The 72,089-nt window shown below is 41.2% G+C and overlaps 5 protein-coding genes and 1 non-coding gene across 7 annotated transcripts; 4 read left to right on the top strand and 2 right to left on the bottom strand.

Annotated features, from left to right (window-relative positions):
- The first annotated feature begins 28,880 nt into the window (after nt 1–28,880).
- LOC147865272 (pentatricopeptide repeat-containing protein At1g11290, chloroplastic-like) lies at nt 28,881–31,722 on the top strand. The gene has a single exon (XM_087318058.1). The coding sequence runs from the start codon at nt 28,961–28,963 to the stop codon at nt 30,968–30,970; it is 2,010 nt and encodes a 669-aa protein (XP_087174184.1). The 5' UTR covers nt 28,881–28,960; the 3' UTR covers nt 30,971–31,722.
- A 1,762-nt stretch (nt 31,723–33,484) lies between these two features.
- Nucleotides 33,485–33,557, bottom strand: TRNAR-UCU (transfer RNA arginine (anticodon UCU)). Its single transcript has one exon. It is a non-coding gene; the product is annotated as a tRNA-Arg (tRNA).
- Nucleotides 33,558–33,704: 147 nt separating this feature from the next.
- On the top strand, nt 33,705–35,859 carry LOC147865270 (pentatricopeptide repeat-containing protein At3g53360, mitochondrial-like). Its single transcript, XM_087318057.1, has one exon. It carries the CDS (start codon nt 33,705–33,707, stop codon nt 35,811–35,813), a length of 2,109 nt encoding a protein of 702 aa, XP_087174183.1. The 3' UTR covers nt 35,814–35,859.
- Nucleotides 35,860–38,774: 2,915 nt separating this feature from the next.
- Nucleotides 38,775–41,898, top strand: LOC147865269 (putative methylesterase 11, chloroplastic). Its single transcript, XM_087318056.1, has 5 exons — nt 38,775–39,284; nt 40,347–40,580; nt 40,666–40,809; nt 40,903–41,034; nt 41,374–41,898. The coding sequence occupies exons 1-5, from the start codon at nt 38,805–38,807 to the stop codon at nt 41,668–41,670; spliced, it is 1,287 nt and encodes a 428-aa protein (XP_087174182.1). The 5' UTR covers nt 38,775–38,804; the 3' UTR covers nt 41,671–41,898.
- Nucleotides 41,899–48,855: 6,957 nt separating this feature from the next.
- Nucleotides 48,856–53,024, bottom strand: LOC147865268 (uncharacterized). Of its 2 annotated transcripts, XM_087318055.1 has the most exons (6): nt 52,326–53,024; nt 51,838–52,027; nt 51,614–51,795; nt 51,287–51,433; nt 50,852–51,064; nt 48,856–50,120 (listed from the first exon to the last, which is right to left on the bottom strand). In XM_087318055.1, the coding sequence occupies exons 1-6, from the start codon at nt 53,007–53,009 to the stop codon at nt 49,026–49,028; spliced, it is 2,511 nt and encodes an 836-aa protein (XP_087174181.1). In that variant the 5' UTR covers nt 53,010–53,024; the 3' UTR covers nt 48,856–49,025. The 2 variants fall into 2 exon arrangements, with proteins under 2 accessions (XP_087174181.1, XP_087174180.1); XM_087318054.1 differs by having other exon boundaries at nt 51,614–52,027.
- An 11,846-nt stretch (nt 53,025–64,870) lies between these two features.
- On the top strand, nt 64,871–69,243 carry LOC147865267 (Haloacid dehalogenase-like hydrolase (HAD) superfamily protein). Its single transcript, XM_087318053.1, has 5 exons — nt 64,871–65,219; nt 66,531–66,573; nt 66,653–66,713; nt 67,899–68,036; nt 68,772–69,243. The coding sequence occupies exons 1-5, from the start codon at nt 64,886–64,888 to the stop codon at nt 68,952–68,954; spliced, it is 759 nt and encodes a 252-aa protein (XP_087174179.1). The 5' UTR covers nt 64,871–64,885; the 3' UTR covers nt 68,955–69,243.
- The last annotated feature ends 2,846 nt before the right edge of the window (nt 69,244–72,089 follow it).

Here is a 72,089-nt window from a genome sequence, read left to right as displayed (position 1 = left end):
ACGAAACCGAAGCCGAACCAGACAAAGATTCGATTCGGGAATTACGGCAAGCACAGGAAGCGTTGGAACGGGAAATGGCCGTTTCCCAACGGGTAAAAACATCCCAGCTCGACGAAGTGAACCTAGGAAGCAAGGACGAATCAAAGCCGGTACACATCGCCAAAGAAATGAAGCCGGAAGATAAAGCGGCGATGATCAAACTTCTCACGGAGTTTCGCGACGTATTCGCCTGGTCATACGAAGACATGCGAGGGTTGGACCCTCAATTATATCAGCATCAGATCCACTTAGGCAAGGACGCGAAACCAGTGGCGCAAAGACGTTACCGAATGAACCCCAACTACGCCGCCAAAGTGAAGGAGGAAATCGACAAACTCTTAAGAGTGGGCTTCATCCGGCCGGTAAAGAAAGCGACGTGGCTGAGCCCCATCGTCGTCGTCCCAAAGAAGAACGGTAAAATCCACGTGTGTGTAGATTACAGGAAACTAAAGGCAGCCACAATTACGGATGCATTCCCTCTTCCGTTCATGGATGGAGTACTGGATGCCGTCGCCGGCCATGAAGTTTATAGCTTTTTAGACGGGTTCAGCGGATACAATCAAATCCGGATGCACCCTGACGACCAGGAGAAGATAGCATTCGTAACCGAATGGGGAGTGTTTGTGGCCGTAGTAATGATGTTCGGACTAAAAACGGCACCAGCAACTTTCCAGCGAATCATCATGGAGATCTTCGGCGAATACATTCCAGCCTTCATGCAGGTTTTCCTGGATGACTTTGCAGTCTATAGCCGGGAAAAAGACCATTTGCAGCACCTACGGTTATGCCTTGAAAAGTGTAGGCTATACCGGCTAAGCTTAAACCCAGCAAAATGCATCTTTGGGGTTTCAAGTGGAATCTTACTGGGACACATTGTAAGTAAGGAGGGCATTGCGGTCGACCCGGACAAAGTAAACGCGATACTAGGGGCACCGGCGCCGAAAACGGCCAAAGCACTAAGCCGATTCTTAGGACAGATCCGGTGGCACAGCCGGATGCTCCGTCACTTGGCTGACTTGGCTACACCATTACACACCGCGGTACATCGGACACCGTTCCAATGGACGGATACGGAGGATAAGACATACAATGCCCTGAAGGTACTTTTGTCGCAAGCACCCATCGTGCAGCCTCCGGATTGGAGCAAGGAATTTCATGTGTTCGTTGACGCTTCCGACATCGCTATCGGCAGCGCCTTAATGCAACTTACGGAGCCCAAATGGTACCGGCCGGTATATTACACCAGCCGGAAGCTGTCCCAAGCGGAGAAGAACTATTCGACTACAGAACGGGAGGCCCTAGGCATGATCTACAGTGTCACAAAGTTTCGTCATTACCTATTGGGAAGGAAGTTCTCCTTTCATGTGGATCACTCGGCGCTCCTGTACTTAGTGTCCAAGGCGTCCCTGACCGGTAAGTTGGCCCGTTGGACCTTGCTGTTGCAGGAGTTCGAATTCGAGATCTTCCACCGGCCCGGAATCCAGCATGTCGTAGCAGACTACCTGAGCCGGTTAGAGTCCGGAGAATCAGGCGACGGAGTATCGGATGAATTCCCGGACGCAGAGTTATTCCGTATCACCCCGGAAACGGCAGCGGACGACACGGTGGCATCAGAAGATAGGTGGCTGACAAACATGCACCAGTTCCTAAGCACGGGCCTGCCACCGGAGGAAATGAACCGGGACGAGAGGAAACGACTGGCGGTGCAGAGCCGCAATTTCTGTCTGTTACGGGACACTCTCTACCACAAGGGGGCAGATGGAATATGGAGACGGGCAGTCCGTAGTGACGAGAAACAAGTAATCTTACGGGAAGCACACTGTGGGGTTGCCGGAGGACACTATGTCGGGGAAGCGACGGCAAGGAAAGTATGGCAGAGCGGCTTATGGTGGCCCACGACGTTAAAAGACGCCGTCAAGTATGCTAAGGAATGTGACCTATGCCAACGAATGGGCCAGCCTACGGAGCAAGCACGGATGCCACACCAACCGGTACTTCCACTAGAGCCATTCCAGAAGTGGGGGTTGGATTTTGTCGGACCGTTCAAGCCACCGGCAATGAGAACGGGTAATCGTTATGTCATCGTGGCAACAGATTATTGCACTAAATGGGTGGAGGCTAAGGCCTTGAAAGACAACACCGCGTCATCCACAACAAAATTCCTGTACGAAAACATTTGGTGCCGATATGGATGTCCGATTGAATTAATCAGCGACCAAGGAGGGCACTTCCTCGGCCAGGTAGTTGAAAGCTTAACAACGTTCTATGCCGTGGTCCATAAACGGAGCACACCGTACTACCCACAAGCAAACGGGTTAGCAGAGTCAACCAACAAAACGCTCCAGAACATTCTCCGCAAAATCGTCAATGAAAACCGGACGGACTGGGATACAAAGCTCCATAGCGCGCTATGGGCGTACCGAACGGCATACAAAACAAGTATCCGGACAACGCCGTTCCGGTTAGCGTTCGGCTTAGAGGCGGTCATGCCGGTGGAATTTCAGGTACCAAGCTTACGGATCCAACTACGGGAACGGCTGAATGAAAAGGAGTCGGAGGAAATGCGGCTAGCAGCACTATGCGAACTGGAGGAGCAACGGCTGGCCAGCATCCTACACATGGAACTGGAGCAACGACGACGGAAAGCGTTCGTTGACCGTCACCGGAAAGGTAATGAAAAGATGTTCGAAATCGGAAAGCCGGTGCTAGTATTCCAAACGAGGATGGGCAAGATGCCGGGTAAACTCTGGTTTAGATGGACAGGCCCGTATTGGCTGACACGGGAATACAACGGGTCCTATCAGTTAGGGACACTTGCCGGTGAAGTGCTAGGCAAGTGGGTCAACGGATTTAGACTAAAGCCGTATAAAGGACCGATGCCAAGTAACCCGTTTATGCAGCCCACCGGCACTATACCGGGAACCTGTCCGGGAACGGTACGGATGGAAGAAAAAGACAACGGGGAACCCGTAGCAGAGGCGAAGGAAGACACGGCAACCCGTAAGGAAAATGGTAAGGGTCCGAAGGGACCTACGGATGTGTAAGACCACATACCGTCATTAAAAAAAAAAAAAAAAAAAATCATTAAAAATCGAGGTATGAACGGACGTGAAAGCAAGGAACGAAAAGGTACGTAGTGGGCATTTAAGAGCCGCCACGTTACTTAATACTAAATTGGTACACGACGTGCGCATGCTCGGAAAAGGCGCCAAGACGCACAGAGAAAAAGCAGAACGCATGGAGACCTTTACATTTCGCGAGCCAAGAAGCACAGAAGCACCAAGGCAGTGGAAGCTTAGCAAACGCGAACCTGCACTCAGAGAACCCCCACGTTCGGAACTCTCTCTCTCTCGCTCTCACTCTCATCACCACTCTACCTCGCCAACTTTCCTCGACCTCGAAGCAGACATGGACCCACAAACGCTGTCGGAAGCGGCCAGGAAATGGCTTAGGCAACACGGACTGGATGGGTTCTTGACCATCATGGAGGCACCACCGCACAAAGAAGCCGACCGGGTCATCAAGGAGCTCGACACAGAAGTCATCACCGAGGAAGCGATCCGTGCGCTAACAGGCCTTCCGGAGGGAGGTATTTTTCAGATCGATAACCCAACCTCGGAGCAACTCATCCGATATTTCGGTGAGTACTCTCTAGCCGGCAAAGGCTATCGAACGCAGGGCGGCGAAGATCCGCTATTCAAGGAGATAGCTCGAGTGCTCCATGAGTACGGCCACGTGTACCCCCGACCCCCTGTCATGCCAAAAAATCGGGCAAGGATGATCATAGCCACCTATGAAGGGATCAAGGTGGATTGGCCGGTGTTGATTGCAGACGGTTTGTGCGCGGCAATCGACACGGTACGAGGAAAGGACGGCAAGGAGGGCCGGAAGCTGTGGCATGCCGTAGCTCAGTGGATAACATTGCTCGCGCCACTGGTCGAGACCGTCCAGCCAAAGAAGTGGCCAAGATTATCGGAAGGAAGCACCTCGAAACCCGCGTCCAAACGACAGCAGCTGCTGGCGTCGAAGGCGACGAAAGGGAAGAAACGGCTCCCAGAACCGGAGGAGGTGTCACCGGTTCGACCCGTTAAGATAACCATACGGCGACCGGGACAGAAGGAACCGGAACCCTTGACGACACAGATACATGTCGTTACCCAGGAAGAGGAAACGGAGGAGCCAGTAGAGCACCTCCAACGACGGTCAAGAAGTAGGACCGCCGGGACAGCGGGGGAGCGTTCGGACCCGCAAAAGGAAGAAACGCCCCCAACTCAACCTGAGCAAACCACAAGGGAGGAACCGGAACCGGTGCGTATAGAACCGGCCTTGTCGACTTCTATACAAGAAGTCCTTCCAAGGGCTCCGGAGACGGCGAGAACCGGAACTCAACAGCCGGCGAGCCCAGCCAGCACACACAGCGGCCAAGGAGTAGAACCAGAACGGCAGATACAGGCACTCAGGCCAGACAATTCCACAGTGAACGAGCCGACCCGACCAGTACAGCAGCAAGGCACCAGTAGCATGTGGCTACGGTGGGTAGGCGAGCAGATCGCTGGAGCGGTCGAGTACATAGAGGCGGAGGAGAGAGCGCACCACGAACGGTTGCTCGTCACAACTGTAGATCTAGAGACGGCCTGGTCCAGAATCCGGAGCCTTGAACAAGACTTGGACAGGGTCACAAGGGAAATGGCTCAATTGGCTTTGACAACACAAGTCCAAGCACCGGTGACTCCGGGCAATGTACAGAATAGAGCGTCAGATCAACCTGTACATAGCAATCAGACCCCGGCAACGGAAACCGTTCCGGAGAGAAATGCGGCACAAGCCCAAGAGCTTGCGGACTTAAAGGATGAGTTAGCTGCCCAAGAAGCGCTGAGGAGCCGCGAAAGAGAGTTGAAGACGGCAGCGGAGGCAGAACTCAAAAAGACTGCTGAGAATCTACGCCGGGCCGAGGAGAGCTTACGAAAAGGCCACCAAGCGTACGACCGGCTCAAGGAGGAAAAGGAGAAAATGCTGCAAGAGAAGGACAGGCTCCGGAGAAACGCCGAAACAGAAGTAGAGCGCCTGAAAGAGGAACTCCGGCCGCTAAAGGACCGGGAGGACCGGAACCATCGCCAGATCAACGGCAAGCTCAAACAAAAAACGGAGGAATTTGAGCACTTGCACCGGGAGTATAAACGGTTGCAAACGGAGCACAAGGAACGGACAGATGAGCTCCGCCAAGCAGTTGATCGGACCGCAACGGCATACGCTAATGAACAAGCGGAAACCAGAAGACGGTTGGAAGAGGCGGAGAAGGTTCGGACAAAGCTCCTCAGGCAACAGCAGGCGGAAAGAGAAAGAGCGGCGGAGGTATTGCAGAGGCTGCAGACAACATATCAAGGGCAGCTGACGCGCTACAGAGAGCAGGCGGAGGATACGGCTAATCTCATCAAGCAGTTGAAGGAGGAACGACAAGTTGTGGAAAGTAGAGCGCAAATGGGAGCAAGTCGCATCCAGGATATCATGCGGGCCTGGTTGAACCAGACCAAGAGCTTGATTGACAACGGTTCCGTCAAATGGTGGACCAAGTGGGCCCCGAACGCGGCGGAACTCCAATTGCTCCGGGCCGACGTAGAGAACCGGCGGAAGGAGGGAGATGATTGCTATATGTTGACTTCCGAAGACTTCACCGGCATAAGAGATGAGCTGGCCGAAGACTTTCAAGCCTTGGCAGAGGACCAACTAGGGCAAGTCCGGCAACTTGTAGCTCAGCTGGACGACGACAGGCTGGAGGCGCAGATCCAGTTTGAAAGCTACGAGAGGTCCCGGATCCGGGAAGAGAAAGCACGAGAACCGGTTACGGTCAACCTCAGTGATGAGGAACCGTTACTGGAAGGAGACCGGACCGGAAGCAGTCAAACGGGGGTGCCGGAGTCAGAGAAACAAACGGAGCAGCCGCCTATAGAGCAGCCGGAGCAGTCTCAGTCCCAACCGCAACCACAGCAGCAGCAGCAAGCACAGCCGCAACAACCACAACCGGAAGAACAATTGGAAACTCTGGAACAAAGTATTTTGGACAATTTGGGTGACCAATGAAGGGGCCGAGAAGGGTTCGACGTACAAGGTACTGTCCCACGGGCGTGCCATGTGTTACCGGCCGGCAAGGAGTCCAAAATACGGAGTGAAGGAATTAATTAAGTATGGTTGTAAATAAGCATAGTGTGGACGGACGGACTGGAAACGGTATGCCGTTCCAGATCCGGACGGATCCCGAATAGGTGCGATAGGCACCGTTTTGTACTACGGACCGGAAACCTATTTAAAGGCCCGGAGCCCATTGTAATCGCAGCGGATAATTAATAGAGCATATGGTGTTTATACTTCTATGTTGATTTCCGTTCTGTAATTACTGTTATATCTTACGCGTGTAATTAACAAAAGCGCTCTAATCGTGTAACCTACGTAAGTCGGTGTAATCTTTGAGTCATAATTGTTGAGATTTCGGTCCCTCCGGATGGGATGTCCGGAGATGAATGACGGCAAGCCCGGTTGCGGTTACGGAATCGGAGGATGAAGAGTGCCCGGTTACGGAGACGGATGATGAAGACCTCGGCTACGGAGCCGGATGACGAAGACCCGGCTACGGAGCCGGATGACGAATGTACCCGGAGAGAGATCCGGATGCGGGGACATATTTGTGAATATGTTTGCCAAGAGCCCTTGAGGCTATATTTGTAAATAGCCCGAAAGTCATATGTGTATAAATATGACTTAGGGCAAAACAGTTTAGTGTTGCTACTCATTTTTCTGTTTTTCCACTCAAGAGGAGTGAAGAGAGAGCAGCCGTGAGAGAGTGAGAGAGAAGGAGGAAGGAAGAGGTCGACGCCTCTGTGTAATACCACCGCCTGTGGCGAGGACAGCGAGCTCAAGGTCGTCGCCTTGCAGCTCGCCATTGTACATTCCGCGTATAGTGATAGTTGGAGTCTTGCACTCCCGTGGTTTTTTTTTCCCATTTAGGGTTTCTCCACGTAAAACATCCAGTGTGCCCTTCTCTCTATTGTCTTCGTGCATTGTTGTATTTCCTGTTTTCTGTGAGTTGATCCTATTCCTCGGCTCTGGCTGAGCACGGTTTTTCAACAAACTGGTATCAGAGCGAACTGCTGCAGAAAATGGAAGGCGGCGGCAGCGGGCAGCCGGGGATGATGGTGCTGAATGCGCAGAATTACGCCGACTGGAAGATCAAGATGGAGGATCTTCTGATTGTTCGGGACCTGTACGAACCGATTGACAGGTCGGAAATACCGAAGGGGGTACTTGAGTCGGAGTGGAAGCTCCTGAACCGGAAAGCCGTAGCGACGATCCGACAATATGTCGATGTAAGCGTCCTACAACATGTGGCAAACGACACCAACGCATATGAGATGTGGAAGAAGCTGTCGGGCCTCTACGAGAGGAAGAATGCGTTGAACCGGACCTCCCTGATGAGGAAGATAGTGAACCTCAAGTACCGGGACGGCGAGAGTATGGTGGAACACGTAAGCACGTTCATGGGATTCGTGAACCAGCTTGCGGCGATCAAGTTCCCGCTGGAGGATGCAATGCAAGCCATCATTCTGATGTGTACATTGCCGGAAAGCTGGGAGAACTTGGTGGTGACTCTCAGCACCTCCTGCACAGAAGATAACTTGTCCTTACAAACGGTAAAGACAAGTATTTTGAACGAAGAAGCGCGTCGGAGAGATAAAGAACCGGCCTCCGACTCGAAGGCGCTGCTTACCGAATCGGATCGGGGAAGACAATGGAACCGGAGTCCGCAAAGACGGGAGAAGTCGGGGACCCGGTCGCAGTCAAGAGGAAGGCCAACATGCTTCCACTGTGGGAAGCCGGGGCACTTCCGGAAGAATTGTCGGCATTACCGAAAGGACAACGGAGCCGACGACACCGATTCGAAGAAGTCACCGGAGAGAAACGGTGCATACCGGGGAGCCACGGACTGGAGAGGTTCGGATCGGCGAGGGCAGGACCGGAAAGGAACGACGGCACTCGCGGCAAGTGAGGAAGAAATCATGCTCATTACCGAAGAGAGGGAGCTGAACCTTGCCGGTGTAGAGACGACCTGGGTGGTTGATTCCGGAGCGTCGTTCCACCTGACCCCGGAGAAGAAATACTTCTCATCCTACACAACCGGTGAGCACGGCTGTGTCCGGATGGGAAATGAAGGCACATGCCGGATTGCCGGCATAGGAGACGTGTGGCTGTTGACATCAACCGGATGCAAGATGCTGTTGAAGGATGTGCGACACGTTCCGGAGGTCCGATTGAACCTGATCTCGGCCGGGAGGCTAGATGATGAAGGCTACACGGGTAGCATCCGGAACGGTGTCATGAAGTTCAGCAAGGGGAGCCTGATAGTGGCTCGGCCCCGGAAGGTCAACACCCTGTACCTGATGAATTCCCGGCTACGTCCGGAGGAGCTGAACGTGGCAGCCGACACTGCCGGTGAGCTGTGGCACAAGAGACTGTGCCACATGAGCGAGAAGGGGATGAAGAGGCTTGCAGAAGACAACCTCATTCCAGTGAAGCATGTGCATCTGGAGAAGTGCACCGATTGCCTGGCCGGTAAGCAGAACCGAACCTCCTTCCACTCAAGGCCACCGACGAGACGTAGCGCACCATTGGAGTTGGTGCACACTGATGTGTGTCAGGTAGAAACGAAGTCACATGGCGGAGCCCAGTACTTCGTGACTTTCATTGATGATCACAGCCGGAAGCTGTGGACAGCACCGTTGAAGACAAAGGACCAAGTATTGTCCGTCTTCAAAGAACTCCACGCGAGAGTGGAAAGGGAATCCGGCAAGAAGCTGAAAGCGATACGAGCGGATAACGGAGGGGAATACCGGGGGCAGTTCCAGGAGTATTGTCGCTCGAAGGGAATCCGGCTCGAGTTTACTGTGCCGAAGACGCCGGAACTGAACGGGCTGGCCGAGAGGATGAACCGGACCATAATGGAGAGGGTCCGGAGTATGCTGGCGCATGCGAAATTACCCAAGGGGTTTTGGGCTGAGGCAATGTCGACGGCGGCATACGTGATAAACAGATCACCCTCAGTACCTTTGGACGGAGACACGCCGCAGAAAGTGTGGACCGGTAAGGAAGTGTCCTACCGGCATCTGAAGGTGTTCGGGTGTCTCGCCTACGTGCATGTGGCAAAGGACCGGAGAGGAAAGCTAGATCCAAAGACCCGGCCATGCATATTCCTCGGTTACGGCGACGACGAGTTCGGCTACCGAGTATGGGACCCGGTCAACAAGAAGATATTCAGGAGTCGAGACATCATCTTCATGGAGGACAAGACACTCGCCGACTTGGAGTCGGAGAAGAAGATGAAGAGCTCCAAGTCGACCGGTGAGGATCAACTCTACGAGGAGCAATCCCGACCGGCAAGGGACCGGTTAGCACTCGAGGATCCGGCCGAAGACGGTGAAGAAACAGAACCGGCCGAAGAAGATGAAAATGATACCGGGACCGGCCCCGATCCCGAAATGGATTCGGATGAAGAAGAATCGGAAGAACCGGTTACCGAAGCTCCGGAACGGAGATATCCTCTATGGAGAGAAGGGCCCCCCGGAGATTTCCGGAACCAGAGCACGTGCTGCTAACCGACGAGGGGGAGCCGGAGAGCTTTGAAGAAGCAAAGCATGACACCCAGAGCCGCAGGTGGTTGAGTGCCATGCAGGACGAGATGGATTCCCTGCATGAGAACCACACATATGAACTTGTGGAGCTGCCGAAAGGAAAACGGGCACTCCGTAACAAGTGGGTGTTCAAACTGAAACCGGGAGATGCCGGAAACCCCCCGAGATACAAAGCCAGGATCGTGGTGAAGGGGTTTCAGCAGAAGAAGGGCGTCGACTTCGACGAGATATTTGCCCCGGTAGTGAAGATGACCTCCATCCGGACGGTGCTGAGCATAGCGGCAAGCATGGACCTCGAAGTAGAACAGATGGACGTGAAGACGGCATTCCTTCACGGTGACCTCGAAGAAGAAATCTACATGCAGCAACCGGAAGGATTCGAGAAGAAAGGGAAGGAGCACCTGGTATGCCGGTTGAAGAAGAGCCTTTACGGACTGAAGCAGGCTCCCCGGCAATGGTACCGGAAGTTCGACTCCTTCATGACCGACGAAGGGTACCTCAAAACGCAGTCCGACCACTGCGTGTTTGTGAAGAAGTTCGAAGGAGGAGACTTTCTAATACTCCTCCTGTACGTGGACGACATGTTGATCGTCGGACGGGACCAGGTCAAGATACGGATGCTGAAGAAGGCTCTTCACCGAACCTTCTCAATGAAGGACTTGGGTCCGGCGAGGCAAATATTAGGGATGCACATCATCCGGGACCGGAAGAAGAAGCAGTTGTGGCTGTCACAGGAGAAGTACGTGACAAAGGTGCTTCAACGGTTCAACATGTCGGAAGCAAGACCGGTCGGGTCAACCCTCCCGGCAAACTGCAAGTTGTCCAGCAAGCAAAGCCCCAAGACAAAGGCTGAGAAGGAGGACATGATGAAAGTACCATATGCCTCTGCCGTCGGAAGCTTGATGTACGCAATGGTGTGTACCAGACCGGACATAGGATACGCAGTCGGAGTGGTGAGCCGGTACATGAGTAATCCCGGCAAAGACCACTGGAACGCGGTCAAGTGGATACTCCGATACCTGAAGGGCACGGCAAACGTGTGCCTCCGATTCGGCTCCGGTAAGCCCGAACTCGACGGCTTTACCGATTCGGATATGTCGGCTGATGAAGATACCAGCCGGTCCACATCAGGGTATGTGATGACGTATGCAGGGGGAGCTGTTTCGTGGCAGTCGAGGCTGCAGAAGACGGTTGCGTTGTCAACCACGGAGGCGGAGTACATGGCGGTTGTTGAAGCCGGCAAGGAAATAATATGGATGAAGGACTTCATTAGAGAGCTCGGTATCCAGCAGGAGGAGTACCGACTCTACTGCGACAGTCAGAGTGCCATCCACCTTGCGAAGAACGCGGCTTATCACTCCCGGACGAAGCACATCCAGCGAAGATATCACTGGATCCGGGAAAGGATAGAAGACAAGGAGTTCGTGCTGACGAAGGTCCACACGGACGAGAACGGGTCGGATATGCTGACCAAGGTGCTCACACCCGACAAGCTGGAAGCATGCCGGAAGAGGATCGGACTGGAGAGACATCCCATGCCGAAGTGAAGGGGGAGTTTGTTGAGATTTCGGTCCCTCCGGATGGGATGTCCGGAGATGAATGACGGCAAGCCCGGTTGCGGTTACGGAATCGGAGGATGAAGAGTGCCCGGTTACGGAGACGGATGATGAAGACCTCGGCTACGGAGCCGGATGACGAAGACCCGGCTACGGAGCCGGATGACGAATGTACCCAGAGAGAGATCCGGATGCGGGGACATATTTGTGAATATGTTTGCCAAGAGCCCTTGAGGCTATATTTGTAAATAGCCCGAAAGTCATATGTGTATAAATATGACTTAGGGCAAAACAGTTTAGTGTTGCTACTCATTTTTCTGTTTTTCCACTCAAGAGGAGTGAAGAGAGAGCAGCCGTGAGAGAGTGAGAGAGAAGGAGGAAGGAAGAGGTCGACGCCTCTGTGTAATACCGCCGCCTGTGGCGAGGACAGCGAGCTCAAGGTCGTCGCCTTGCAGCTCGCCATTGTACATTCCGCGTATAGTGATAGTTGGAGTCTTGCACTCCCGTGGTTTTTTTTTTTCCATTTAGGGTTTCTCCACGTAAAACATCCAGTGTGCCCTTCTCTCTATTGTCTTCGTGCATTGTTGTATTTCCTGTTTTCTGTGAGTTGATCCTATTCCTCGGCTCTGGCTGAGCACGGTTTTTCAACAATAATCCTTTGCCGTAATCACCCTTTGGTGAAGTGTCTCCGCGACACCTTGTGTTAGGCGTTGTCCGGTCAGAGAACAACATCGCCGAAAATCTTCATGACAACGCTTGTACAAATGTATGGATGTATGGTAGGCGTGGGTGATGAAATGCAAGATTTGATCCCAGGTTTTGTGGCATGGATTGATGTAAGAGGCAATCTCCCACTTGAGGGTCTTGTTGAGACGTTCGGTGAGGCCATTTGTTTGTAGATGGTATGGGGACATAAACACCTGTTGGACACCTACTTAAGTTGCAACAACGTTGAGAACATCCCATGGAACTAGCAACCTTGATCAGATAAGAGTTGGACAAGGCAACCATGCTGGCGACTGTAGGCGTAGTGACGTTAGGGATGACAATGGTTTCAACCCATCTTGTGAGGTATTTTGTTATGACTAGGATACACTTGTCCCCTGGGGGTTTTGGGAAAAGGTCCCATGAAATCCCATCTGACAATCTCGAAAGGTGATGTGATAGTGATGGGTTGGAGCATTCCAACGGGCTTGCCCGTAGGTTTGATGTGTTGACACAAAGCACATTGTTTGATGTAGGTAGAGATAGAGTGTCACATGTTGGGCCAATAATACCTAAGGCGTAATTTTTCGAGAACCTTGTGGAAACCCAGATGGCCCAACAGTGGGTGGTCGTCATAAAATTGGAGGTATGTTTGTTGTAGGGCATGAGGGATGTAGCGGAGCATGAACCATCGTTGTGAGGGAAATGGTTGGAGGGAGCACAACTAATGGGTTATCTCTTGGATGGTGGGGTCGTGTTGCTAAAGTGTAACAAGTTGTGGCAGTGGCAACGGAAGATCGGATGTCTCGGGGAGAAATTGGACAGCTTGGAAGTCGGCCCGAGAGAGACTATCATTGACCAAATTGGTTACACCTTTCTGATAGGAGAGGGTAAACTGGTCATCTTGGAGTGCCAGCGTCCATCGCAACAAGCAACCCAAGGGGTGAGGTTGATAGATAAGAGAAAGCAAAGGTTGGTGGTTAGTCTCAACCGTCAGCTTCCCGCCATGAAGGTATGGGTGAAGACATTGGAAAGACCAGACGATCACAAGTAGGTCCTTCTCGGTGGTTGAGTAGTTGCGTTCAGCCAGCGCGAGAGTTCGTCTAATGAAAGTGCTCGCCTTTTCTTGCCTATGGCAATCGGCTTGCAGGAGGACAGGTCCTAACCAATGGTTTGAGGCGTCTATTTGCAATGTGAATGGTTGGTCAAAGTTAGGACGGGTGATGTCAGGAATAGTACTAAAACATAAACAGAATTAGTACTAGAGAAGGGAGGTACTATTAGTACTAAGAGGACGGGACTACATAAGACTCTCGAGAGGGAGGAAAGAGAAAAGAAGATAGAGAGAGAGAGATGATGATGATAATAGATGATATATTATAGGAAGAGTAAGTACAAGATGGCTATAAGGTTTAAGACTGGCGTTGAACCAATTTGGTTCAAAATAATGCCTAGTGCCTTCTTTTATAGTGTTCTCAAGAGAAATCCTGAAGCTTCTAGAATGTTCCAGAGAAATCTGGAATTTACATTAATTTCCTATAATAAAACTTAAATGAAAATAATATCCTACGTATTACAATAGATGGTATAATCGTCAAGAGCTCGACCCATATAACATAAGATCATGGGTTCGAGTATTGCCATATCATGACAGTATCTCCCCCTTAAGACGGCGAGTGGAACGAGTCGGCGCTGATTGCGGACCGGGTTTGTTCGGATACTTTCGGTGGAACTCAGCAAGAAGATCCTGAGCATTGGCAACATGCTCGACGGGTTCCCAAGTACGTTTGCTCGGACTATAACCGAGCCAATCGACCAAATAATAAAGTTTGTTGTGAACAAGTTTGGAATCGAGGACGGCAGCAACTTCATACTCCGGGCCGGCTTCCAACTCAAGTGGGGGTGGTGGTGGTATAACACGATCGGCTATGGAAAACCAGATGCATCTAAAGATGCGTAGGGAGATCAAGACGAAATGTGACATCATTAACCTTACTAGTAATACGGAAAGGACCGAGTCGTCGATAATCCAACTTGTCGCACGATCGAGTAGTCTTGATGTGACGACGTAAGAGTCATACTCGATCTCCGATGGCAAAAGAGGAGGGAAGCCGATGACGATCCGCATAATTCTTCTATGTGTGTTGAGCATGACGAAGATGAGTAGAGAGATCCATCTGGATCTTGCGTAGCATCTCCAAATGATCCTCGGCACGAGGATTGGTAGGTAGCTCTGGGGTGTTGATCACCGACCAACGAGGATGAGAACCGGTATATAAGCGTAAAATGGGGAGACCCGAGTCGAGTGAACAGCATTATTATATGCAAACTCCACAAAGTGGAGAATCTCAGCCCAATCGTCCTATTGATAACTCAGAAAACACCGGAGATATTGTTCCAACGTTTGTTTTGTTCGTTTCGCCTGCCCATCGGTCTGGGGATGGTAGCCGGAGGGGAGGTTGCAAGAGACCTTGAGCATCGTGAAAAGATGCTGCCAAAATTTGGAGACGAATTGAGGTCCTCGGTCACTAATGATACTGTTTGGGAGGCCATGATGCCGAAATACCTCACGCATGACAAGGGCGGCGGTTTCCTCGCTAGTGATGGCCTTAGTACACGGCACAAAATGTGCCATCTTAGTATATCCATCGACGACGGTTAATATAGCATCGAACCCCATCGAAACCGGCAGATCTGTGATAAAATCAAGACAAATAGACTGCCACAGCTTACTTGGAATCGGTAAGGGTTCCAACAAGCCATATGGATGGTGTTGGGGCTCCTTTGCTTGGCAGCAAGCATCACAACTCCGAACGTAGTCGTCGACAAAATGTCGCATATGGGGCCACCAAAAAGATCGTTGAACGAGATCCAAGGTTTTAGTACTACCGAAATGTCCCGCCGTATAGGTGTCGTGGCAGTTTTGGACAATTTGAAGGCGACAGAAGCAATCGAGGACATATACAAGCTTCTTAAAGAATAACAAACCATCATGATATTCGAATTGTCGGTAGTCCATACCTGGTTGTTGAGATTGGGGACAGGATGCCCGAGAGGTATCAATGTGTGCCAGAATGTCTTGAGCAAAATTGTCTGTCTTCAAGTTCTCACGTATGGCATTGGTAATACAGGAATCCATTGGGGTGTGAAAAAACCGCGTTGTATACAATCGTGTTGGTCCCAAGATTACTTTCTTTTGATTATCAAACGTTGGATCACCAGGACGAGGTGCATGATATGAACGTCGTGATAGCGCATCTGCTTTTCCTTGCTACTTCCCCGGTCGATATGTGATTTTGAAGTCAACACGCGTGCGGAATTGAGCCCATAGAGCTTGTCGTCGATTTAGCACCCGAGCGTTCTGGAAATAAGCAAGGTTTTTGTGATCACTAAAGACGATGACCTGATGTCGAGAGCCCATTAAGAAATGCCCCCATTGCACAAAGGAATCCACCATGGCTAATAACTCCTTGTCATGTATTTCGTAGTTGATTTCCGCGGCATCGAATTTGCGCGAATGGAAAGCCACAGGATGTAACTCTTCTTTATCTCCTTGTTGAGAAAGGATGCTATCGAGGGAGAAATCCGATGCGTCGGCCTCCATGATGAATGGTTTCTTTGTATCTACATGAGCTAGAATAGGACCTGATGTAAAGGCTTTCTTAAGATGCCGAAAAGCCATTTCCGCTACATTGGACCAAAGAAATGCTTGTCCCTTCTTCGTAAGTTGTGTGAGAGGTAAAATAATCTTCGAGTAATCCTGTATAAACTTGCGGTAGAAGTTAGCAAAACCTAGAAAACATTGTACATCTCGTACCGACCGTGGAATTTGCCATTCTAGCACTGGACTTTAGCTGGATCCATGGAGATGCCCTTTAAGGAGATGACGTAGCCTAGAAATTCCACTTGCTTGCAATCAAAGCTACATTTTTCTAGCTTGGCATAAAGACCATTCTCGCGGAGTTGTTTTAGTACTAATAGTACATGAGAATCGTGCTCTTCCTGGGTCTTCGAATAAATCAATAGATCATCCAGATAAATGATCAAACAGATATCCAAGAGTTCTTTGAATATATCATTTGCCATGTGTTGGAAGATTGTGGGTGCATTGGTTAGACCGAATGGCATAACAGTATATTCGAAATGCCCACACCGTGTGCAAAAGGCGGTCTTCCATTCATCTCCTGGTCGGATCCGCACGAGTTTATACGCTCCTCGTAGATCAATTTTTGTAAACAACTTGGGACCATTAACTCGCTCTAAAAGACTTGATATAACAGGAAGTGCATACCTATTCCGAATGATAGCAAACTCGAGGTCGTGGCCTCGGTGCTTTCTTATTGTACATTCTGACATAGTGATAGTTTGCGGTCTGTGGGCAGCCGTGGTTTTTTCCCGAGTTTTGGGTTTTCCACGTAAACATCCTGTGTACTCTTCTCTCTATCGTGTTGTGTTTCATTCCCTGTTTTCTGTGTTTTATTCTAGGCTCGGTTGTGGCCGAGCATTGTTCAAAGGGAGCGTGTAGTTCCTGTCAGTTGTCACATCGGACCGCTCGACTAATTGCCTCCGTAAGAGACTTTGGTTCTTCAGGGAAGGTTAGAAGTAGATCTTTGACATCATTTCGCAGGCCGTAGCGAAACTGCTCCATTAGTGCCTGATCATCCCAGGGATATCTGAAGCGAGTAGACGGAAATTCGCCGCATAGGCAAAGGTTGGACGATCGCCTTGATGCAATCGTCGGATTTTGTTGATCGCCGTCTGGATGTTGTCTGTATCTCCAAAGCAAGCTTTAAACTCACTAATAAAGTCTTCAAAGTTATTAAGTAAGGGCGATTGTTTTTCCAGAAGTGGAGCAAACCATGCCAAGGTTGAGCCACTAAGCAACGTGCCTATTAGGCCAACTCGGGATGCATCAGTGGGGTAACAAGAAGGATGCATTTGAATGATTAAGCGTACCTCATTGAGGAATCCCCTAAATTGCGATCACGTTCCATCAAATTTCACAGGAAGTCCAATCTTAGGCTCTTTATGAAATCCGTGGGGACTTGATCCTTGTTGTTGCAACGCTGCTTCGAGTTGTTGCACACATAACGCTAACTCCCCATGTTGTTGTTTCAACTCCCCATGTTGTCTCTATGTTTGTTGTTTTTCTAGGGCGATTTGTTGAAGATCCCCTAACAACCGTTGGTTTTCTTGTTCCAAGGCAACAAATTTTTCTTTTAGACACTATAGTTCGGAGAAAACGGATTGGTATTCTTGGGCGCTAACAGAAGCCATTGTATAGAAAAAGGATAAGAGGATGAGGGAAACCAAAAGAAAGACTAGAGAGGAAAAATTGGTTCAAACTGTCAAGAATAGTACTAAAACATAGAGAGAATTAGTACTAGAGAAGGGAAGTACTATTAGTACTAAGAGGACGGGACTGTGTAAGACTCCCGAGAGGGAGGAAAGAAAAGAGAAGAGAGAGAGAGAGAGAGAGATAGTGAGGACGAGAGAGAGAGAGAGATGATGATAATAGATGATATATTATAGGAAGAGTAAGTACAAGATGGCTATAAGGCTTAAGACTGGCGTTGAACCAATTTTGTTCAAAATTGGTTCAACGGATTGGTATTCTTGGGCGCTAACAGAAGCCATTGTATAGAAAAAGGATAAGAGGATGAGGGAAACCAAAAGAAAGACTAGAGAGGAAAAATTGGTTCAAACTGTCAAGAATAGTACTAAAACATAGAGAGAATTAGTACTAGAGAAGGGAAGTACTATTAGTACTAAGAGGACGGGACTGTGTAAGACTCCCGAGAGGGAGGAAAGAAAAGAGAAGAGAGAGAGAGAGAGAGAGATAGTGAGGACGAGAGAGAGAGAGAGATGATGATAATAGATGATATATTATAGGAAGAGTAAGTACAAGATGGCTATAAGGCTTAAGACTGGCGTTGAACCAATTTTGTTCAAAATAATGCCTAGTGCCTTCTTTTATAGTGTTCTCAGGAGTAATCCTGAAGCTTCTAGAATGGTTCAGAGAAATTTGGAATATACATTAATTTCCTATAATAAAACTTAAATGAAAATAATATCCTACGTATTACAATAGATGGTATAATAGTCAAGAGCTCGACCTATGTAACATAAGCTCATGGGTTCAAGTCTTGCCATATCATGACAGGTGAGTGTTGGGATCATGACCAGCCACAACCGATTTTGCACGTATATATATTCGGGTGCGAAGACCGAGATAAAGCGCATAGACAGAAAAACTGAAAACGAGAAACACATAGACACAGAGACACAGATATTTTACGTGGAAAACCCGAAAGGGAAAAACCACGAGGGTCCGCAAACCCCAAGAAATGAATCACTAAGTGTAAGGAGAGGAGTACAAGTAGACTCGGAGGCAACAACCTCGAGCTCGTCTTCGTCTAATAGATGGCGGCAGAGTTACTACTCTCACTCTCACTCTTTTTGGTTATTAAAGAGGCCACTACCCTTGTTCAACTATACAACTATAATGATTATCTCTCTACAAACTAATGGTTTCCCTAGATGTATATATACAAATACAATATTTATGTCTATTTACAAATATAGCCCCTGAGTCGGTTATATAATTGATTTTCGGTTTCGGTTTTCGATCTCGGCCTCAACCGAAATACTCATTGACTCCATCCGATTCGGTTCGTTCTCTTCCCATCCGGAAGGACATGTTTCCCAACAGCAAGCAACCCCGATTCCTTGACCATGGTTTAGAGGTGATGAAAGTTGTCTTTGCAAGCAAGATGCCAAATGAATGACACATCTTTCTTCAAGAGTTAGTGGAGGGGAAAAGTAACCAAGGCGAGGTTCAGGATGAAGCAAAGGGAAAAGGTGATCATGCCCAAAAAACGTTGCAAAGTTTTTATTGGGATGGGGTGGGGGTAGTCGGTGATGGAAGCTACCTTTGCAAGGTCCATATGGATTCCTTCACCTGAGATGATGAAGCCGAGAAAACGGAAGTTAGTGCTTCCCCATCGACACTTGTTCCATTAAAGTTGCAAGTTATGCTTAGTTATGTGAGCAAGGACTTCGGCGAGAGTTTGTAGATAGTCCTCCCAAGTGGTAGTGTGGATAAGGATGTTGTCGAGATAAACGAGGAGGACACCTTTGCTGATAAGGGCGGTGAAGATGGAGTTTTCCATGCGTTGGAATGTGTTGTCGGCATCAGACAGGCTAAACAGCATGCCGGTGAACTAGAACAGCCCGCGGCGTGTGCCAAATGTGGTCTTGTGGGCGTTAGAAGGCTTTAGAGGGGTCTGCCAATATCCCGAGGCTAAGTCAAGGGAGGTGAAATAACAAGAGCCACCGAGCTAATCCAAGAGGTTGTCCACGCGAGGGAGCAAGTGTCATGATAACAGTCACATCATGCATCGAAAGGATCATGACACTCACATTATGACTCGAAAGGATTTGAACCCACGACCTTGTTGTACACATGTCAAATCCTTAACCATTGTATTAATATTCTTATATGTATAGTCTCTAGAATATGAAATCTAATATCATAGGAATATTCTATATTACTCTACATTCTAGAATGACCTAGAATATTCTAGAGTGTTCTATACCACTAGAACCTTCTAGAATACTCTAGAGATCTTCTAGATTACTCTACACTCTAGGATAACCTAGAATATTCTAGAGAGATCCCTATTACTTAGAATATTCTAGAGAGTTCTCTATTACTTATAAATAGGGATCTACCACCCATCCCAAACTTAAATTGGTTCAACGCCATTTTGTAGCCTACTCTTTGTAATCCAATTTACGCTTCAATATAATAATTCTCTTTCAATTATCTCTCTATCTCTTTTTCTCTCTCTTTCTCTCTCTCAGTCTTGACAGTTTGAACCAATTTTTTTCCTTTCATCTCTTCGTCTTCCACAAACCCTAACAAGTTCTCTTCTTCCTTCTCCTCTCCCCTCATAAGCTATGGAGTCCGTGAGCAAACAAGAATACATGCGTGTTCTTTCTGAGCTCGACATGCTCACGAATAAATTTGTGGCATTAGAGCATGAGAATCAAAGGCTACTTGGAGATCTACAGCACGTGAGCGCCGAAAAAGCCCAACAATATGAAGAGTTATCACAACGGGTTCATCAACTTGAGGCGACTATATTGTCATTACGAGAGCAAGCGTCGGGGGCTCAGAACTCCCCTAGAGAGCCAAAGATCAGCCTCCCTGCCAAGTTTGATGGTACGAGGTCTTTATTTCGAGGCTTTTTGAATCAAGTTCGTTTAGTTATTCAGCTACATCCCAATCGGTATCCAACTGATGCTGCTCGTGTGGGATTAGTGGGAACTTTGCTATGCGGTACGGCGTTAGCATGGTTCGCACCACTTCTCGAGAAGAAATCACCATTACTGGAGGATTTCGAGGCCTTTGTTAAAGAGTTTCAAGCTAGTTTCGGAGACACCGACAGCACTAGGACAGCGATAAACAAGATTCGAAGGCTCCGACAAGGAGATCGTCCCGCGTCGTCTTATGCAGCCGATTTCCGTCTCTTGGCATGCGATATCCCTTGGGATGAGGCAGCTTTAATGGATCAATTCCGTCAAGGTTTGAGAAATGATGTCAAAGATCTTCTTCTTACTTTCCCTGAAGATCCGAAGTCACTTACAGAAGCCATTAGTCGAGCTGTGCGATGTGATAATCGCCTATTTGAGCGACGTTCTGAGCGCCAACAAATGTTACGCCGCCAACCTGAACAGACTTACGCTTCCGTAGTCGCAACGCCTCCACAAGTTTCTAGACCCATTACAAGGGATGGCCCAACTCCGATGGAAATAGAGTCAACACAACGTCGTGGGCCGTTATCAGATGCTGAGAAGCAACGACGTCGAGCGCATCGCCTCTGCCTGTATTGTGGTGGTCCAGGACATATAGCTGTAAATTGTCCACATAAACCTAGGCGTCAAGTATACCAAGTAAGTGCCCATGAAAACCCTACATCGAGTTCTATTGCTACTTCTAATAACATAAATAAGCCTCATAGTCCATGTCATGAGAATAGATTCGATGTCTTGAGTCAATTAGAGGATGTGTTAAACGAGTAAGTCCGGCCAAAATAGGAGCCATTTGGCTGGACCATCCTAGCTATGTAGAGTTAGTTCCTAGTCGTGGTTCCATTTCATCAAATCAAGTGAGTCGAGTTTTTTCAGCACAAGTCGAGCTTACCACATCTACATGTCATCGAGTCCTAGCCTCTGCCCTTCTAGATTCTGGAGCCAACTCTTGTTTCATGGATCGTGAATTTGCCTTGTCACAAAACATCCTCTTGAATAAGCTTCCCAACCCAGTAGTCGTAGGAGTCATCGATGGACGTCCCATAGCATCAGGAGATATAGTCGAGGAGTCCGAGCCAATTAGGATAGTTCTTGGCAATTTGGCAAGCCTAATCTCTTTCAATATTATTCGTAGTCCGGACCACCCAATAGTTCTAGGTCTCCCCTGGTTTGAACTCCATAACCCGAAGATTGATTGGATGAAAAGAACAATTGAGGAGACTCGGGAAAAAAGCACAAATCCCGCATCCCTCTCTCCTACATGTGCTAATAGATCCCCGGAGTTATCGCCCATCTCTTTACGACAGTTGCGGGAGGAAGGGGGGAACGAGGCCATGTTCGTCTTCGCAATAGTAGCAACTCCATCATCCACTTCACGTGACGCGGATATTAAACTACCAGAGATATACAAGGAGTTTTCAGATGTCTTTGATAAGGTGAAGGCCAATACATTGCCGGAGCATCGGCCATACGACTGCCCTATTGACTTACAACCAGGGAAAGAACCTCCATGGGGCCCAATTTATAATCTCTCCCCTGTAGAGCTAGAGACTTTGCGGGAATATATTGATGAGAATCTGGCAAACGGATTCATTCGGCATTCTAGATCCCCTGCTGGTGCACCTATCTTCTTCGTTAAGAAGAAGAATGGGACTCTTCGGTTGGTCGTGGATTATCGAGGGCTAAACAAAGTGACTATCCGAAATAGATATGCTCTACCATTAATCCCGAATCTTTTGGAACGTCTCAGTGGTGCAAAATATTTCACGAAGTTGGACCTTCGCGGAGCATATAATCTAGTTCGAATTCGCCCGGGGGATGAATGGAAGACAGCTTTCCGCACTCGCTATGGACATTTTGAGTATACAGTGATGCCATTTGGTCTCACGAATGCACCTGCTGTTTTCCAACATATGGCGAACGATATTTTTCGAGATTTTCTTGATATCTTCACTATAGTTTACCTAGATGATATTTTAATCTACTCAAAGACCCAAGAGGAACATGATGCACATGTTCGTCAAGTACTGTGCCGACTCCGAGAATATGGTCTCTACGCAAAATTAGAAAAGTGTAGTTTCGGCCAGAATCAAGTGGAATTTTTGGGGTATGTTGTATCGTCAAATGGTATTGCTATGGACCCCATGAAGGTATAGGCAATTTTAGAGTGGCAAATGCCCCTTTCAGTGCGTGATGTGCAATGTTTTCTCGGGTTTGCAAATTTTTATCGAAAATTTATTAAAGATTATTCCAAGGTTGTGCTTCCGCTTACTCAGCTCACACATAAAGATCAACCATTTATATGGAGTTCAGATGCATCCGAGGCATTCGAAAGCTTAAAACGAGCATTTACAACGGCACCTATCTTAGCACATGTCGACCCAACAAAACGCTTCATCCTCGAAGCCGATGCATCCGATTTTGCACTAGGGAGTGTCCTCTCGCAGACTGGAGATGATGGACAACTACACCCTGTCGCCTTTCATTCACAAAAGTTTGAAGCTGCAGAGATCAACTACGAGATCCATGACAAAGAGCTTCTTGCAATCGTGGATTCGTTTCAACAATGGCGACATTTCCTAGAAGGTTCTTCTCAGCAGATCATTGTCTACAATGATCATAAGAACCTGACTTATTTCCAAAATGCTCGAGTCTTGAGTCGGCGACAAGCCCGGTGGGCGCAATTTTTGACTCACTTCGACTTTATCATCATATATCGCCCTGGGATGCAGCAAGGCAAAGCAGATGCTCTTTCTCGGCGCTCTTATATGGAACTTCGTCCAGGGGAACCTGCTTTTGAGCATCAAAAACAAATCCTTTTGGGTCCTAATCGATTACGATTAATGGTAGTTAACGCCATAACAGCACTTGAAAATTCCACTCTTCTTGATTCCATTCGAGATCATATGGCCACTGATGATTTCGTCAAGGATGTTTTGGATCATATCGTCCCGGATCGTGCTTCTTGCTCACAGTCGAAAAATCCTCGTAATGACTATTGTCAGTTCTATTGGCATGATGGTTTTCTATTTCGACAAAATTTATTGTATGTTCCTGATGGTCCCCCACGGCTACAAGTTTTGCAACATTGCCATGACTCACCAATGGCTGGCCATTTTGGAGTTCACAAGACTCTAGAATTAATTTCTCGACGCTATTGGTGGCCTCGCCTTCGTCATTTTGTTGAGGAGTATGTTCGGAGTTGTGATATATGTTGTCGATCAAAGAATCCTCGTCACCGACCCTATGGCTTACTACAACCACTTCCCATTCCGGAAACACCTTGGAAGTCTATATCCTTGGACTTCATTACTGATCTCCCAGTTTCAAAAGGTTTTGATGCAATTCTCACAGTGGTTGATCGATTTACCAAAATGGCACATTTCTTGCCATGTACAAAGTCGATTACTAGTCAAGAGACGGCTGATCTCGTTATGCGGGAGGTATTTAAGCATCATGGTCTGCCAGATGATATTATTAGTGATCGTGGTCCACAATTCATCTCAAAGTTTTGGAAGCACCTGTTCAAACTTCTCCACATTTCAGTTAAGCTTTCTTCGGGCTATCATCCTGAAACAAATGGCCAAACAGAGCGTACCAACCAGACATTGGAACAATATCTTCGTTGTTTCATCAACTATCAACAAGATGATTGGGTTGCATTTTTGCACTTGGCGGAATTCGCTTACAACAACTCAGCCCATTCTTCTACAGGATATTCCCCATTTTTTGCAAATACGGGCTGTCATCCTCGATGGACGATGAATGCGCATCCAGAAGTTCCTACCAACCCTGCTGCCGAGGATCGTCTTAGTCGCCTCCAAGAAATTCAAGCTAACATTCTCCACAATTTGCACGATGCTCAATTTACACACAAGAGGCTTGCCGATCGTCATCGTCTAGACTCCTCAAAAAAGTTCCGCATTGGGGATCATGTATGGCTTCTCCAACACAACATCAAGACCACTCGACCTTGCAGTAAATTGGATTACCAACGTTTTGGCCCTTACATGATCACTGGTAAGATAAGTGATGTTGCATTTCGTCTTGACCTCCCTCCGCACATGCATCTTCATCCGGTGTTTCATGTATCCCTTTTGGAACTTTATACTACAAGTTCAATTCCGGGCCGTCTTACGACACCCCCACCACCTATCGAGTTCTTGGACGGGCCTGAATTTGAAGTTGCTGCCGTTCTCGATTCTAAAATCGTGCGCAACAAGTTGTATTACTTGGTCGATTGGTTAGGCTATACCCCCAATGATCGAACTTGGGAACCTGCCACAAATCTTTCCAATGCTGCAGAACTCGTCAATGCATTTCATCGCCAATATCCTTGTAAACCAGGTCCTAATACAAACCCTACGACCCGTGAGACGTGTCGTCGAAGAAGGGGGATAGTGTCATGATAACAATCACATCATGCATCGAAAGGATCATGACACTCACATTATGACTCGAAAGGATTTGAACCCACGACCTTGTTGTACACATGTCAAATCCTTAACCATTGTATTAATATTCTTATATGTATAGTCTCTAGAATATGAAATCTAATATCATAGGAATATTCTATATTACTCTACATTCTAGAATGACCTAGAATATTCTAGAGTGTTCTATACCACTAGAACCTTCTAGAATACTCTAGAGATCTTCTAGATTACTCTACACTCTAGGATAACCTAGAATATTCTAGAGAGTTCTCTATTACTTATAAATAGGGATCTACCACCCATCCCAAACTTAAATTGGTTCAACGCCATTTTGTAGCCTACTCTTTGTAATCCAATTTACGCTTCAATATAATAATTCTCTTTCAATTATCTCTCTATCTCTTTTTCTCTCTCTTTCTCTCTCTCAGTCTTGACAGCAAGTAGAGGTAATGGATAGTCACTTTGTTGAGAGGCCTAAGTGGATGTAGAAGCAGAAGGTGCCATCATCCTTCTTGACGAGGTGGGGTTCCGAAACCCAATCGTTGGTGGAAGGAATGATAATACCTTTGACGTGCATGTCGGTGACAGTAGCATCAATGCGATTGTGGTCAAGAGGGGAACGTTGACGGGTAGCCATGAGGATGAGAGTGGCTTCCCCGGTACGAATGGCATGTTGTACCGGGAAAGAGACACTAGGAGCATGTGTGGGTTGGAGGGCTAGTGACGGAAAACGAGCTAACAATTGGTAGATGGAGACTAATCGCTCCTATGGTCTGAGGGCCACCTGGACTTGGCTGAGGTGGGGGATAGGGGGGCTATCGTGCAAGAGGGGGATAGGGGGAGCACGTTGTCGTAGTGTAGTGTGTACACTACGTGAAAAACGTAGAAAATAACCAATTGAATAAATATGAAGAAAAAGAAGAAAATATAAAAATATATATTACATGCATAGGACAAGACTTGAACCTTGTACCTTCAAGTTAATAAGTTGAAGCCTTAACATTATACTAACACATTATAAATATTAAAAAAGTAGATTTCCCACATACAAAGGTTACTTCACGCATATTTTCAAGGAAAAAGCTTTAGTTAGAAGAAAAACGCATGATAGAAAAAAGCTACACATGCACATCTAGCGTGCATGAACACTATAGCTGATAAAAAAACGCATGAGATTAGAAAAAGCATAAAGTTTAGAAAAAAGCATAAAGTCTATAGTTAGAAAAAGCATGGATTGCTAAGCCTCTCCCATCACTATATAAGGATGGGAGTAAATTGTAATGGGGGAGAAAAGAAAAGTGGATAAAAAAATCATTAGGGTTCAAAAATAATGATTAATAAAATAAACTATGCTTGTGGGATTCACAAGTTTTCAATATCTCTCTCTTCCAATCTATTCTAATTTATTATTAGGGTTTTAAATATTAATAAAACTAATAAACTATGCTTGTGGGATTCACGAGTTTTTTATCTATTTCTCTCTTTCAATCTAAATTCATATTCTTATCTAAGTATTGATTAATACACTATACTCGTGGGATTCACGAGTTTCTTATCTCTCTCTTACAATGTATTCATAACTACATTCGTCTCAAATTCTTCTTCCTCCTAGTCCAAAACCTCAGCGATTCCCACCCGACTCACACAACGATCCGGCGCCGAAAGGCACGACAACGTGGGATAAGAGGTTTGTGGGCATCGACATCAAACATAGTGTGATGCTTGAGCAACCAATCGCAACCTAAGGTGAGGGGGAAGAGTTGGTGGGACAAGACATAAAAGTGGTGTGAGAAGGTGAGACTACCTAAGGTGATAGTGTAGTGGGGTTGCATGTGAGAGTGGTATAGATGTTGGTGATCGCTAAAAAGGACTTAGATGGAGGGAGCGGTGGATGTGGGGAGGCCTAACTAGTGAACTAAGGCAGTGCTAATGGAAGAGATACTACTACCAGAGTCTAACAAGATGGTGTGGGTGGAGTGATTGATGGTGGTGAGAGCGGTGCATACCTGCAAACTGGAAGAGGCAAACGCTTGGACATGGGGGGTTGGCTCTTCCATCAACATCACGGAAGTCAGTTTCCCAGAAGCTCAGCCAACGATGTTGCGTTAACCATGATTATCTGGGCTTGTTGTTTGTGAGACAGTTGTTGCAATTTCCAGTAGTGGCATCAGACGTGTCCACAATTGTTGCAGTAGAGACACTTCGGGCACCCTTGGGCATCACGATTGAGAAGGTTGCGGTGAGCCTGCAACTACACGTTTTGGACATCAATGTCCATGGAGGCCGTTCCCTGGTATTGGGCTCGCAGGTTGGTCAATGGTGGAGGGGGGTAGCGTGGTTGGGAGTCGAATAACGTACAAGCGTCGATGAGTTGGGCAATGAAGATGGCTTCATTGAATGTCTTGGGACCTTGGTCTTGGGCGCGGCGAGTGATGTCATGGCACAAACGGGGCCATGAGAAGAAAAGCTTGACATGCTCGAGCATGGTAGGATCAGCATGAATGAGGAGTTTATTTAGGCGAACACCAAATTGGCCCACTGGTTTGTGTGCTTGTTGTTGCAATGTCTCAAGTTATTGCAACACCGTTTGGGCTGAATTTTGATGGACGAAGTTTTGCACGAGGAGATCCCAAAGGATCACCCAATTCTCTGTCACTTCGCTTGCTTGTTGTACGTACCAGGTGGTCGCGAGATTTTCAAGAAGGACTTTGGGTGTACCTTGGAATCTGGCCGATCTTGAGACCGGTCATTCTTGGTGGAGAGGAAGGAGAGCATAACTTGATTCACGTGGTTAATTTGAAGCATAGTGTTGGAGAGGACTTTCAAGAGTTGCTCCATTTGGAAGGGGGGTGGTTGCTCATGAGGTTGTGGGAACTCAGGCTGCATAGGGTTATCGGGTTTGGAGGCGATAGGAGGGAATTGGGACGCCATGAACGAGGTGGTAGACTGGTAGTGGCTAAAATTTTACCCCGCTCCTCCACCAATTATGTGAAATGCACATAAAAGGAATCAAAACTAGCTTGCTTAGCTTCTTACTTTTTGTTCAATTTATAGAAGATACAAAGGTACCCATTTGGGTTGGCTTAGTTACATGCGTGCTAAAAGGGTGGTGTGCTAAAAGGCATGCACTTGCACGAAAGGGACGCCACAATAGGAACTTTAAAGACATATTCAACATTTAAAAGGCATATTAGTATGAGTTCTCATTGTTGCTACTTCTAGAATGTTGACCCAATATCAATTCTAATGGAGCTACTTATTTCTTCATTATTTGGCCAAGCAAAAACCTCATAAGACGAGGTATACAATGTAGTAAAAAGGTGTTCTAGGAAAAATCATAATCACTTTATGTATTTTCACCCATGTGACTTTGAAGTCTAAAACTTACATATTTAAACAATCTCATACAAGATAAAAGAATTTGTCCACACATGGCTTTCCCTTGCTATTTTAATCCTTTGTTGTGCAATAACACACACACACACACACACCATTATGCAAACGAATGGATTAAAACACTCTATAAAAGCAAATGAATGGATGAACACATATGTAACACTAGCATGCACCATAAGTGGATAAAAAAACAACATGACAATGTGACCATTATCATGCGTTAACACATAGAATGAAGGAAGTGAACGGATCAATTTGTGAGCAATCTAGCATACACCCCTCTAGTATGTGATAGCCTCAATAATCTTGACATGATGATAGTAACATGAAGAAAATATAACATATAAACGTGACAATTAGAATTGAAAACATGACACTACATAGAAATAAGGGAAAATTATCGTAATGTGCTTACATGCATAAGATGCTTAAGAGGTAGGCGTGCTTATATTAAAACTAAGGCTAATCATTTTGACAAATTATTGATTGCTCTCCAATTAGGAAAGCCATATTCCCCTAAATTGGTCAAATTAGAAGCTTAATTTGCTCATTAACTTCTATCATTTAGGAGAAGTATTGATCAACATTCAAATACCCACATTAGTTCTACAATGGGCATTTGGGAAAGTAACAACTACAAGTAAATAGTCAGGGGTATAAACGAAAAAAACAAAAGCCTACTTAGGGGCATTTCCAGAGAAATAATGAAAACATCACAGATTTGCTTCACACAAAATATGTTTGTGAGAAATCCTCTTGTCAGAATGCATAAACCCATGTTAATTAGTCTGCAAATAGATGAAATTTAATTAGTCTGCTAATCCATGGTTCTACCATGGCCACAGTCCACCCACCTCTGCAAAACCAAGAGTTGAAGGAATGTGTAGCCTTACTCAAGGCTTATGCTAAGAGGAAAGACCTAAAGAAAGGTACTTCTCTACATGAGGATATAGTGAAGAAAGGTTTAATGCAAATTAACCCCTTCCTGTTAGGAAGCTCTTTGGTGAGTATGTATGCGAAATGTGGTTCATTGGATAAAGCACAAATAATGCTTCATGAGCTTTCAGCCCGAGACACGGTCACTTGGTGTGAACTCATCACCGGATATACCCATCAAGGGCAAGGCCACCAAGCCTTTGATTGTTTCTATAGAATGCAAAATGAAGGAACCTCCCCAGATTCTATCACATTCATTTGCATCTTGAAAGCATGTGGAAGCATGGGTTACCTTCATAAAGGACAGCAAATCCATTCTGAGATCGTTAATAATGGCATGTTGGGGAAAAGCACAATTTTGGGCACTTCTTTGATGGACATGTATGCTAAATGCGGTGATCTTCGGAAAGCTCAAGAAGTGTTTAATGAGGTTCCTATCCATGATGTGGTCTCTTGGAATGCATTGATATCGGGTTATATGAATCACGGGCATGCCGAAGATGCATTGATGTGTTTTGATCGAATGCTGAACGATGGTCTTCACCCAAATGCAATCACTTTCACATGTATTCTGAAGGCATGTGGACAGACCCATGCAATCGATAAGGGTCATTGGATCCACAACGAAATCCGGCAGGCAAGAATGCTCGAGAAAGACATTGTCCTCTCCACGGCATTGGTAGATATGTATGCTAAATGTGGAGCTTTAGAGAAGGCTCAGGAAGTGTTTGATGAGCTTCTGGATAGGAATGTAGTCTCTTGGTCTGCACTTATTGCAGGGTTTTCACACCATGGACATGAACAAGAAGCTATCAATTACTTTGAAAGGATGCCTAATGAGGGTGTTTCACCGAATACAATCACTTTTGTTAATGTTTTGACAGCTTGTCTTGGCGCCATCAATGCTTTTCATAAGGGGCGAAGAATTCACTGTGAGATAGAGAGTAGACAGTTGTTGTTAGAAGAGAATATTGAGCTCGGTAATGCATTGATTGATATGTATGCCAAATGTGGTGAGATGGAAAGAGCCCAAAAAGTGTTTGATGAAGTACGAGTTCGTGACACAGTGTCATGGAATTCATTGATATCCGGGTTTTCCCAGCATGGGAAGGGTGAGGAAGCGATCCAATACTTCCAAAGAATGCAAGATGCCCACATTTCTCCAGATGTAATCACATTTGTTTGTGTCTTGAAGGCATGTGGGATGATCGGAGCTTTTGAGAAAGGAGAACGAATTCACGACGAGATCATTGCCAAGGGATTGCTGGGAAAAGAAACTACCCTTAGCACTGCTTTGGTGGACATGTATACGAAATGTGGGGCAATAGGGAAAGCGCAAGAAATCTTCAATAAGATTCCGATCCAAAATGTAGTCTCTTGGAATGCATTAATCTCGGGGTATGCTCAAAGGGGGCAGAGTGAGGAAGCTTTGGCTTGTTTCAGACGGATGCAAACCAAGGGTGTCTCTCCTGATCCAGTAACTTTTCTTTCTGTTTTGGTGGCTTGTGTCCATTCCAGCCGAGTAGAGGAGGGTGAAATGTATTTCCAAGATATGACCGAGAAGTATGATTTCACTCCCAGCATAGAACATGAGACGTGCATGGTTGATCTATATGGTGGAGCAGGGCTATTTGACAAAGCATTGGAAGTAGTTACTAAAATGGCATCGTGTGATTACCCAGTTTGGTGTGCTTTGTTGGGTGCATCCCAAAAATGGGGTAACGTCAAGGTTGGGAAATTGGCCTTTGAAAAGGCAAAACAACTGGATAAAACTAATAGCTCTGCTTATGTCATCATGAGTAATATTTATGCATGTGCAGGGATGCAAGAGGATTTCGAACAGATTGAGGCAATGAGAATGGAAAACATGCTTAATGAGAACCAAAAAAAGGGTGTAAAATCCTGTTAATGCATGCGATCATGTGATACGATTTACACTTTTTACTGCTTCTTCTTCCACTTCATGAAGGAAAGGCGCTGTTTGAAATCGTAACTTGAATCTTATCGGAAAACTAACTCTAGGCCTTCTTGATGAAAAGCTATGGATAATGCGGCGGAAGTTGCTTGCTTGCAGGGAAGCACTATGGTGATGGATGAAACCTCTGCTTCATCAACACGATGAAGACCATTAACACTACTTATCGGATACGGTAAAGTCAGACAGCCCAATGGGGGAGTTGGTAGCAGAAGCTAGACAATTGCTAATGGTCCAACAAGAAAAGAAAATAAGCGGATTGGTGTGGCCACATCCATTTTACCTCCCCATGATATCTGAATGAGAAGAGTAGACAAATCAAGAAGGCTATATATATAACCTTTCATAACGGACAACTTTCGGAATTTCTGTAAGTGCATTTTAGCACCATTTTTGCCCACACAGGCATTTTGTAGATCAACATTCCTTTTGGTGGGGTATATAGCCTCATATTGAGGTTTCCCACTAGTGAAAATAAGTCATTACTAAACAACAAAACAAAGGATGGTAAACAAATTTGTTATGAGAATAGTAGGAAGGCATTGGAACTGAACCTCGCCTTCCTTGATGATTTGTTTGTTAGTCATTAAGATATGTAAGCTTGAGTTCTCTTTCATGTATCATCAAATGTAACTCTCGACAATCTCTGATAAGAACATATGTTAAAAGAGTATTATATATGGTCCCTTATATATGGTGGCTATTGACAAATATATATTAGGTTGTGGAAATTCATTATAAGACTGATTTTTTCTAGTGAAAAACCATTTTCTTCTCGTCAAGTTCGTAGGGATCATAGAGGTGTTTTGACCATTTTGGAAATAACTTCTCTTGTTCCTGCAACACGATGTGGCATCGAGAAGTATAGTAGCTAGTTTAGTTTCACAACATCGACCTAAAGGTCTCCTATAATCAATCAACTAAAAGCATTAAAGACAATCAGAACGATTTCTGGAAGGTGATATATGGATCAGACAGACTATGCATGGTGATCTGGAACGTACTTATCGCAGGAATAATGAATGTACATTTCCTTACACATAATTGGTTCACTGGTACATCGAACTACCATTTTTGGACATTTTTAGACCATCTTGGTAAATTCCTCAAGCACAAAGCATCATTTTCCCTTATGTTTCCATTTCTTTGCCATCAGAGTGAAGCAAAAGTTACATGCTTTGGTGTTGGAACAGATTCAATAAGCTGCTGTGACACTAGTGACCATGGACATGCATGCCCACTTTGCCATTGGAGTGAAGCAAAGGATGCATTCTTTAATGTTGGAACAGATTCAAGAACCTGCTGTGACATTAGTGTGCCCAAAGGACATGCTTGGTCCTACGTTAACACACTATATATGACACTATAGTTATTGGAAAGATATCTTGGAATTTTATTCATTACCTTGAAACCATGCTTCTTCATTAACAAATATACTCACTCAGCTGGGGGCAGGCCTTTGTGAAATTGATGCATTTAGGGTTTATATATACAATCAACTAACTGTTATCATGATTGGTAACACTCTATTCAGCAGTATCCGATGAATGCACACACCCTGTAAATAAATTGCACAGCCATGGGGGGCCATTTCCATAAGAGGGGTGATAAAAAAGGATGGTAAAAAGTACCAATGGGCCCGGTTCAGTTTTGGTTCGGTTCGGTTCAGTTTTGGTGCCTTGGAAACCAAACCAAACCGTTTATTCATGATAAAAACTGAACCAAACTGTTTAAAAGCTATGAAGCCATTTAAACCAAACCGTTTACAGAAAAATTAGAACCAAACCCCAAACCATTTTTTATAGGTATCGATCATCATACTTATTATACTTATTATAAAGTTGTGTGAGAAAAATCATCATAAATTTGTTCATCATACTTACCATAAATTTGGTCATCATACTTATCATAAATTTGGTCATCATACTTATCATAATTTTGATCATCATACTTATCATATTTGATCATCATAAATGAAAAGGAGACTCTACATATAATGCATATAAAATTTAAAAGTTAAAACTAGGGTTTAAAATTAAAAGTTGAAAGTTAGAGCCTATAGGGATAATTGAGGAGTATTTTTTTACCTATAAACCTTTTAACCTTTAAACAGAACCACATAAACCCTAAACCGATAAACCGCGAAACCATGAAATTCGAAACTAAACCAAACCGAATTGTGACATTTGAAACCAAACCGAATTGTGACATTTATCTTCGAACCAATAAACCGTTATGCTACGGTTTAACAGTTCGTTTCGGCTCAACTGAACCGAACCGAATTGTGACATTGATCTTTGAACCAATAAACCGTTATGCTACGGTTTAACGGTTCGCTTCGGTTTGAGCCGAAACCAGGCCTATTGCCAGTAAAAAGGAAGGGTGGGATTTTCTACAAGAGAGTTTACCAAAAACGAGTTTTTTTCCATAAAAGCAGCAAAACGTGGACACGCCCGGTGGGACTCGAACCCACAATCCCTTGATTAGAAGTCAAATGCCTTATCCATTAGGCCACGGGCGCTTGAGGACATTAGACTATGATTTATAAAGTAAATATATATATGAGCATATACAAGAAAAACTCTGGCTCCTCTGGCACACTGGCACAATACGAAAGGTCTCTCATCTCTCTCTATCTCACACACACACACACACAGTAGTATAGTTTATGAGGAAAGCATGTGGCAAACTCCATAGCCATGGAGGAGCAGACCCATCACCTCATGATGCCACACTTCAAAAGCTCCGCTCCTTCTCAGAAACAGGGGACCTTGAACAATGCCTAGAGCTCCTAGAAAGTGAAGCCAGCAGACAACCCCTCCAAGACCAACGCATATACCTCTCTCTACTTAAACTATGCACATACCAAAAAGCTCAACCACAAGCAAAGAGGCTCTACACGCACCTTTCCCGGCACAACCTCCACATCTCACCATTCCTCGGCGAGAATCTGGTTCTATCTTTGGCGCGATGTGGCGCACTTCCGTGTGCTTTACGACTCTTTGGCCAATTGCCACACCGCACTGTCTTCTCATGGACAGGTCTCATCTCAGGATTTGTCGAGAACGGGCGCGGGCTGGATGCCATCCGCCTACATCGCCATATGATACGAGATGGCCATAACCCAGATAGGTACACTTTCTCGACACTTTTCAAGGCCATCGGCTCGATCCGGGATGTGAAAGCTGGGGAAAGCATGCACTCCCTAGCTAACTCTAGAGGTTTTGGTGCGGATTTATTTGTTGTCACTTCCATCTTGAGCATGTATGGTAAATGTGGGGATATCAGACAAGCCGAGGATTTGTTTAGTACCACTTTGTGTCGTGATCATGATGTGGTATGTTGGAACGCAATGCTCACTGCTTATGTCGATAACTCACAAGGAGAGAAAGCCTTGCTTTTGTACAGGCAAATGCAAGAGATTGGTATGTATCCACCTACCCATCAAACCATAGTTGTTGCCCTCCAAGCATGTGGTATGCTTGTGTCAGATCACAAGGAAAGCAGTATGATATTGGAAATTGGTGAGGGTTTGCATTCATTTGCTCGGAAGAATCATATCTTATCTCATGTGTTTGTTCATACTACCCTTGTTAGTATGTATGGAAAATGTGGTGCAGTTGAGAAGGCCGAGAATGTGTTCATTGGACAATCGAAGCATCACCTATCATTGTGGAATGCCATGATTTCGAGCTACGTAGAACAAGGCTATGGAGATCAAGCTTTGCGATTTTTTAGACTAATGCAAACCAAAGGAGTTATTCCTGATCAACGAACGTATGCAGTGACTATTCAAGCATGTGTGAACTTTGCATTGTTGAGAGAAAATTCTAGGCAAGTCTCGTTAGATGTTGGGCAAGCATTGCATACTGATGCTCATCTCCATGGTTTCTCTTCTGACACCTTTGTTGGAACTACTCTTATTAGTCTGTATGGTAAGATCGGGGAAATCGCGAAAGCAGAAGAAGTGTTCACACTATTGTCCAAGGCGGGGGGTGATGCCAGTATTCCATGGAACGCTATGCTTTCGGCATACATCGATCAAGCACAAAAAGAGAAAGTATTAACTCTCTATAAACAAATGGAGAAGGAGGAGGTCACTCTAGATGTTACTTCATTGATATGTATCCTACAAGCTTGCAATGAAATGGGTAGCCTCAATACTTGCTATAGCATACATTTTGCCATCATATCAATGCATCATGATGATGATGTATTTCTACGGAGTGCCCTCATACATGGGTATGGTGGCTCAGGAAGCATGGTAGATGCAAGTTCAGTTCATGATGGGATGCCAAATCTAGATAGTGTTTCAATGAATGCATGCTTAGCCGGCTATGCAGGTGAAGGGAACTATGGAGAAATTGTGCAAATGTTCGCCCAAGGTCACTGTGTAGGAATCAAACCCGATGGTATAACATTTGCCTCGGTGATGTCGGCATGTAACCATGCCGGCCGAGTCTCAATTGGGATACATTACTTTGTTTCGATGACCGAAGATCATGACATATCTCCCGATTCAAGACACTATGTGTGTGTTGCCGACCTTCTTGGACGTGCCGGAGATTTCAAAAGGGTGGAAGATGTTGTGCATAGGATGTCATGTAAGGTGGACTTGAGCATGTGCTTGTTTTTGCTAGGTTCGTGTCGAATGCATGGAAATGTGGAACTTGCAAGAGAAATGTTCGAGCATGTAGTGAGTCTCGAACCGATGCAAGCCACTGCATATGTATCTATGTCGAATATTTATGCTGAGGCACAAATTGTGTCTAAATGAAGAAAGGTCTTTCGGGGTGAATGAAATTGCATCATTTTTTTTAAGATCACTATATGTATATACTTTACTCTCTTTCATCTCCCTTTAGGTTTCTTTATACTTTCTTTGCTCTCCCCCTTATCTCTAATCTAAACAAACAACCCATCAAAGCAAAGGGTGGAGGTCATTCAGCTAAAGGGAATCGTTCATTGGGAATGCAAGACTTGCTGATTCGATCAACAAATTTCTGTTCTCAAGAGAGCAAACAAAGAAAACAACTTAGTGGAATTCTTTCAAGGTGATGACCATAACTTAACATTCCTTCACTCTTAGCCTATCATATAGGCTTTCTTTTATGCAATAATAGAAGGGTTTGATCACCTACAGTATTTCTCACATGTAAGCATAGTATAAAGGTTTCTTCTTGCTTTCGTTCAGAATTGAAGGGAATGTGGCGATTATCAAGGGATCAACCTAACAATGGTACATAATGTGTACCCTATGTTGAGAGATGGCATTTGTTTTTGTATTATCACAAAGGTATATGATGCTTTACCACAATTGTCAAGATGCAACCGAATACATGTGCATATCCATGAGTGACACAAATTACATTCAAATTTTATGGCACCATCAACCAATGTTGAAATTCAATTATTTTCTCTTTGTATTAATCAGGCACTCTCATCAATCCAGCTTCCAAAATATATCCATATTATAGATCCAAAATATATCCATAATATATACCAATTGAAATTCATTGTCACCAATCCCATTCAAGAAAATTTGAAGCTTTCAATTCTTGAATGGTTGTACATATCCATATCAAGGGAAGGTTTAATCTTGTGTTAACAAATTTGAAACTTGTGCTAGTCACAAAGTGGTTTTCTAAATGTCTACCTAATATGGTTGTGTAATTGAATATTATGCAAAATAAGACATAAGAGACACATGATGCTCGGGAAGAAGACGACATAAACAAATGATGTAAGTTACACATTATCATGCAATAAAAAGCATACTTTAAAAAATTTGTTATCCAAACAAAAAAAGGAAAGAGACACTCTATGAAAAAGGCGTAAATTTTGCCGGCTTGCCATGAATATAAATTTGTGTTATGGTTGACTAAGACGAAAGAAATCAAAAGTTAAAAGACCAAATAGGATAAGAGTTTGGAAGTGAGAAGGAAATCGAATCATTCCTATTCAAAGAAAATATAAAGAAATGCATTCACTAGAAATTAGAATGAGTTAAATAACTTGAAGTTATGTGTAATCATATGGCAAGATTTTATAAACTTCACTTTTAGTTGGGGGAGGGAATGCTTAGGTATGACAATGCATGACCTTTCTACATACACATAAATGAAATTGTGTATCAGACCTCGAGTTCTCCCTCCTTGTTGAGGCAGTCATTCTCTTTCTCTCTTCTCTTATGATCTTCTTTTGCTACGTTGTTACCAAAAGACATTATCATCAGCTTCCTCAACACCCTTCAAATTCATAAACCCCTTAGCTAGGGAGATCATCAAAATTTAAGGGCAAGCAAAAAAAGTGACTTTCTAGGTTGTGGAAATACTATTACAAATTTAAAGAATTAGAATTGTTCTAGAGTTTTTTATATCCTTTGCTTTCCATAAACCCATGCAATTGGTACTATTTAGATGAAAATGACATTACTATGAATGTTTTTTGATTGTGTAACACTCCAAATGTTTGAATTCCGGAAATGTCGTATGAGGTGATGATTCCAAGGGTAGGTGAAACAAGAGGAATACTAGAGAATTAAGGATCTAATAGATATTTTGGTTAAGCTATAATCAAATAAAGGATTTAATGTGTGGAGACCTCACTCTTCTTGATGAATTTCTCATTGAGAAAAGATGAATTTGTGGCTTGAGGCGAGCTGTTCATATCTCTCCACATCACTTGATTGTTTTATTTGTCTATGAAGAATTTGATACCAACCTTTTATGTTAATAACACACATCTATGATTTCAACTAATCAGTAAGATTGTAGGTTTACTAAAAGGATAGCAACAAACATTGTCAAAGAATATCATCATATCCAATGTCTTCTAACGTGCAAGGCCTTTTCTTTGATGTGTAAGCTCACATTTGAGAGAGATGTCGGCATTGATTTCCCACCCAACCATCCAAACATGTAGTCTTGACCAAATGCAATTACATTGCAGCTCCCGTCTTATCAATTCTAATTGCTAGGGCGCCCATTAGAAGTTTTATACGATCGTGCATTACATGTTACATAGCATAAAATCAATGGATTATTTGGAAAGAATATGTGAAAAGAGTTAGGAGCAAAGAACAATGAGAAGATGTCTCTATACATATATACATATATGTATGTATAAGAATCTTCGATTTTTGAATGAAAGCTTGGTTATTCAATGCAATAAGAAGCTCATGTGGGTGCTCTATACATTTGTACATATATACATTATATGTATACATATATATGTATATGTATAACTTATAAGAATCTTAGATTTTTGAATGAAAGCTTGGGATTCAATGCAATAAGAAGCTCATGTGGGTGCTCTGTTTCTTCTGCTCTGTTCATTACACACAGAGCCCTATGTATATATGTGTGTATGTGTGTTTTCATGATGATGGGTTCTTGGAGATCCATGAAAAAAGAATATTCCCCCCCCCCCCCCCTCCCTCTTGATGTTTACACCCTACCCCTCAATTAAACAAACCAAAAATTCCATTTAAATACTATATGTGAAAAAAGAAGCCGCAGAGATCTCAGATCAAATGATTAAATTAAAATCAATCCATTATATAATTGTGTATATTATTCTCTCTGTCTCTCTCTGTCTCCACTGAGAAACCCTAGAAAGAAAGAGCATTTCCTGCGTGGCTGCTGCTGTGTGGTACATTCAAACCTTTATTCCTTCCTATCAGGGATGAATATGCAGAAGATGAGGAAAGAAAAAAGAAGAAAAGGAGAGACCATTTCAGATTTTTTGTGCAATCGAGAAGAAGAACATGGGTCATGGCTTTTCTTGTGTTTTGCCATTGGAGAGAGAGAGGAGGAAGAGGGGCGATTCACTCAAGGAAGCTCTAAGCTTAAGGTCTAGCATTAATCGTTGTAGTAGAAGCAGTAGTAATCACAGTAGTAGCATCGGTAGAAGTAGTAATCGAAGAGGAATTAATGGGATGAAGAAAGCAAGTTATGAAGAAGAAGAAGAAGAAGAAGCAGGAGAAGAAGAAGGATTTGTGCAGAAACAACAGCAAGCATTAGCTATGATTCTTCTTCAGCAGCAACTTAGGTTCGAAAGATCGACTTCGGTTCGGACCCGAAGAAGTACGACTCCAAAACAACACGGTTCTTCTTCTTCCTCCTCCTCCACTACTACTGCAAATGCTATTAATACTAATAATGCCGTAGCGAGAAGCTCGAGTGTTCGTGTCCGCCATCCTGATGATCCTGTCTTGCAACCCCATGAACTCATCTCCACATTAAAGGTTTGGTTAGCACACTTCCTCTTAACAAATTCTTGATTCAGAATACATGGCAAAAGTTTCCAGCATATCTTAGATTAAGTGTAGTTCAAAATGTCTTTACTATTGGGTTCCTTTTGTGTTATCTATACATTATTAGGTTTGAGCATTTGTTTCCCACCATGATTCTGGCCACTCTGTGGATTAAGATCTAATGTTATGAGGTTGTATTAGCAGTGAGCTTAATTCATTCTTTATTCTTGTCTACCTTCATATAAATATAAGAGGTCTTGGATATTCTTTTTGGCACTAAGATCAATTCGAACCGGAACCTCGTAATGTCGAATGCACTGACATAGAAAAACATGAGAGAAAGTGTGGGTCTTTCTGATGTCCCATTCCAAATGAGAATTATTCATCTTTGACATGAACTCCTTCAACAAAATCATAGCCTGGGCTTCCAACTGCATGAAGTTAGCTTCTTTAAGCAATCCCTCAGGCAATCTCTGTTTGATTGTCTACAACTGAGAGACATCACACTGCATAATTTACACTCTTTACTTTAAGTGTTTCTAAGCCCTTTAGTGTCTAATCAACACTTGTATACTTCTCTTTTTTCTTGTTGGGGTTTCACCTCACTTTGAGGTTTCCCACTAGTAATAAAAGTGATACTAAAAAAAAATCATATCCTGGCCTTCCAAAACCTCAGGTACAGGACAAACTCACATGACCTAAAGTTCCATGTACAAGGGATTGTAACCCTCTCTCGTGAAGCCATGATCTACATCATGAATATTAAGTAGAATAAACTCGATAAATTGATTCCCCTTGAGACTGTATGGTTAACCATTCAAACCCTGGAAAGTTATGTGATATCGGGAAATATTTCTAAACCTTCTTGCATACTTTTGGGAAACATGCCTGAAGATCCGCTCCTTTCCAGTACATTGGAAAACTCTCAAACTTCTTGTGTTTTTTAAAGTTTAGGTTGTTTTTCTTTGATTTCATATTAACTTGATGTACAAGATCCATCCACTCATGGTCTCTGCACCTTGTGTCTGTGTTTATATATACCTCTACTCGCAGGAGGGTTCTCTTAGCGTTGAGACAAACCACTTTTTGCTCATTCATGGTGGTGGATTTGGAGCTTGGTGTTGGTACAAGCTCATTGCTACACTTGAAGGAGCTGGGTTCATTGCGGATGCAATCGATTTATCTGGTTCCGGCATTGATTCTACTGATCCTAACTCAATACTTGGTCTTGACATCTATACAAAACCCTTAATTGATTGGCTCAAGAATCTCAATGAAACAAAGAAGGTTTTAATTGTTAGCTCTCTTATTTATGACCAAATATTCCATCACATTTGGATTCATATAACGGAAGGATGGTTTTGTTGTGTAGGTTATATTGGTGGGTCATGACATCGGAGGGGTTTGTATATCATATGCAATGGAGATGTTTCCAAGAAAGATTGCAAAATCCATATTCATAAGTGCCACTATGATTACCAATGGGCAAAGAGCCTTTGATGCATTTTCTCTTCAGGTCAGGTTGTACCTGAATGTGATTAGCGTCCTAGTAATCTTAAGTGTTTTGATTGGTTATATTCATGTGAATGTTATGTTAATGAAATTTCAGGTGACACCCGACGATTTATTATCGAATGCCCAAGTACTCAATTATGCCGACAAGGATTCTCAGTCACCTACATCCATTGTGCTAAACAAAGATTACCTAAAGGATTTGTTCTTTAATCAAACTCCTGCCAAGGTTTCCTTTTTATGCACATATATGCTTGGGTCTTTACTCTCTTTGTATGGCGTATGTCGTTGCATGGATTGACTTAAAAGGGACAATAACAATAACAATAATGCATGGCATGTGCGAAAAGCATTGATATGCATGAACTTAGTGTATATATGCATGGCAATGAAGACATTCAGTATGTGAAAATGGTATATACATGCATGGCATATATAGAAAACCAATTTGAAGTATACGGTGTATATACGCATAGTATTGTAAAAAGACCTAAATAAGTGAACTTCATATACATGCACGGTGAATGTGTGGGAAACAAAACTTTAAAATGCTTAGTGGTACTAACAGGATTTTGCTCTTGCAATGGTATCGATAAGGCCCATTCCTTTTGCTCCAGTGATGGAAAGAATCTCACTTACCCTGGAGAACTACGGTTCTATACCACGCTTTTATGTCTCGACAACAGAGGATCGAGCATTGCCTTCCTCAGTCCAAGAGAATTTAGTGAATCTTAACCCCCCAAATCGAGTGTTTAAGCTCAAAGGTAGTGACCACTCTCCCTTCTTCTCTAGGCCACAAGCACTATTTAAGGTTCTCCTCGAGATTGCGCAACTTGACGGGAATAAGTCTGAAGATTCTCAATAATATACACAGGCATTGTTATGTGATGATGATAATGATGACAACAATGATTTTGGTGATGATATATTCATGATTGATAGGGATGATTCTATTGCAACCCAACTTACTCATCAAATTTGCCTGATTTGTGAACATTGTAAATCTTTCACAAGAGTTTTTTTGGTGCCAAACTATTAGAGATCAATGAGGGCTTCATTAAACCGAGCAAGCAACAAAATTGATTGAACTATAGTAATGTAAGTATCAAGTAAAATGCACGTCCCATTTTCAGGCAAACTTGGAAAAAATCTATTAATGTTACCTTATCACAAGCAAGTAGTTTCTATCTCAACATTTCCTAACTCAGCTGTCCATATCTTCTTGTGTTGGGTTTGATTGTTGGATGTTTAATGAGGAATACTATAACCACATTATTGGCAATTTATTATGGGCAGATTATATCAATACAAATATTTTGATATATTTTGGGTATTGTAGGGATTAGAAAGGGGCCATCTTTTATTGGATCAAGCCTTTTTAACATCATATAAGTTTTGTTCTTATGCAGTTCTACAATTTCACTAGGACAACATAATATAAATCACATCTTTGAGGTTGCACCTTTGCCAAGAATATATGCATACACAATAATTGATGTGCTCCCCTCACACAAACTTATTTGAATCTCAACTTAATGACTTACATTATTAAAGAATATCTCAATTCTCCGAAATATTGATATATACATTTGTTGCTGCTGCATTCTAATGCAAAGCTAGATTTCATAGATCACTATGAAGTAAGGTTGCAATGAGACAAAGATAGGATAGATGATGATGAGGGTCTATTATGGTCCTCTAAAACCAAGTAATGTCATCCTTCTTACTTTCAATGGCATATGGATGAAAATATATGGTTGCACGCTTGTAACTGTAAATAGGTGTCCCAATTTTGGGTTGATGATGACCTAGATAGAGAGCGTGATGACAAACAAGAATGGAAGACATTAAATTATGCCTATGAGACCTAAAAGTGAAGGTACATTAAATATTGTATCATTGCAAAGGTAGGATCGAAAAGCTCTTGAACTAATCGATATATTGATCTTGTAATGTTGGAAATATGGTGCTTTACAAGTCGATCAAGACAACTCAAATGTTCAAGCATAACCATTTTTGCCATTGAATGATATGTTGTGTAGAACCTTCGTATTGAAAGACCATTAAATGTGACGTTGTAGATCGAGTGCATGAATTCTAGTTCGTTACCTTTGTAAAGAAAAGGCGAGGGTTATCTTTAATTGAACCCCCTTGCTATTTTGTGGAAGAAGCTTATTTCTCTTAATCAAACATTGAGTCTGAATTAATTTCTTCATAATCGTGTCATTTTATTATAGTTAATAGATTAGTCCCGTCTTCTATGGGTAGACTATTAGTATGAAATGCTAACTTAGTAATGGATATGCCCTTATCAAATTTACAAGCAAGAGACCTTTCTATCAATCCATGTACGGTGTACCCAATCAAAAAATACAAGCAGATAGAGATACAAGAATTGTCGTCACTATATGTTAAATACATACAGGAAAGCAATTGAAAGTTGAGAATGCAATGTGTATCTTTAACAAATACAAGAGAACATCTACACGCAATGGAAAGCCAAATCAATTTCTCTCACTTTTATAAGCAAAACAAAAAAGATGAAAGAAGGTAACATATATTGAAATTCTGGTGCCTATGCAATCAAGATCGTCCAATTAAGAGTTGAGAAAATTAAGAAAGTCATTTCATCAAACAAGAAAGAAATCATTGCAGAGCAATGTTTTTCTTTCATTTGCAAAAGAAATATCACATGCAAATATATCCTAGTACTCTCTCTTTTTGTCTTTACCAATCCATATATGGAAACAAAACATACAAACACATAAAGAATCAGAAACACTTATGACCACAAGCTAGTAGCATATTATCAATATTATCCCTTAACATTGCAAGAAGACTAAATATATTAAGAGATCACATGCAATGATACCCTATTGTCTTTCTAATCCATTTCTCAATAGAGAATGTGTTGGCTCCTCATATGGCAAGGATCATTGCCTTGCTTTTCCATTCTCGAAAGTAAACATAAAGCTACATCAATCTTATGAAAGAAATTGATGTGTAGAAGTTGTAACCGACAAAATATATGTCACAACTCACAAAAACGTGAAGGATTACACACGCCACCAACATGAGAAAGTATGCCTTAATAATACGGTATACCAACAATATCTCAAAAGCCTGTCGAATACAAGTGTTGGATATGTCGTATAATTATCGAATTCTACAAAAGGACAGACCTTGGGATTTTCATAATAGTATATGATATTCTACAATATTTTCAACTCCAACTTTTTGCTCAAACAAACAAAAACCATTACCATTGTACCGAAGCCTATGTGGTAATGGTAATGGTTTTTGTTTGTAATGGTTTTCGGCAACTAGGAGGATGAGAAATAAGTCTATGCAATAGGCATGTGAAAATTCGAAGAATGTCAGTGTGTTGACAAGAATATAGAGGAAGTTGATAAGACAACACAAGGTAGTCGGCAACTAGGAGGATGAGACATAAGTCTATGTAATAGGCATATGAAAATTCGAAGAATGTTAATGTGTTGACAAGGGTATCACAAGAGATAATAGGATAATGACAAATGTGTCCTATATTGATATTTTTGTAATAAAAAAAACCATGACCTAGATTTAAGACATCCTTGACGATGTGTCCACTAACTAAATTTACTAGATGTATGTCGTTACTTCCCCATTTCTGTATAAATATCATGACTATTATTTTGTTTTCTCTAAGTTGATTGCATTGTCTACATCGTGCCAATATGTACATACTTGATGTATGGAGGTGTCTCTGGAAACCTCTATTTTTTTTTTCATACTACTCTCAATAAACTCCCACTCTACCTAGACTTAACACCAATTGGTATGCAATTGCAATGCAATTGAGTAGATTTTATAGTATCTTCGTGTAGACTACACGCCATTTAATCTAGTTGTATTCATTAAAGTATATGATGCCTTGGAGAAAAAGTTGTTCTACTAATGAGTTGAATTGTATTTAGTTTATTTGTATTCATTAAATATATGTTTTTTTCAATGCTTTTGAAATAACTTCATTCCCTTCGCATACACCAACACCACCACCCCATTGTCTATTCTAGCATACTTTACGAGGGTAAGTACATTAAAATTACAAGAGTAAAGAGAAGATGAACCTATAACAATAAGCAATGAGCCGAGTACCTAGAGGAGGCTAGGAAGGTAAGGAGAAGAAAAACTACGGCAGCTTAACATCTTAAGAAAGTGTAGCTTGAGGTTATTATTTTGTGGGCTCCAAATGCTTGGAAATGTTAATTGAGTTAGTACTCCAAGATACTTATTTAAATGTCATTAACAAAACAAGTGCAAATTTACAAGTTGTAAGTGTGATAGTAATAACCTTGAATAACTAAAATAAATGCTTGTAGTTTATATCTAGGAGAAAGGAGCAAATTACAGTATTAAGTTTCAACCATACAAAAGAAGTGAATGATGTGACCTAGAAATTCGACAAGAACATCCTATTTTTGTCTAAAGATGGTGGAAGTTAGCTTACATAAGTTGTTATAATGACAAACCCAAGGTTTGAATTCCTAAAGGCTAAGGAGTCTGATGATTGCAGTTTGGCAATCCCTAAGGTGGTAGGGGGCTCCATGAGTTGTCGGCTTTCATGACAAGAGGCAAGCACTAAGAAATGTAATAATGAGGACCACCACGTTGTGAATGATGGACTCTAATGAGTGTGTATAGATTGTAGAGAAAGTGGTACCGTTTATGAGTGAAGTTAGTACCTTGCATTGGGATTGTTTACAAGGGGAGTCGGTACCTTGCAAAGGGATTGTTTACGAGGGAAGCTTGTAGTTGGCAATGGGTCCCACGCAATTGAGGCCATTAGTTGTGTTGCTTCTTCCAACAATACTAGTTGTGAGGGTGTGATTAGATTTATGGCCCGATTGATGGGGCTCGAATAACAAATTATGCAAGGACATAAATGCATGTGGGTGCATAAATTAGGAAAGACATCATTTTAAAGAAACTAGTTTTTATATGGTAACGGTTGATGGGATCTAAAGAACTTAATTAGAAAACATTTTGTTGTTTATTTAGATGGTGTCATTTGATGATGGATGGTCCCTATAATGCCAAAAACTCCCAGGATAATATTTATTGATGTGCATTGGAACTTTGAGCAATGTAATATATCAAACCATTTGAATATAATAAACCATCCAACCTTATCTAGAGTTCCTTATCGACGAGGGGAAAATGCATATGTTTGAGTCAGAGTGTCTTTCCAAGTGATAGACTTGAGCTTTGTGTAAACAAAAAATTACCGGTTTTGGTTTTCGAAATTTCAATATCTAGCCGAGAGAGAGAGAGAGAGAGAGAGAGAGATGCCTCAAATGAGATGAACTTGATCTTATTGATGTAATCGAAACAAATTAGAAAAGAGAATTACTCTTCCTTGGGAAATACAATCATCATACGTTAAGTTAACATTTGGGATCTTTCCCTATACATACATCCATCAAGCTATGTTTTCGACCGGGTTGTCCATGGATGAGTTACAATCATGGCCTTGGGAATCAAATCCTCGAGTAAAGTTTAGTTTCAAAACTAAGTCGCACTATTGAGAAAGGACACTCTTCCTACCCATTGGAATCAAGATGACACCAAAAGTCATTGAATGTTAGGTGATGATCAAACTTAATGGAATTGATTTGAACTATGTATATAGTTGCACTCAAGACATGTCGGCAAAAGGATATTGAAGGAGTGATTTGTCTAATTCAAACTGTAACTTTTATTGAAGGAATGATTTGTCTAATTAGAAGTGTAACTATTATTGAAGGAATGATTTGTCTAATGAGAAGTGTCACTTTTTCTTAGGGGTTTCCTTGAGATAAAAAACTCTTAAGAAATGTTTCGTCAATTGTCGGTGGCCAAAGAGGAGATAAAGAGGGTATGTTATGTCCTATTGAAAAATGTGAAATTTAAAGGTAGCATTTCCACTTGAAATCGGCGTAACATACCCAAACCATGATAATGAGGAAAACGAAATAGACAAAAATCAACGGAAAGTAATTTATAAAGTGGACTATTTTCAATAAAAATATAATCCCTTGAGTTCTATGGATTGTTCATGTCATCTCATGAATTCGAATGAACACATCAAAGCATAAAAATGAAACTTGGTTTATTGCTAAAGAAACTTTTCTTAGACATTGTCCTCAAGCATGTAGTAAACACCAAGTAGTGTAAACCCCATCATGTGTAGGGTAGATATTATAATATTGCACCCACAATGACATCAAAATATCAACAATGGCCGTGTATAATCGTAATTAATTTCAATGATAACCTTGGTATTTTACTAATTCTCAACAATGTGTCCCTTATAACAAGGGTAAATATTATCAATCCTACAACTTACAAGATAAATGAGAATACAATATTGTATAATGCGTGTACTTGTTTTTGACCTAAGATATATTGCATGTCGACGAAATTAGGAAATTCATATATTCATGCATAAGGATGGGTATTGACATGACGGGCGGGGGTATGTGTGGTATTGATAACAGATCAACCGGAAATCCGTTTCAGATATTTCGAATGGATAGATAGATTATTAACATCCATGGGAAACTGGACATGAATCAATGGAATGAGGAGCGAGGATCAAACTTGGGTTCTATCTCGACGGTACAACGTTGTCACTACTACTTACTACTCCGGGCCAAACCACCACCAAGGCAAGAGGCAAGGGAGAAGGGAGGGGGGTATGATGGAGGAGGATATTGGATCATTTCAAAGGGGGTACAATTTCCCTTATAGATAGATACGTAAATTGTGATCTTCTATGTCATGGATGCCTAGGAGGCTAGGCTAGAGCTAGGGCTAGAATGAGAGAGAGAGAGAGAGAGAGAGAGAGAGAGAGAGAGAGACATGATAGAAAGGTCAGCTAATAATGGTGATAGTGAGTACATATAGATAGCTAGCTATCTAGCTATCTAGCTATACATATATATGTAATGAAGTGTGTGAAGCATGCAAAAGTGTGCAACAAACCAACAAGAAGAAAACACACATGATGTGAAAGGGTACAATTTGTGTGTGTAATGTGACATATTTTGTGACAACACATGAAATGTCTGCATGTGTGTGTATGTGTGAGTGAAAATGTGTGTGAGGATTTTCTCTTTCTTTTTTTAAATGGTAGTTTTTAACTTTTTTATGTTCTTATTCATTAGTTATTATGATGACATGGGCGTTCTCCAAATTTTCACATATTGCCCTCCATTATGCTCTGCTCTTTTGGTCCCTTTGTTTATAGACTCATTTCATCCAATGAATTGCTTTACACTCCTCCACTACTTCCACTTGTCTTCATTTTGGGGTTTCATGGAGTGTTTTGAACTCTTCCAAACCCTAACCCTTTTCCTTCATTACTCAATAAAATAACATAGAAAACCATGGACTTTGTTCTTGTCTCCATGCTATCTTCTTTTTATGGGGATTTGGTGACATTTGAACTTTCTCTCCCTCTCACAATCATCATAAAACCAATATATATATATATATATGTATGTATGTATGTATGTATGTATGTATGTATGTATCATTCATGTATGTATAAAGAGAGAAAAAAACAATAAAGCTCAAACTTCGATGATTCACACTTTTGTCATGTGTCAAATAAAATAAGTTCCTAACTTTCAATCCAAAAGTCACAATGGAGAGAAGAAAGGAACGAGAGACTCCCGCTCCTTTACAAGACGGAGTAACAAGTAACGATAAGTTTGAACCAGTTAGGACAAAGTTTGATTGGACAACATTACATTCAACAACATATACATGGATTACATATGTATGCTCCAGTTACATAAACAACCTCATGCAATGATTGCCCGCATCACTTTTGACATTAGAAACGCATTCAACCTACATTCATTCATGCATCTAGCGTAACAACATTATTACACTAGACCATGGAGGAACCACTCGTATAGTAAAACCATCCATCATCAACACCACCCATTGTACAACACAACAATCACGGGCCCTTGGAAAGATATTGTTATAACACACGGTAATTATAGAGTATTTCAGATTTACATAGAAAGTCGTCACATTCTTATTTACCATCTTCGTACACTAGTATCAAAATGCACATACAAATGTGTATATGTATTGGTTATAGATATCACCATTCATCCTTGTCTAGTGTGGGATATTAATGCTTGAACTTGGGTGTACAAATATCTTAGGGTTTCCTTAGGGCTAGATTTTGAATATGGAAGAGGTGGGTATATTGTTCGCAACCTCAGAAAAAGGGAACTTGGACGGTGTCGATGTCGGAGCCGTGGGGATATTCGGGGATTTAATGCTCTTCGACGATACAAAATAATCTTGATACTTATCATCATCCACCCGGACGCATCCGGTCACAAATCCATCTTTTCCTTCATATTGACATGCGGTATATGATATAAGACTCCCTGGCCGATTTTCCTTGTCACTAAGATTAATTAACCGTGCCTTCTTCCTTTCCACATTCCCAAAGTTGGTACCACGATATTCCACGCCGTTCTTTACTTTCTGGTTCCTTATAAAATGCATGTTAGGCACCACATCAATATCGACATCAATATCATCGTCACTTCTTGGTTTGTATTCCTTCTTAGGCCTTATCACTCGACTATCACTCGAAGAGCGATTCTTGCACGGATATTCATCTACCTTCGAGCCGGAACCACCCGACCCTTTACTAAACAACCGTTGATAAGTATGGCCGAGGCGATAGTAGTTACTTCGGGTAGATTTCTTCGTGGCAAGAGTAGTGTGTCCTACTACTACCTCATTGCTTGGGGGGACACCGTTCACATTGAAATCTAGCGCTTTCTTGATATTGGACTTGCTTAGTAAGTTGATCTTTTGGCTACCATGGTGTCCGAGGTCCACGCTGCTCCTACTGCTTTCGTTCCGGCTATGAACAAATGATTCGCAAAGCCGAGCCGAGTGTAGATCCTCAAGCGAACCGACGCTGTAACCGGCGAAGTTATAGCGGGGTGGTTTCTCGTCTAGCACACTGGTGCCGCATAAATTCTTCTTGATCTCGTCGACATCATACGAAACTTTGGGAAGTGACAATGGTGTCACCTCCCTAGGAAACAATAGAGTGTCGGTTCCATGGCATGGGTTTGACATCTTACCCATACCGTTGTCACTCCGCATCTCCATTGCCATATGCCTAGCAGCCTTAGTTGTTGTGTGTTGCTTCAGGTTCTGAAGCTTGAGCATCAAAAACTTCCTCTCCGTCCGAAGGGCCGCACATTCTTGTTCGGCATTCTTAGCCCGGGAGTACATTTCATGAGCCTACAACAATTTCAAGACAAAAATTAGTGCAGCAAGAGGGCATATACATATGTGTGTAGACACACACCACATGCACACATACAACATACAACATACATACAGACACATATATGTACATACATATATACATACATACAAACATATATCCTACATACATGCATGCATACCATCACATACATACATACATACATACATATATACACACAAACACACATACATAGATGCATACCATTACAAACATACATACATATCTGCATGTATACATATAATGATATACCATTACATACACACACACACACATACATATTGATATACCATTGCCTAGACACATACCATTACATACATACACACACACACACATACATACATATTGATATACCATTACCTAGACACATACCATTACATACATACACACACATACATACATATTGATATACCATTATCTAGACACATACCATTACATACATACACACACACATACATACATATTGATATACCATTACCTAGACACATTCATACATATACCATTACCTAGACACATACCATTACATACATACACACATGCTTACATACATGCATACATGCATACATATACCATTACCTAGACAGATTGCCATACATATATGTATACATTGATTGGCATACAATAAGATGTAATAATAGATATGATGGAATTGATCCAAAGTTCCTGAGAATTGAGAGAAGGTGAAGGTGTATCAATTGAATTGTACCGTCTCATGGAGTGAAAGAAGCTCTGCTTCTGCTCGGAGAGCCCGTGTCTCCCACTGCTCCCTCTCTCGACTCAGAGTAGACATCTCTTCCTGCAGGCTCCGCAGCACATCCTGCATTTGGGACCAGTGCTCTGACTCCACTCGCATTTGCTCCACGATCCGCCGGATCGTCGCTTTGCAATACATCTCTGGTTCTGGAGTTACTGCAAATTCCTGCATTTGAATGGGAATCGGGAATGGGGGCAACAAATTTAAATTAAAAAAGATTTAAGGATGTTTTTAAAACCTGAATGATTTTTACATATGAATCCCTAATTCGTTACCACATTCACAATCATAATAATAACCATCATAATCGGAATGATTTTTACATATGAATCCCTAATTCGTTACCACATTCACAATCGCTACAATATAAAATTTAGACTTACTCACCTCATCATCCAGCTGCCGTTGATCTTGTCCGTGCATTATGGATTGTTTGCCTGCGCTATCTCTAATTTTAGCTGCCATTGATCCTTGCTGCGAGTTCAAACCACCACAATTCTTGCACATACTATCTACTGACCTTGAATGATGATCCTGATAGTTAAAAAGTATAAGGAGAAAATCATCGGATTTCAAAAACCAATTACAGATAAATCTATATACTGTAACCATATGATCTCTCTATAATTGATGAAAAATAAATAATAATAAAAAAGATAACCAACATCGCATAGATTAGGGTTAGGTTTCAAGAGTAAGCCAATGAAATCTTACATGGCTCTTAACATATTGTCTAGCTGGAGAAGGTGTAGGGGAAGAAAAAGAAGAAGATGCAGGCGATGATGATGAAGCATTAACAAGGAGTAAATTCTGTAGCCTTTCTTGTAAAGCTTGGGTTGGGTCATCTAGCAGATCAATTGGGCGAACTATACTTGGAATATTGGATGAAACGAAATCTGTGACAAATTTATTATTATTATTATTATTATTATGATTACTATTATGATTAGAATTGAGCCTTCTCAATGCTTCATGAGCGAAATCGGGACTGCACTGCTTCATAGCCTCACAATTAGGTTCGACACTATTACTCATCATTTTCTTCTTCTTCTTCTTCTTCTTTTGATTGCTTTGATTACAGTTATGGTTGTTATTGCAACCATATTCGCCTGTCTTCTCCCCTGTTTCCTGCAATCAAATTCAAGCGAAAAACAAAGAAAAAAGATTTAATTCAACTGTGTTTAAACTTTAAAAGATAGAATTATAAATCAATAAAAAACTTCCCCAAGTGAAGAAAAGAAATTAGCAGTAAACATTAGCATGATTCAAATGTATTTTAAAATTCTTTAAGCAATCTGCTGCGAACAAGTACCATAATTATTAATCAGATCAGAAAATGGATTCAAATTTTTGATCCATTAATGTAAAAAAATACTGAGATTGTTCATTGAAAGAAAGAAGAAAGATGTGTGTCCGGGAATCGAACCTCAGACTCATCTTCGGGTGAATCTGTATAGTTGGTTGGTTTATCAGTCTTCTCATCATCACACCCCTGTCTCCATTTCCTGAGAACAAGTTCTTGCTCTGCTCTGAGCAGCTTGCATTCAGCTGACAGAAGCTCTGCTTGGATCTGAACCCAATAGTCTTCATCATACTTAACATTAGGGTTTTCTGTGTTTCTTCCCTCATGATCATAATCGACCTTAACACCATTGTTATTATTGGAACTTATACTCGAATATATCGATGAAGAAGGAGACCCCCCCGCGATGTAATTCGAATCCATTCTTCTATCCACATTACCCTCAAGTGTCTGATCTTTGAGCACATTACTGTAGCCAGACGATGACCTTTCATCAACGATCATCAGACTACGCAAGCCATGCTCACCATAATCCTCAGTGGCAGAAGGAATATGTTTCTTATGAAAAGGGGCCACTTTATCACTACAGAAGATGGGATTGATTCGAGTGTTTGCATTGAAATCCATGGGGGTTTCTGAGGGGTCAAGAAGGTTTAATTGCGATGTAGGCAATGAAGGTGGTTCAGATTTTCTTGTTCTTTTCCATAGCTTTCTGTTCTTATGGAAGATGGATTGCAGAGAAGAGGGAGGTTTATGATTATGGCTACTGGAGTAGGGGGAGATCATGTCTGGTTTTTCAGCAGACATACTGATTGATTCAAGTGATGGAGGGTTCTTTTCTTCCTTCAATTTCTTCTGCTTCAGCTATGGATGGATGGATGGATGGATGGATGGATGAACAGGAAATGGAAAAGAAAGATTCAAGCAAGAAAATGAGAGGGAAAATGGAGGAGAAAGGCAAAAATTAATAATAAAGGAAAGAACAGAACAGAACAGAACAACAAAAACAGAGTAAAAGTTTATTTTATTTTACTTATTAAATTGAATAAATTCCTTTTTTTAATTTCTTTTGTCAATTACTAAAATAAATGAATAAAAAGCAAAATACATGGTGATCTGATTTCCTTTTTTTTATTTATATTTTTCCTATTTATTACACAATTTGGGCGAGATTAAAATAAAACAAAAATCTTTAATTTCTTTTTTTTGGGGGGGTTCTTCTTTTTAGAAAAAGATAAAACAGGATTTTTACAGTTAATTCTTCTATCTTCTCTCTTCTTTAATTTCGTATTGTTTTTTCTAATTAGTCTTTGGATGTTTTCATCTCTCTACAGCATTTTCTTTTAATAAAAAACAATATCAAAAAATTGAACGAAAAAATAAATAAATAACAATTTTATATCTTTCCCCCCCACCCCACACGAACGCTCTAATCATTCCTCTCCAAATTAAATGTTCATATTTTGTTTTTTTTATGCATTTAATAAATATTTATTTATAGAAATATCTGATATTTGCGCGGACAAAAAAAACTAGTAATTTTAACAGTGTGAAATGGGAAAACCATAGCAATTTACTCTCAGCTTTTGCCTTTTGCTTTTTGCTTTTTGCTTTTTGCTTTTTGATTTCTAATTCGAGGATCAAATCACACTAAAAAAAATACACTACATGGATTGATTAGCTTGCTTTTGCGTTTGCTTTTTTCCCACTCTTGGATCAAATCACATTCCAAATGCACACAAAACACACACATGACATAAATTCATTTTGACTAAAATTCCTATTCCAATTCTGATGCATATGTATAATGTGTTGGTGTGTGTCTGTGAGCGTGGATGTCAAAATTAGGGTTTCTTGCATACCTTGATCCGCAACTTTCGGCTCCTCAAGATTAAGAACCGCAATTTACTTCTTATGTCCGGAGGAAACTTCAGTGCACCCCCATTTGTTTCTTCGTTCATTAACACATTGGTCGAAGCTTTTTATTTCAAAACACCTTGCCAGTTGGACACCTTTCGAAAAAACAAAATTGATGACACCATCCGACCCATCAATTCCAACCTCTTTCCGCCACTAAATTCCTTTCGATTTGACTATTTTCTCATCATTCCCTCTTGTTTCAAAAATGATGGGTGGCCACTCACCGAATTCACACAAAATCGTTGATATTGATGAGTCTTTGAAACTTTGGCAACTATAAATCTTTATCAAAGAGCAAATTTTTACAATAGGTATATGTACTTTTCTACTAAATTCATAAGAGTTTGTCATATTTTCTCTTCTTTTTCTTCTTATCATTTCATGGATGAAAAGGAAATGTGAGCACGCAGATAGTCTATATGTACACATGTGACACGATTGTACACATGTCGTAGGCCTAGGCTCCCATTCAAGCACATACTTGGAATGTATAGGGATCAATGATTAGTCCAGGGGTCTTGTATGCATAGATGTTCACGTATAGCCAAATGCAAAGGGCAAACATTATATTGGATGGTTCAAAGGTTGATACATGTCAGATTCCCTTTCGTGCACCCTGTCACGGAAAGCTTATTGATCAAGTGGCAATCTCCTTGCTCTTCTTTCCCATGGGAACAGATTGGCAAGTTCCTCCTATTCCCCAATAGCAATATTTTTTGCACAACACGTGGCCTATCCCTAAGTAACCTTATTCCTTTTTCATTTGGGGTCATTCATTGTTGTTGTTGGTTACCTTGTCAATTTCCATGTCCAAATGACCTTAATGCTCATTTACACGTCAAGCTTTGCGCAACAATCTGGTAGCGGTAGTCATGTTGTCAATTCCCCGTTCAAAATCGTGGAAGTGTTCTATCATCAAGTGAAACTAATAAGCATCTCGTCATGCCTACAATCTCCTTTTCATGTATATTATTAGTGAGAAACTAGGAATCGGCAACGGTTGGTTTTGGCCTTGTCCAAATCAAACCGGTTAAGCCGTAACTGATTTGGGAGTTTCCAAACTTGAACCGAACCAGTTCCGAAACCGACTAAGGCAAGTCAGTTTAGCCAAGCTTATTAAGCCTTAATTGGTTTGGAAATTGGTTTTGCCCAAATTGGTTTGGTTTAATTTGAGCCATCCCAAACTGAGCTCAAACTGATTAAGAAAGCTCAAGCCTAAACTGAACCGAGTTGAATTGTCAAACCATTTAAAAATGGTTTAATGATTTATTTCAAGCTTGAGCCGAGCGGTGGCCGATTTTTATCCATGGAAACCATAAAGTGAAGAAAAAACTCAGAAAACCGAATGAATTTTATCATACACTATCGATATTAACTTAAGGTCATTGGGGTTCAAATCATAACTTTCACATGTCTTTGTTACAACTTGCATTATTAATCTCTTTTCTTAAACCACATTCTCATCGATGTATTGAACTAATGATTTTTTAGCAATAAACACACGCATGCTCGTTATAGCTTCTTAACTCCGCTAATAATGTGTCGTGAAGTTATCATAGAGAGAGTAACGGAATGTTGATGGAAATGGAGATCACGAGTACCAAGATATAAGACACGTGGGCCATACCATCACACGATCATGGAGGTTTTATTTATTTATTAAATGAAGATATCCTTTCATTAGTGTAAGCATTTTATAATATTTTAAACTCTATGTGATCGGCGGAGGAAACAACCATTTTGGAGGTTGAAAGTGCCAATAAGGAGTGTCATTCTTGGAGGTCATGAATGGAGTACTTGTCCACACGATAAGAAACTCGTGACATTTGAGACTAGTTGTTTTAGCATCATAATCTCCAACTATACCATCCCATTGACCCTTCAAAGTATGAACTATGTCCAACCAAATATTTGTAACCAATTTAGCTGGTGATGCTTTAACTTGATGGAAAACAAGAGAACACCGAGCCTTCCAAATGTTATATATCGTCGTACTACTCAGTACCTCCCATACTAGTTGGATTTCCTTCCTTATTCCTGAAAATTGTAGTGATAGCAATGGTAGTGTAGTGTAAAATCCATGGTCCATAGATTTGACGTCATAATGGAAAGCATAATGGACAAGTGTTGTCCAAACCATCGTGCCTCATGTGAAAACCAATGGGGGAAAATAGTTAGTGAAGATTATAAGGAGATGTTACCATATCGGTTGAGACTCAATGCATTCCCATAAACAATGTTTTTGAGTTTCAATTTGTAAATGGCATCGTGCACAACCAGAAGATGCACTCATCCTATGCAACCATGTGCCAACTGGCAAGGCTCGTTGTACAAGTAACCATTGTACATGCAGTATTTGTTGTGGTTGTTTTCTTGCCCATAGGTTAACCCATAATTTTGTAAGGAATTGGGGAGTAATACCTTGCTTATTCCAATATTGAAATGCATATGGTAACACATCTAGTCTATCTGAAAGCACATGTCTTCCCAACTGTACATTTTGGAAGAAATTAAACTTGTTACCAGTAAAAGGATCTGTCCACTGATAATCAAGTGGGTCCCAATCTAATTTGAACACCGGTTTTTTAGCCAACACCCACAACTTCCAATGTGGTAGTAGGATAACTTCAACCATTGATTTGATCAGTAAAAAACATGACATAAGACCTTGATGTTGAATCAAAGGTCTATTTTCTTAATTCCAGCAAGTTCGGGTCTAAGTTTCAATAGAGTCATTTTTGTGCCCTTATATCCTCTATCAGTGGATCAATATACCATTTACAATCGGCATATCCAATGACCCTTATATTGTGTTCAATAGTATACGGGTATTTTGTCACCATTTCCCCTGACTAAGACAATTGATTTGTTTAATCCACCTCAAAAAGCCAGTATGTCTTATCCTCTAAGTATCCCTTAACAGACAAGAGTACTTCCAATCTTGAAAAAACCTAAATGCACTTGTTAAACTTAATCGTAGACTTACAGAAGGTCCAATCACCACTGCTCTCGTACATATTAATTATGTTTGTCGGGCTTGTAAAACATCTCAAAAATCATTCCACCACATGCATTATTGTCATGCATGGAGCTTCACGAAACCTAGAGCTTCTATTATTGCTTTCATATGGATTACATGAATTTGCCCATATTTGTAATTGTGATGTGTCTAATAGATTGATTATGGCCTCTAATAGGCACTCATATATCATTATTTCTCTCAATGCATGCAAACCTAATGTTCTCTTTGCCATATCTCTGTCATAATGCATAATCCATGCAACGTTTCATATTGCAAAGGGACTCGAACATTGCAAACTCTATTCTCTTATTGGATTGTACTTACATATTGCGTCCTCCCATGACGATGTTTTGGAAAGGATGCACTTATGCCTGTTGCAATGGTATGTGTGCCCCTCCACCATTGTGGCTCATAAATCAAGTTTCTCATTGTCAATCCTTGATTAGCCTTTGCCAATCTACCTTAGGCACTGATTCCATGCATCATTATACTTGCATTGGCCCACCTTAACCTAATTTAGCTTAATAACAAGGAGTCACTTTTACAATCAAATACTAATTATAAGCAATTGATGAAATTTTAATTTCCATGTGTTATTGGTCAGTGTGAGTTTTCTCCCAATTTCCTAGATTGAAATTATTAAATTTGGCCTTTAGAATTAGTCCACAAGTTAAATCTCGTATCAGTCATGTATTTTCCAAATGTTCTTTCATCAGCTTGCATTGCTACATGATATTTTTTATGGTTTATGACGACATGAAATTATGATATAAACAACGTTTAATAATTATTACAACTTACAATCTTCAAAGTTTTCATTTGAATATTCGGAAGTTGATGCACTACTGTTACCAATAACAAAGTGGTTTGATACATTTCACTCATGCTCACATTTCCTCAAAATGGTAAGGCTTTAGAACTTCTTAAAATGTCATTGATAGATGACTATTAAAGTTGATGTCATCGGAAATTTTGGATATGCTAGAGGTGACTTCAATGATTATGTAGAACACACCCACAAAAAACAATGAATTTATCATAGTCAACTTTGTGTATGTGTGTGTACAGTATGTGTAATTGATAGCCTACTATGGTAGCTTAGATCCTTGGACATGGTCATTCAATGTAAACAATTAAGGGCAATCAAGTAGCAACCTATTAAAAACACAATGTTTAATATATATATATATATAATTTCTAAGTTCAACATAGCTTGAGTATCATTCCACCTCACCTTACAATGATTAGTAATAGCCAATGGCATATGTCTCCTAGCATGCATCTCCTTTTGTGATAATGCACCTACAACAAGAATGTAGTATTGTAGATAAATATCTTAAGTGAGTCGTTGAAGCTTATTCTACTATCATGGGGCATAATAAGACTACAAATATATTGTTCGTAACAAAAATCGATTTAAATAAAGACCAAGGCTTGGCCAAGCATAAAGGGCAGTGTTTTGTTGTATTTAAGATATATATTCTCATATGATTCACGAGGAAGGCTATGCCCTTAACCAAGGTGTAATTCGAAAACACTAATACATTCCCAAAGTAATCCAATGTGAAGAAGTGGAACTTGCCACATCCTTTGGTTGCAGTCCTTTGTGAGGCTATGTTGTATTTAACTGCGCATATAAATGTAAACTCGGAAAACTTTAATCTTACATTTGTAATATTATGAGCATCAAAAGTACATTTTGTTTAAATTTCCTTGTAATTGCTTGGGGGAAAAGGTAAGTAGACCGTAGAAAGAAGTTTGAGAGTGGTGACATTATGGTGGCCACCAAGTTAAGATGCACATAGAGTAGATGCACTCATATAACACAACTTTGTGCTTGGTGGCATATAAATGTAAAGTCAAAAAACTTTAATCTTACATTTGTAATATTATGAGCATCAAAAGTATATTTTGTTTATTTTTCCTTGTAATTATGTAATTACTTAGGGAAAGAGGTAGGTAGAAACAAGTTTGAGGGTGGTGGCCACCAAGTGAAGATGCACATAAACTAAATGCACTCATATAACACAACTTTTGTGCTTAGTGTTGCCCGTCGGTTTCATGAATTTCTTGACATCTTTTATGAAGTAGAGGAGCAAGAGGATGGGCGAGAAGGGATGATGATGGTTATAGCAATGGCTATCTTAATATTGTTTTCCCTTACAATCACCATAATTTGAAAACAAGTAGGTTGAGGAGGCATTACCACTAGCCAAATGTACCTTGATTACTAATGTTGCTCGAGAATACCACAATGTCGTTTGTTTAGCCTCAACATTTTGTAATTGTCTACAGTAAAGTAATGTTGATTGTGATATTTAGTCAGATGACATGCGTTAATAAATATGTGGTTTATTTCTAGGAAAGAAAAGGTGATGTATGATGGAAAAACAAGAGGTATTCAAGGAAGTTTGAAGCATGTTGGAGGGATGTTTGAACCATAAAATTTATGAAAAAGAGACGAAGATTCAAAAATTGTGGTCCTATATCGCTCTTCCTATCGTGGTTCCGGTTTAAAATTTTGAGGAATATTATGATGAGTAACTGAATGACAAAAGAGTTATTTAGTACCTTTTGTGTACAGTTCACTTATCATGCGTTTTCGACAATGTTGGGCATAATTGCCATTGGGTATATCAAAGGAACAAGTGTAGATGAAACAAATCTAAATAAAGGGGGACTAAAGACAAAAAAGAAAAGAGGCAACGACTTAATGAACATTAAAAGTTAAAACACATGAAATGGCCTAATGAATGTAAAAGACTACATGTATGTGTGGTCACTTTTGGTAGACTTTCTTCAATAAAATGTGAGACTCATTCTAAAAGCTCAAGCTCAAACTATTAAGTGTCTGAGCACTACCTCTTGTATGTGAGCTTATTGTTAAGAGTGTTGTCGATTGGAGAATTCTCGTGTCAATGCATCAACACATCAAATGAGCATAAGAGTGAGAGCATAAAGACTGTTTGTGAATGAGCTAAATTGCATTATCAATGTGGTACGCTCGAGAGTGGTCAACACACACACACACACATCCTTTGGCCAACTAAGGATTCACGATAACAAACCCGAGAGAGAGAGAGAGATGTATGAAGTGATAAACCTGTGAGGAGACTAGGTTTCAAACCCAATAAATAATGTTAGTAGTCTAATAACTTACCATTAGGGTAAGCTAATTACATGTTTAAGAGAGAGAGCATTACAAGACGTCCCTCTCCCTACATAGGCATATGATAGTTAGAGGAGACTAAGAAGTGTTGTAACTAAGTGGATTTCACATACAATTAATATAATTGTGTGCTTTTACCAGAGAGAGAGAGAGAGAGAGAGAGAGAGAGAGAGAGAGTAGCTCAGTTGGTAAGGTTGCCCAATGGAGACCAGGTGGTGATGGATTCAACCCCTACATTCCACAATGGCATCTAGTGAAATCATAGATATCTATAAAGTAATAGAAATGTGAGATAATTGTGTTTTGAACCCAATATATAGTGTTACTAGTGTAAACGACTTACCGTTGGGTAAGCTACTTACAATAAGAGAGAGAGAGAGAGAGAGAGAGAGAGAGAGAGAGAGAGAGAGAGAGGCTCAGTTGATAAGGTTGCCCAATGGAGACCAGGTGCTCATGGCTTCAACCTGTACATTCCACAATGGCATCTATTGAAATAAGAGATATCTATGGAGTAATAGAGAAGTCAGAAATTTGGGTTTTGAACCCAATATGTACTGCCAATAATGTAAACGACTTACCATTCAGGTAAACTAATTGCGATAAGAGAGAGAGAGAGAGAGAGAGAGAGAGAGAGAGAGCCCTTAGTTGGTAATATTGTTGATTGGAGACCAGAAGGTCAAGGGGTCAACCCTACATTCCATAGTGGCATCTAGTAGAGAGAGAGTATGGTATGTTTTTAGAACATGTTAATTCAAAGGGGTGGCATGCATGGGACACAACATTAAAACACATCTATGACATTTACCGTGTGTATGGTTTGACTAATGCTCTAACACATAAGCAATTGATTGATAAGTTTTCACATATTCTTACAGGATGCAATGTTTTATTGATGCATAATTCACATGATGATGAACTTTTGGTTCTTCGGGTTCACTTACAGGACATTGTGAAGAATTTGTATTGTCAAAGTTATTAGACGGCAAAACTACACCAATTACAATAGGGGTTTGTAGATAATTAGTCACACTCTCATATGTTTTTTCAAGGATTAAGACCATCACTTGCTTGTTCATATGTGGTGCAAATTAAGATAGGAGAGGATGTATATTGTTCCCGTCTTTTTGGGAAACAATGTCTACTAACTTTGTTTATGGATTCTATTACCAGAGATCCTAGTGGTATCAGCTACATTGCATGTTCATTTGCACTTTGGGAGGAATAGACCACAAAAATCTTAGAGATATGGTATACAAATATGTGTGGTTATTGTATATACACATCAAATCAGTCATGATGTGAGTACAAGGGAATCAGTTGGTATATTCGTTTATCTAACACAACTTTTGTATTTCTTATGATTTTATAATGCCAAGGTGTATATTTTGTAAATAAATAATAATAATAATTTAAGATAGGAGATGGGATTGTTGTGGACCTAACCAAGGTTATTGACGTATATATTTGTCATTTTAAGAATTTGATCGGGCTATAGCTGATTATTGATGAGGATGTGTTTAAAGCAAGACAAGAGTTTTATAATAAAGTTAGGTGTACTATGAATACAAATATTTGTCAACAGTTAGATGTTGATTTTGAAGAGCTGAGGTGGAAATGGCATTGTTACACATTCTAAATGGTAATTTAGTCCGGTTTGGGACGATATTGCAAATGAACTCCTTAAAAACTATGATTGCATTCTTATGAGACCATTCACACAAATGTTTCAACAATGTTGGGATCTTGGTTTAGTGATTGGGAGTTACAAGGTTACCTTAATCAATTTGATAATAAAGGTACCATCTCTTGAGCCATTTCATCAATGGAGCCCTATTTCATTAATGGTGGGTTGTATAAAGTGTTTGCAATGACATTATCCAACATATTTAAGTCATTCTTACCTCAATTCGTTTACCCATCTCAATATAGTGTTATTGTAGGCAGAAATATCTTGCATAATGTATTGAATATTCGAATGGTTATTGATAATGCTCAACGTACACATCATAATATGATTATGGTGCAATTTGATTTAGAAACAACAAATAATCATGTTAATTATACTTTTATCTCATAAGTGATGTATAATATATGATTTTGGTTATTGTATGTGTAAACTTATTTTTTCATGGTGCAAAAATGCAACATCTCTTGTGATTTTTAATGGTGAGTTACTCCCAAAGTTTCTCTTACTAGATTGGTGCCGCTTAGAGTCCATTGTGTAATTTACTATTGTTATATATCCTTTATTAGTAATGTTGTCCAATCTTATAGCTAGTGGTGATATTGTGGGTTTAAATATTCCTTTTGGTAGACAATTAGTGCATCAAGCCTTCGTTGATGATTCTTTTATGCTTCTATAGACCTCAAAATAAAAGTTGAAAGTAGTACACAAGCTTGGGATCAATTTGCCTTGGCTTCAGGGTCGCATATAAAGAGGAGGAAGGCTTGTCTTATTTCTCGTACAATGAGTGATTTTGAATGTTTGGGATAACAAGGGTCAATGCTTACATGATGATCAATTTATTGGTATTCGGGGTATCCATTGGGTGATTATGTTGCAAATGTTCAACCAATTGATTGTATTAGTAGTAAATTAAATGACAAATTTATGTATTGGAAGTTTGAATTATGGTCATTTCATTTACAACTCAAAGAGGTGCAGTGTGTCATGATATTATATCTTTTACCATGTCATTGTTGCAACTTCTATGGTTCATGTTGTGGTGGAAGGGAGAAATGAGGTGATGTTGGAATATAGAAACTGGGAACACATTTGATGGCCCATAGATTTGCATTATTACAAGATATGTATCGGCAAGATCAACCATGTATATTTACGATGCAATATTTTCATGACATGAAGGATTGGTGCATGGGAAAACTAAGATTCAAGTGTTGTTGTGGGCATTGCTCAATGGATGTATTCCTTTAGAGATTCAACATTTTGTATGTGTGCAACAACCAGTAAGGTCATGACAATATGCTTTATCTTTTTTTGAATGGTCACCATCAAGTAATCTAGAATGTTGTAATTCACGACAAATTGAATCGCTAGTTTATTCGTAATCGCTACACTGGCATGGAAAAGAGAAGTTGTGATCTCAATTCAATTGTTTATTTCAGTTGGGGGTTACAGAATTGGGGGGGATGTGGTTGATAATGAATCTCAAAGGTGGTTGAACTTTGAAGATGCTGAACGATGGTTATATATATCCCCCAAATTATGGATTTATTTGGGAGAAATTATGAGATATACCATTGTTGCATGGATCTTTGCCAATGAGAGCTGATGGTACAATGCATTGGGTGGATCTGGCGGTTAAAGCACGGTACTTGCTTGCTACAAAGTCGCTACAAATAAATGGCATCATTATTTTGGCTATAACCTAAAGCCGAGAAGGCATGGAATGTATTATGTAAGTCGAATGCAAGGTGGTGGGCGGTATATTGTAACATGGATGACATTCCCATTTGCCATTTCGTGGAAGGTGTGTATACATATGGAGAGTCATGATTGATGGGCTCCGATTAGGTTTTTTAGTCTTTAAAGAGATGAGTACCAGGTTCCAGCACATGCTTCTTTCGAACCAGTCCATCGGAGGAGGACATATACACATAGAAGGTTTTGTTAAAATGCCCAGAGGAGAGAGCGCATATAATTTGGAAGTACATACTCATCGGAGATTCGGGAGGTTATTATTATTATTATCGAACAATGAATTGGGTTTTTGGTGGGTATCAATGAAGTGCATATATATAATTACTTTCCTTAAAAACCCTAGAAATGTAGAGAGAGAGGAAAAAAAAAACACCTATAAAGAGAAAAAACAAAAAAACCCTAAAAAGAGAAAAAACAAAACATCTAAAAACCCTGAAAAGAGAGAAGGAAAAACACGAAAGGGGGTTTATTTAAAAAAAAATGTAGAAAGTAAAAAAGTTTGAAAAAAAAGAGAGGCGAAGGAATAAAGGTTTCGAACCCGCGACCTCTCTCTCTCTCTCTATGTGTGTGTGTGTGTGTCTCTATCTCTCTTTCTCTATGTGTGTGTGTGTCTCTGTCTCTGTCTCTCTCTATGTGTGTGTGTGTGTGTCTCTATCTCTCTTTCTCTATGTGTGTGTGTGTCTGTCTGTCTCTGTCTCTCTCTATGTGTGTGCGTGTGTGTCTCTGTCTCTCTCTATGTGTGTTGTGTGTGTGTGTGTGTGTGTCTATCTCTCTCACTCTCTCTATGTGTGTCTCTGTCTCTGTCTCTCTCTCTCTATGTGTGTATGTGTGTGTCTGTCTCTCTCTATGTGTCTCTGTCTCTGTCTCTGTCTCTCTATGTGTGTATGTGTGTGTGTGTCTCTCTCTATGCGTGTTATGTGTGTGTGTGTCTCTCTCTCTCTATCTGTGAGTGAGTGAGTGAGTGAGTGAGTGTGTGTGTGTGTGTGTGTGTCTCTCTCTCTCTCTCTCTCTCTCTCTCTCTCTCTCTCTATGTGTGAGGAGTATGCTCCTGCAGATCCATGGCTGCCATCACCACGAAACATCAGAGCTTCTGCTGCTCGCCATACATACATATAGAGCTCTCTCGCTTCATGAAGAAGGCCGTCATGATAGCCTTAGCAGCCATGGCCGTCCCTCCTCCTCCTCCTCCTGCTTTTGCTTCAGCTTCAGCTTCAGCTTCTGCGAGGCTTGGGCGTCTGAAAGGCGTGGTGTTCGACATGGATGGGACCCTGACAGTCCCCGTCATCGATTTCAGGCAGATGTACAGAGACATCCTTGGGCCTGAGCATCCGGGCGTCGTCTCTGGCTCTCCCATTGATGTCCTCCATGAGATCCATCAATGGCCCCCCGCCCAGCAGCACCAGGCTTTTCAGATCATCGATCGCTACGAGCAAGACGCTCGCCTTCGCCTCCAGATCATGCCAGGCAATTACTCTGAAACTCTTCTTTTCAATCTCCGCCTTTCTCTTTCTCTTTCTCTGCACGCCCCCCTCTCTGTCTCTGTCTCTCTGTCCTTCTACCAAATCAGTCCATTCCATTCCAGAAGCATAGTCTGCTGAATGAAATTGAGCAAGGAATCCTAGTCCGTAACTGTATTACAGAAGGAGACCGATCGATCTTTACGGTTCCGCGCTGCAATAGCGATGCCCCACATAGTATATAGCTCGAAAATCCTTGCAGAAGCAGCCTGGTCTTCTTCTGCAGTAAAATTATTAAGGGGTAATGGTTTACCAGCTCTACATTGGAGTAAGAAACCCTATCCGTAATGGCCGCTTGGAATGGTATGTTTCAGTCTCCTTTTGTAATACTTGTAGGGTTCGTGCTTCTTACTGTAATGGCGAGCTTCGATTTTGTCAGAAATGGGCTGTCTTTCAGCAGCTTGAAAAATCTTTATGCCTATATCCTTATTATTTTTTGGCAGATGAAGCAAGCATCTTCGTTAGGGTTTTCTGATAGTTATGTCAATTAGGGCTTCTTTTTGTTCACATCTTGCTCACAAGATTTTTTACCTTTCAGAATTTGGAAATCTTCCTGTGAGCTCATCATTTCACATTTAACAGATCAGTTTGCTTTGTTACAGTTTGTGTAACAGTCAGTCACCACATTTAGGATTTCTCTAACCAATACAACAGTTAGAACTTTCCTTTTGGTACCAATCTTTGTTTGGCAAAATATACTGAACTTAGGAGATCAAGCTCAACCTTTCACAGATATATATGCCTTCCATAACTCTTTTTGTAGGGTTTCTTGCAATGGAAATCTTCTTTTCGATCTCGATCTCCCTAGGAAACGAGCTCATTTCATCTTCTTCATTGAAGGTTGCTTTACAATGGAAACCTTCCTTTTGTTCCTTGTCATTGTTCAGCACCATGGAACAGTACAAGAACATTACTCTTTTAGCCAATCAGGCATTGTGTTTTTCTAAAACACAAGTACCAAAAAGTTAAGGTTTCTAACAATTGAAAACTTCATTTGGCCTGTAAAACTCAAAATTTTGCACCTTGGGATGGCTGATGACATCTCCATATTTATCAAATCGATCTTCTTCACTGCTTCATCTACTTCTTTGTTAGGATCTGAGAAGAGAGTTCAGAGGAAATTTAACCGAAGAAAGGAATTGAAGACAGAACCATTAGAGGACAAGTGAGAAAAGAAAAGTCATTGTAGTGGAGGGAGTGCCCACTTAAAACTTTTTCAAGATCTCCATAACTGATTTCTATGTTCAGATTTGTTCAGGTGCATTTGGGCTCTGCCATTTTCTTGACTCCAGAAAGCTGAGGTAAGAAGAAGACATACAAAAAGAACACTTTGATATCAGACTATCCTCTCAAGTTCAATCAAATTTTCATTTGGAGCAGAAGGGGCATTATCACCCGCAATGTCAAGGCATCGGTTGATTTTTTTCATTCACAATTTGGGGTATGTTCTCTCTCTCTCTCTCTCTCTCTCTATGTCAGTTGATTGGGGTCCCTAATAGACGTCAATATATCTCACCTTTCTCTCTCTGAAACGTAAAAAATCTCCTTTCAACTGTACATTCAATCCATTCACTATTTTAATGAATAAAATACACTTTTAGCCTATTCAATCATTCACTATTCTAATGAATTATATGCAACCCTTTTGCCCATTTAATCATTCACGTTATAAAGGATGCATACACCATTTTGCCTGTTTAATCATTCACATTTTAATGGACAGAATGCACTGTTTTGCTTGACTCATTCACATATTGTGGTTGCCTTTGATTATTTAAAAACTCCTTTATTTGTGGATTCTCTAATGAATAAAAGGCTACCTTTTCCTTTTTAAATAGTACCCTTCTGAATGTAAATAATGTGCTACGGACGTAGAAACTCCTATGCTTTGATTACATATTGATGATTGCTCCCCCAAGGTCCCCTTACAATTGGAATATGAAACAACTCCATCAGTGTTGTGACTAAGAGCTCTGAATTCGTGTTGGACCACCAGGGTTCTGAACTGGGATATGGTTGGATTATTTTCATGGGGAAGAGTCTGTAAGATGATAGAAGAGAGAGTGTTTTGTATCCTAATTGAAATATTCATCTAGTATTAGTAGAATTAAGATGTTAATTAAGACATAGTTATTAATATAAATAAAGATCAAGATTATGTAAACAATATTAGGTCAGATTAGACCTGATCTCGGTCGTATGGGTAATGCAATGGTTTCAAAGGATAATTATTTGAATCATTTAATCGTATAGCTAAGAGCTCCAAGGCTGTGTTTGGCCGGGTGGAACAGATCTAAAGCTCTTAGCCACAACATTGGAACCCCTAAATAGCACAAATAGGTCATTGTGTAGGTATGCTTAATGTGTTATGGCCACATATTTATGAGTCCTCATGATCGCTTCTGAGGTTAAAGTATTGTAGGGTATGATGAATCAATGTTTTGTTCCACCCTAAATATCACAAACCTTTTGTAAAATAACCATGTTTGTTTTATTGTTTAAAATGGACATTTGGATTACTACATAAATGCATATAAAAGTTTACAAAATGCAGAAATGGTTCTCTATCTAGCTTGTATCACCCGTTTGACAATTCTCCAGAGATTTTCTTCTTGATGTGAGCCAGATTAAGGAATTTTATCCAGCATTGGGCAGAGAATTCCTCCCTTACAAACCCCATCCGGCTCCATTTCTTCATATTTGCAAGACTTGGGATGTCCCTCCTGCAGAAGTCATGATGGTGGGAGACAGTCCCAAGGATGATGTAAGTTTTGGTGAACTAATTCTGAGTTCTTAACGTTTGTTTCCTGGAGTATTGAATAAGTCGTGAATGGCCTAAGGCTATTTGCTAACAAGTCTTCGACATTTTCACAGCAATGATATCCGCATTGCAGAATGTGACCTGATGCTATAAATGATTACTGTAACCTCACTTTCAGGAATTTGGCTTATTGAAAGCCGAATTGAAAGCGTCTTCTTTTTCCTTTTGAGTTGATTTTTTTTTTTAATACTAGTAATATTCTAGAGTTAAAGATTGTTTTAAATGCATTTTTTCATTTGTATTCTTTGCTATAGTCACTGGATTCCATATGAAAGGCATGTATATATAAGAACCAAGGTTGTGCGTCTTCTTTTTCCTTTGAGTTGATTTTTTTTAATACTAGTAATATTCTAGAGTTAAAGATTGTTTTAAATGCATTATTTCATTTGTATTCTTTGCTATAGTCACTGGATTCCATATGAAAGGCATGTATATATAAGAACCAAGGTTGTGCGTCTTCTTTTTCCTTTTGAGTTGATTTTTTTTTAATACTAGTAATATTCTAGAGTTAAAGATTGTTTTAAATGCATTTTTTCATTTGTATTCTTTGCTATAGTCACTGGATTCCATATGAAAGGCATGTATATATAAGAACCAAGGTTGTCATTCCCCATATCTAAATAACAGATTAGTGATTGTTTCCTTGAAGGCAAAAACTAAATCTTCTTGTTGGTGCAGATTGTGTGTGGGAACCGTGCAGGGGCACTAACGTGTCTATTGGACGAGACAGACAAATATGACTTACCTTGTCTTCCACATGAAGAACAACCCCATTTCAAGGTAAAGACACTATATGAGATTCAACGTCTCATCCAAACTGCAGTGGAATTAGACAACGGTGACTTGGATCTCCCAAACTGAAATGTTATTATCTTGCATCATGTGACTGTTATGAGCAAGGTAAATGAAAGTTCTCACCTCATTGTTTGGCTCAATTCATTCTACTATGCTTATAAAGCTATTGTTGCATTCAGCTGACCTTACAAATAATAAGTTATAAGATGTTCTGAAAGTATTTGCTGTATTCAGTCTTGGTTGGCTCCAACGTTGTTCCTTATGCATTATCATCACCATAATAATCATCCTCATTTATTGTGTATTATTATCATTATTGTCATGTCTAGCTTTATACCTTGCCTTGGAAGGGTTAAGCACTCTAACCTGTTATTATCATGTGGACGCCAGTGTTTATTCTTTTTCCTTTTAAGGTCATGATTCTGACTCTTCAAGAGACCAAAGGTTGGAAGAAAGATACTCCAAAGGTAAAACTTGAACTTGGATTGATCCTAACTCATAAGGAAAAAAACAGTGCATTGGGATTACCAAATTATAAAAAGCATAAAAATCAAGGAGTGTGTGCAAACTTCTTAGGGTCAATCAATATATAGGAATGTCAAAGCTGATGTTAAACTTGGATTGATCCTAACTGATAAGGAAGATCAACACTGAACAGTGCATTGGGATTACCAAATTATAAAAAGCATAACAATCAAGGAGGGTGTGCAAACTTCTTAGAGTACAATCAATATAGGAATGACAAAGCTGATGTTCGAGCTTGAAACATAATAATTCTAGTAAATATGATAGTAAGACTAGTAGTTGGATGAATCCTACTCATAAGGACATTAGTAATCAAAGGAGGGTGTTCTAATGTTCAGTGTAAGCACTGATAAAAATGAAGATCTGAACTTGAACAATGATGGAGGGTTGAAGGCTCAAGATAAGGATTATGACATGTAAAGAGAATGTTCAGTGTGGAAAATAATAAAGCTAAGATTTGAACTTGAACAATGTTGGATGAGATGAAGGCTCAGTTTACTACAAGATCATTCCAAGTACAATTAATGATAAAACCAAGGTTAGAACTTGAATGAATGGTGGGTGGTGTAAGGGCTCAATATCGAAGTTTATATTATATATAAGTGAAGAAAGAAAGAAAGCTGCGTTATTGTCTTTTAAGACACCAAAATGGCCTATAAGACAACACTACAATTAATGATAAAACCAAGGTTAGAACTTGAATGAATGGTGGTGTAAGGGCTCAATATCAAAGTTTATATCATATATAAGTGTAGAAAGAAAGAAAGCTGCATTATTTTCTTTTAAGACACCAAAATGGCCTATAAGACAACAATACATTACGTTGCAAAATATAGAGAAATTAGTAGAGTCAAGAGTACTAAAGGTGAATTATAAGATTGTGCTCCCAACCTCTATTCTTAACAATGGTGTTTCAATGATAGAGAGGTAACAAGAAGGAAATATGTGAACTATAAAATGATAATAAGGAGATAATGAACTATAGCAACAAAGGGGATTAAAGTCTTGGGGGACATGGGAGACTATAATGCAATTGGAAATGCCTTAGAAATATTACAATGATTCTCTTTCTGCCCCAAATGATCCATAATTTTGCAAACACTCTTTGATCAACTCTCAAAAGAGCAATTAAATGTGCTATTCACACTATTGTACAATTAATTATTGTTCCTTGATTTTGACTCTCTCTGAAGGTCTCCTAACAAGAATTGAACCATTGTGGATGACTCTAACAGTTTTCTTTGCTCATCTACTTGACCATAGAGTTGAAGTAATTGAAGATCCAAAATAGTGACATTTGGAAACTAGGTTACTTTTTCCTTTTAGTTTTGAGCTTTTCTTTTTCTTTGTTGTTAGCCTCCCCCTTGTACACAAATTAGGAGAATGCATTGTATCTAGCAATTGGTTTGGTCTTAACAGTCATATGGTTTCCTATGTGAATGTTAATATATCATTGCCATCAATCATGTCTTCTTTTTTGGGCAAGTGTTAGTGAGATACTTGGGTCATATTAGCCCTGCAATGGACATTATTAATGTCACCACCATTTCTTCCTTTTGGGGGTGGGAAGCCTAGTTAACAAGTGGTAGGGATATCTTGTAAAAGTTGCAAACATGTAGGGGGCATGTGGGAGAGAAATGGAGCACGGGGTTATGAGGGGGAATGTGGCGGTGGCAGTGCCATCAGTAAGAGATATTCATCAAATTTGTCAACTATGGCTAGGGTAACTATACATCATGGTTATCAAGTGTTGGTTGTCATACGTTGATGTTGTCATGCGATCTACTTACTCCACAACACATCTTGGGTTTCTATGCAAAGGCCCAAAGACAAACCACTTATAAGACTATGGTAGGCTGGTTGTGATGCCTTGAACAAGATAAATGGTACATCTTGTTAGCTATGGAGGGAGCTAGTTCCCTTTGATGTTGAATGGTGGTGGTTAGGTGGTCAGAACAGGTTGCCAGTTGACAATAGTAAGCTACCTTAATGATAGCAAGGACACTTGTAATTTTGGACATCGTGGTAGAGAGAGTGCACAATTAATCACTTTAAGGGATGTAAATACAAACAACACTTTATTGAGAGGAGAGACAACACATATAGATTATAACAAAAATGGATTGATTGTATGTAACGAGTAGAATAAAGTAGCTCTCTCTCTCTCGTTTACACTACTAGGACTATATCTTGGATTCAAAACCTAATTTTCTCACCTTTTTATTACTCCATGATGCCATTGTGGAATGTAGGGGTTGAACCCATGACCACTTGGTCTCGATTGGGCAACCTTACCAACTAAGCTACTTACAATGGGTGTCATAATGGAGTATGGTCACCCATTAACTACATGGGTAGTGAAACATGTAGAATTGCCAATAGGCAAGATAAACACTCCATTGAGGAAAGAATTTCCACTTGTTCCAATAAAGGAAATTGCCACATTAATACTACCTTCAACTTTTCTAGATATGATTTGACTCCATGCCTACCATCAAATACAGAAGCATTGCATATATCCCAATTATGACGCAATCCCCAATACCTCAGAAATAGGAAAACAATTTCCATCTCAGATTTCGGGTCAAACTATCTGAATTGCATCAAATAACATCGTGATAAAACTTGCCAAATTTGAATATATCCCAATTACGACGCAATCCCCAATACCTTAGA

This window comes from Azolla caroliniana, unplaced genomic scaffold (genome assembly GCF_043228905.1).
Source record: "Azolla caroliniana isolate FFs.n. ecotype wild unplaced genomic scaffold, voAzoCaro1.0.p SCAF_4, whole genome shotgun sequence".
In the NCBI taxonomy this organism is placed as follows: Eukaryota; Viridiplantae; Streptophyta; class Polypodiopsida; order Salviniales; family Salviniaceae; genus Azolla; species Azolla caroliniana.
Note: the sequence above shows the minus strand (reverse complement) of the source record. Positions and strands in the feature narration are given on the sequence as shown.

What these genes read in the sequence shown, in the direction of transcription:
- LOC147865272 (XM_087318058.1), top strand. Translation starts at nt 28,961, where the DNA reads ATGGCCACAGTCCACCCACCTCTGCAAAACCAAGAGTTGAAGGAATGT.
- LOC147865267 (XM_087318053.1), top strand. Translation starts at nt 64,886, where the DNA reads ATGAAGAAGGCCGTCATGATAGCCTTAGCAGCCATGGCCGTCCCTCCT. An exon ending in CTTGACTCCAGAAAGCTGAG is followed by an intron (nt 66,574 to 66,652) that starts GTAAGAAGAAGA and finishes CATTTGGAGCAG; the next exon opens with AAGGGGCATTATCACCCGCA. An exon ending in TTTTTCATTCACAATTTGGG is followed by an intron (nt 66,714 to 67,898) that starts GTATGTTCTCTC and finishes GATGTGAGCCAG; the next exon opens with ATTAAGGAATTTTATCCAGC.
- LOC147865270 (XM_087318057.1), top strand. Translation starts at nt 33,705, where the DNA reads ATGAGGAAAGCATGTGGCAAACTCCATAGCCATGGAGGAGCAGACCCA.
- LOC147865268 (XM_087318054.1), bottom strand. Translation starts at nt 53,009, where the DNA reads ATGTCTGCTGAAAAACCAGACATGATCTCCCCCTACTCCAGTAGCCAT. An exon ending in GACAATATGTTAAGAGCCAT is followed by an intron (nt 51,434 to 51,613) that starts GTAAGATTTCAT and finishes TTTAACTATCAG; the next exon opens with GATCATCATTCAAGGTCAGT. An exon ending in AACGGCAGCTGGATGATGAG is followed by an intron (nt 51,065 to 51,286) that starts GTGAGTAAGTCT and finishes ATTCAAATGCAG; the next exon opens with GAATTTGCAGTAACTCCAGA.
- LOC147865269 (XM_087318056.1), top strand. Translation starts at nt 38,805, where the DNA reads ATGGGTCATGGCTTTTCTTGTGTTTTGCCATTGGAGAGAGAGAGGAGG. An exon ending in AACTCATCTCCACATTAAAG is followed by an intron (nt 39,285 to 40,346) that starts GTTTGGTTAGCA and finishes CTCTACTCGCAG; the next exon opens with GAGGGTTCTCTTAGCGTTGA. An exon ending in ATCTCAATGAAACAAAGAAG is followed by an intron (nt 40,581 to 40,665) that starts GTTTTAATTGTT and finishes TTTGTTGTGTAG; the next exon opens with GTTATATTGGTGGGTCATGA.